This window comes from Dipodomys spectabilis, unplaced genomic scaffold, assembly GCF_019054845.1.
Source record: "Dipodomys spectabilis isolate Male_0828 unplaced genomic scaffold, ASM1905484v1 ptg000173l, whole genome shotgun sequence".
Classification (NCBI taxonomy): domain Eukaryota; kingdom Metazoa; phylum Chordata; class Mammalia; order Rodentia; family Heteromyidae; genus Dipodomys; species Dipodomys spectabilis.
Window position 1 is genome coordinate 10,354,472 of NW_024870850.1, and position 60,948 is coordinate 10,415,419.

The window sequence follows — 60,948 nt, forward strand, 5'->3', positions numbered from 1 at the left end:
GAGATGGCGGGGTGTGGGCTCCCGCTTCACCCGGAGGGGTGAAGCACCCACCCCCCACACCCAGGGGTCCCGGTGTCTCCCGGACCCATCCTCTCGGCTGGGGGGCGCACCCGCCCCACCCCCAAATCCACGGCGGCGCTCCGCCCCTCCCCCGCCGCGACCCCCGCCCCGCGCCCGGCTCGGCCCCGGGAGGGTGGGGCGGGCCCCCCTCGCTCCCCCGGGGCCGCTCCCCCGGGCGCCCCCCGCCCCCCGCGGCCGCACCTGCCCGCGGGGAGCCCTACCTGTGCGGCCAGGCCCGGGCTCAGCAGCAGCAGCAGCAGCAGCGGCAGCGGCGGCGGCGGCGGCGGCGGCGGCGGCGGCCCCATGACGCCGCCCCCCGCCCGGCCTGGGCGCGCGGGACCGGCCGGGGCGACCCTGCACCCCGCAGCCCCCCGCGCCGCGCGCCGCCCGCCGCCCCGCGCCCGCGCGCGCGCCCAGCCTTTGTGGCGGGCTCCGCCCCCCGCCCCGCCCCCCGCGGGGCTGCGGGAGGGGGAGGGGCGCGGGGCCACGCCCCGGCCGGGGGAGGGGCTGTCACGTGCCCTTCCCCCCCTCCCCCGATTCCATTCTCCAACCCCCCCTCCTTCCCTTCTCAGCCAGAGTTGGGAGGGGGGATGGATGAGGGAGGGGCGGGGGAGGGGGAGGAGGAGAAGCCGCAATAACCCAAAGGGAGAAAGCCTCGGGATCTCCCCTCCCTTGACAGAACTCGGGGGAAACTGAGGCAGGGGCTGTGACATGGAATTGGGGGCGGGGGGGGGGAGGAAGAAGAAAAGGGAAGGAGGGCGACATAAGAGGCCCAGGAGGGTGTGAAAATGGGGAGGGGTCCAGCCTCCCACAGGGTGTGGCGGTCTGTCCACTCTCCCTGGGGTGCATTTCCCCAAGGCCTCCTCCCACACTGCGCCCGGAATGGTACCCCCAACACCCCTCCCAACTGCTGACAAGCCAGACCCCCAAGAAAGTAAAAATATAAGCCGGGCACCAGTGGCTCACACCTGTCATCCTAGCTATTCAGGAGACTGAGATCAGAGGATCACGGTTCGAAGCCAGCCTGGGCAGGAAAGTCCATGAGACAATGAACCTCCATGAAAACTGGAAGTGGCCACGTGGCTCAAGTGGTAGAGTGCTCCCCTTGAGCACAAAGAGGCTCAGGGACAGTGCCCAGGCCCTGAGTTCAAGCCCTCAATCAGTGAAAAAAGAAGAAGAAAGAGAAAGAGGAGCTGGGAAGGTGGCTCAGAGGTAGAGCGCTTGCCTTGCATGCCTGAGGCTCTGGGTTCCATTCCTCAGCACCACATAAGCAAAAAGAAAAAAGCCGGAAGTTATGCTGTGGCTCAAGTGGTAGAGCGCTAGCCTTGAGCTGAAGAGCTGAGGGACAGCGCCCAGGCCCAGAGTTCAGGCCCCATGACCAACGAGACAGACAGAGAGAGAGAGAGGAGAGAGAGAGAGAGAGAGAGAATCCTCACAAACCCCTTCAGTGGTTTTCCCATTCACCTTGGCTTCCAGAAGCCCCTTGGTGGAATTTTTTGGGGGGAGGGGTTAAAATATTAGGTAGGGGAAGAACGCTGCCATATTTTAGACTCCTTGGTGCTAGGCAGAGGTCACATTACTGATGATTTTATCAAGCCAAAGAGGGCTAATGGGTATGGGAAGATCCCAGCTTTGAGTCTACTTGGCCATGTGACCTTAGTTAGCCAAAGCAGTTTCCATCTTTATTTATTTATTTATTTATTTTTATCAGTCCTGGGGCTTGAACTCAGGGCCCAGGCACTGTCCCTGAGCTTCTCTGGCTCAAAGCTAGCACTCTACCACTTGAGCCACAATGCCACTTCTGGCTTTTCCTGTGTATGTGGTACTGAGGAATCGAACCCAGGGCTTCAAGAGTGCGAAGCAAGCACTCTACCACTAAGCCACCTTCCCAGCCCCAAGTTTCCATCTTAAAGCACCTGCTCCCTTCCCATCATCTCCCACGGATGGGCAGGAGCATCAATGACTTGGTCCCTGGAGCGAATTGTCACAGACAGAGAGGTGGACAACACCGACCAGGGATCTGTGGTCCCAAGACACAATCAGAGCCTGGGAAGCCACCCTCAGCCCCTCCTCCATCCACCTCCTTTTCCCAAACAGGAAAACAGAGCTTGGTCCTGGCTGGAGGAATTGATGGCACCTGCAAGGTTTGGACCCAAGTGTGGACACTCTTGAAAGGTTGGTATTTCAGGACCTTGAACAGGGTCCTCCCTGAGCTCTGATGCTGGAGAACATCACTTTCTCCCATGGCCAAGGTACGTGGCCTGGGTTATGTGGTTGAGCCAAATTCGGTCCCTTTGGTTCTAAGAGGAAATTTACCTTTCTTCTCTATTTCCTTTCTCTTATGGGGGGAGAGAGGGGCGGAGATGGCTTCTGCAAACTACATTTCCCAGGCGCCTTTGCTGTCATGCAAACTACATTTCCCAAGCTCCCTTGCATCTTGGGTGGCTCAGCCAATGAGAGATCTGGGAGGAGATTGGGGGGCGGGAAGAAAGGCTAAAGCAGAATACTGGGGCGGAGGGGAACCACCCTACGGTTGCCACCAGGCCCCCGCCATCCATCTTCTATTACACTGGATGTGTAAGAAGTTCCCGGATGTCATAGTCTATTTTTGTTCTTGTTGTTGCTATAACACAATGCTAGAGGCCGGATAGTTTTCAGAGAAGAGAAGTTTGTGTATTTCACTGTTCTAGAGGTTCTGCGGGAGTCTGGCGGGGATCTCATGACGGATGGATGGCATCACAATGGCAGGCGTGTGTGCAGAAGAGTAGATGTGGTCAAAAAGGAAGCCAGAACAATGTGGTGGCCAAGCTCTTGTTTTTCTCTTTTCCCTTTTAGTGGTACTGAGGTTTGAACTCAGGGCCTCACACTCAATAAGGAGGAGCTGTCTCTACCACGAAGCCACGCCCCTAATGCAGAGCCACGCCCGTTTCAGGACACGCCCCAGGATTGAGCCACGCCCACGACACTTGGTCACGCCCACACCGTCCCCGCCCCTCCCTTTCCATTAAGCCACGCCTCCTGGCCTTCTCACTTTGGTCCTATTCAAATAGTCTCCCACTGACCTGGCATGTAATCTTACTTGTATCTGGGATGGCAGGTGCCTGTCACCAGCCGTTTTATTGAATAAAATGAGGTCATGATACTTCCCCACCCCCCCCCCAGGCTATCCTTGACCCTCCTTCTTCCTGATCTCCACTTCCCAAATAACTGGGATTACAGGCATGAGCCCCTGTGTCCGGCAAAGCTTGCTGGTTTTAGAACAACACACGGTTTTATTTGGTGGGAACTCGCCAGACTCCCATGAAAATAACCAATGATACATTCAACCACAGCACCCTGCCTCTGACAACCCCCACATACACCCCAACCTAATCACCCCCGTCTTTCAGAGGTTACCAGAGTGAGGCCCAAGCTTCTAGCAGAGGCATCTTTGGGGCATGGAAGCATCTGGTATTGATTCTGGGCTCCCACAGCCAAACTCTTGATTGAGATGTGGCTGGAATGTTCCTTCCCTTCCCTTCCCTCCTCTGCCTGGTGAGAACCTTATTCACTCAGCCTTAATACCCCAGGCTCAGCTATGACTAAGTACTCAGCACTCCCCTCCCAACCACCCTGGGAACAGGCTATAATAGCAAACCCCTCGCTGAGCTCCCAGGCCACACTCCACACTGGGCTAAATCCTCTCAATCAGCATTTGCTGTTTCACAGAGCCCAGTGTGGTGGTGCACCCCTGTAATGCCAGCACTCGAGAGGTAGAGGAATAGGATCATGAGTTCAAGGCCCGTGTGAGCTAATTAGAAGACCTTATCTCAAAAACAAAATACATATAAAAGGGCTGAGTGGCTGGCCGAATTGGTAGATCGTTTGCTTCACATACTTAAGCCCCAACATTCTATCCCCAGCACTAAATAATAATTTTAAAGAAGTAATCCTAGCTACTCAGGAGGCTGAGAGGATCTTGGTTCAAAGCCAGCCTGGGCAGGAAAATCTGTGAGACTCTTCTCTCCAATAAACCACTAGAAAACCAGAAGTGGCGCTGTGGCTCAAGTGGTAGAGCGCTCGTCTTGAGCTGAAGAGCTGAGGGACAGCGCCCAGGCCCAGAGTTCAAGCCCATGACTGACAAAGAAAAGAAAGAGTAGGGGGTGTAGTAGCATATGACTGTAGTCTCTGCACAGTTGCACATAGGGACATGAGAAAGGTCACATTCAGCCTGAGTTCCTTAATGAGACCCTTTCTCTGTCTGTCTGTCTCTCTCTCTCTGTCTCTCTCTCTCACACACACATACACAATAGAATAACAAAATAGAATAAAAATCTTAAGGCACAGAGAGGCTCAGTATCCTGCCCAGGGTCACTCAGCACTGACCTGAAATCCAGTTCGCCCTGTGTGTATGCAGTGTACCCACTGACACCTGGCTGTCCCCAGGATCCTGCTCGCCGGAGCCAGCCCTGGGGCTGGTGGACATGCGCAGACCGTGAGGGTCCAGGCAAGCCTCCTGCAGCAGGGACGCCCCCCCATTTCTCAGATGGGCAGTGCAGGGTGGAGGTGGGGCTTGCAGATCCGAGCTGGCCAGCCTGACTCTAGATGCCAGGCAGCTACCCAGCAGGGCTGACTCCAATGTCCTGTCCACCCCAAGGCCCACAGTCCCCTGTCTGTCCCCGGAACCACAGTCCCCTGTCTGTCCTCCCCCCCCTCCCCCGTGTGGGTGACCCAGTTATGGGATGGGAGCCTGGCCTCGGGTGACCCCAGGAGCGCATGCAATCTAACACCCAGACACAATGGGGTCACGAGGTCAGCCAAGGACACCCCAGATGATGTCCTGGCACCGAAGCCTGCAGAAGTAGCAACCCAGGGATGACTTCTCCAGAGAAACACCCAAACAAGCACTCACAAATCCAGCTGTCCGCCCGCACACAGGCCCCAGCGCCCACAGCAGCATCCTCGGACACAAAAGTACACGACGTGCACAACACGCACGCAGTCACACAACAGCACCCCTGCTGGCTTTTTCTGAGTCGTGTATTGGAGATCAGAGTCTCACAGACTTTTCTGCCCAGGCTGGTTTTGAACCAGGATCCTCAGATCTCAGCCTCCTGAGTAGCTAGGATGACAGGCGTGAGCTGCCAGTGCCCGGTTCTATGAGACTCTTTTTTTTTTTGTTGGTGGTGGTGGTCATGAGGCTTGAACTCTGGGCCTGGGCGCTGTCCCTCAGCTCCTCAGCTCAAGGCGAGCGCTCTACCACTTGAGCCACAGCGCCACTTCCGGTGTTCTGGTGGTTTACTGGAGATCAGAGTCTCACGGACTTTCCTGCCCGGGCTGGCAAGGCCTTGAGTTCAAGCCCCAACACTGGCCCAACCATAAGTCCATAAACAAACCAGGCCGAAAGCTCACACATCCGTCCACACACCAGGCTAGGGAGATGCTTTGTAGACAACACAACCACACACCCACAATTTGTCACGATCACACCGCCCCCCCCCCTTGCAGGCAGAGTCCCATGCTCAGAGCCTGGGGGGGGGGAGTGGTCCCCACTGGGACACACCAGGCATCGTGGGAACTGGACTGAGAAGCGGGTGCAGAGGCTGCAGTGACTCAGGAGGCCTGGGGAAGGGGGGGGCGGAGGGGGGGGAGAGGAGAGGGCAGGAGCGGGGAGCGGGCTGGGAGGCGGGCAGGCCTCCAGCACATGTGTTTCTCATTGCGGGCCTGGGAATTGAGGCCGGAGCTGGCGGGACAAGGAGACCTAGCAAAGCCTGCAGCTGGGCCAAGGCAGGAAGGAGCTGGGTCTTCACACCGAGGTTAGGCAGCCGGAAATTGGCTCAGCACCAGGACAGCTCCCAGTGCTGAGCCAGAACAGGCTGGTGCCAATTGCAACTCCCGCAGAAGCCCCGGGAAGCATTTCATAGGAGAGGAAAGGCGAGGCTCAGAGAGGTGAAGCTACTTATTTAGAGTCACACAGTGGGGAAGTAGTAGGGCTGTCATTCTCCCCCTTGAGGTCTCTGTGCAGCCCTGACCCTGCCTCTCTACCCCCCCCCCCCCCCGCATAGATGACAGCAAACTCACCCCTTGTGTTCCACAAGTGGAAGCTGAGAGCTCAGGAAATGGATTTGTGTGCCTATGTGAAACACAGACCCCCCCACCCACCCACACACACCCAGCCAGGGATGGTAGCACCTGCCTGTAATCCCAGCACTCAGGCAGCTAAGATCAGAGAATAGAATTCAAGGCCAGCCTAGGCTGCAAATTTGAAACTGGGTTTTCAGAAACTAAAAATCAATACATAAATCCTGGGCTGGGAAGGTGGCTTCGTGGTAGAGTGCTTGCCTAGCATGCATGAAGCTCTGGGTTCAATTCCTCAGTACCACATACACAGTACCACATACACATACACAGTGGCTCAAGTGGTAGAGCGCTAGCCTTAAGGAACAAAAAGCTCAGTGGAGCCGGGCGCTGGTGGCTCACGCCTGTAATCCTAGCTACTCAGGAGGCTGAGATCTGAGGATCCTGGTTCAAAGCCAGCCCGGGCAGGAAAGACCTTGAGACTCCTATCTCCAATAAACCACCAGAAAACCGGAAGTGGCGCTGTAGCTCAAGTGGTAGAGCGCTCGCCTTGAGCTGAAGAGCTGAGGGACAGCGCCCAGGCCCAGAGTTCAAGACTCACGACCGACCAAAAAAAAAAAAAAAAAAAAAAAAAGCTCAGTGGCAGAGCCCAGGACCCGAGTTCAAGCCCCAGGACTGGAAAAAAAAAAAAGTAAAATAAAATAAAAATCCAAAAACAGCTGGCTCACGCCTGCAATCCTAGCTAGTCAAGAGGCTTGAGATCTGAGGATCACAGTTCAAAGACAGGTTGGGCACAAACTGCCCATACAACTCTTATTGCCAATGAACCACCAGAAAAGCCAGAAGTGGAGTTGTGGCTCAAGTGGTAGAGTGCCAGCCATGAGCGAAAAAGCCTCACACACACACACACACAATTAGAATCAGGTTCTGTGGGCCCTCAGTTCACATATGCAAACATTGTGTGTGTGTGTGTGTGTGTGTGTGTGTGTGTGTGTGTGTGTGATAACCATCTCTGTACAGGGCCGCAGTGATCTCTGTCTAGATGCCTGCCCCTCCCCCCCCCCCAGCTGAGAATACTGGGTGTCAGTAATGGCTCAGGAAGTGGGTGTGATTAATTATGGCTGCTGAATATGCAAATCAGCTGGGGGCTTTCCCAGTGTGCTGGCAGTAAGACTTCACGGATGCAGGAAGTGGAGCTGGGCCACATAGGATGGTCTTCTGACACTTCTTTCAATTAGCCTTTAATTTACAAGGTTGCATTTCTCACTCATTACCAAGTGTTGGTTTCATGCACCCTCCTCATTAAGATATAGGTTAACGGTCCCTGCCCTCCCGAATGACCACAGTGGCGTGGGTTGAAATGGGCAAACGCAAGACTGGTAGATCTGCATTCAAATCCTACACTGGGGCCAGGTGCCAGGGCACACGCCTGTCATCCCAGCTATTCAGGAGACTGAGATCTGAGGATCTCAGTTCAAAGCCAGCCCAGGTGGTAAAAGTCCATGAGACTTTTTTTTTTCTTTCTGGTTGTAGGTCTTGAACTCTGGGCCTGGGTGCTGTTCCTCAGCTCTTCAGCTCAAGGCACATGCTCTACCATTTGAGCCACAGCACCACTTCCGGGTTTTTGGTGGTTTATTGGAGATAAGTGTCTCAGGGACTTTTCCTGCCCAGGCTGGCTTTGAAACATGATCCTCGGGATCTCAGCCTCCTGAGGAGCTAGGATGACAGGCGTGATCTACTGGCGAAGACTGTTTTGGCCATGCTGTGGAATCCAGACCCTCATGGAGTTAACCATCGTCCAGAGGGTCCTGGTATAGTTGGATTCCCAAGAAACTCCCCTCGTTCATTCACATAGGTGTTCTCTTCAGGTGAGATAATCCAGAGTGTGTGTGTGTGTGTGTGTGTGTGTGTGTGTGTGTAATAATAGCAGACAAAAGACAGAATCACAGTCCACTGATTTATTCTCACACTGGAGATAGGAATTCTCCCTTGGGAGGGGAGGGTGATGGGGGAGGAGGAGAGGGGGAGGGGGCCATGCTGGAAATTTCTCCTGCCATCTCCTCCCCACCCCCCATCCCCGACCCCATGTCCCTCCCCTCCCCCTCAGCCTTCTCTAGGGAAGAAGCAGATTAAATATAACCACAGGAGAGGTTGTTACCACACACACACACACAACAACAACAACAACAACAAGTCCCAGGGATAAATAGGGCAGCACCTTTGAAGGATCCTGATCTATGGCCGCCATCTTGGTCCCCACACTACCTGGTGGCAGCCAGAGAGGCCTGGGGGGGAGGGGGAAAGTGCCACACAGCTCGTGGGGGGGGGCGTGAAGGGGAGGGTCTCTGGGAGCGGGAGGGGGGTGGGGGGGGGTAGGAACATCCAGTGCTTAACTATGGCAAAAGGTAGCACCAAAGGGTTGGCAGCCTGGGAGGGTGGGCACAGGCATGGGGGGGGAGTGGGGAGGAGGAGTTCATCAGCTCTGAGTTTGAAGCTCGTTTTTTTTGGGGGGGCGCTAGGGAAGGGGTGGATAAGGTTACAGAGAAAGAGGCAGAGCACAGTGAAGCACCCCCCCCCCACCTTGGGGAACCCAGAGAACTCCCTCCTTCAGGCTGGCAGGGAGAAGACACCCACAGAAACCCATCTTCAAGACCCAGAGTCCCAGAAGCTAATAAATATGGCGCCTTCAGAGCCACAGCACGGAATCCGTCGCGTTACTTCTTTCTACCCCCGGCCCCAAGACCTTCAGCTGCTGAAGCACACGGGCCCAAGTTCAAAGCCGAATTTCTGGTTGGTCTGACCAAGGTCCGTGGCGGCCACATCCCACAGAGGCAGGAAACCCACTCGAGAAGAGCTGAGCTCCAACACGGTCCTGGCCTGCCCCTTCCGGAGCTGATGGTCAGAAAGACACACAGGACGTGAGTTCAAGGCCGAGGGGGGAGGGGAGCCCTCCCCCACCCTCCCCCCACCGCCTTACTCGGCAGCCATCGTGGGGGATCCTGATGGTAGCCGCCGCTGTCTGATTGAAGGACAGCTGGTCCCCATTGGTCCCCAAGAAGCGGAGGGAGCGGTGGTGGTCACCCGTCGCCTCATCCAGCCAGGCGACCGAGTTCTGGCACATGTAGGTAAAGCGCTGGTGAGCCGTGGCACTCAGGAGTTTCAGGAAAGTCAGCTGTACCACGTTTACCGGGGCTCCATCGGCGTCCACATATGAGAACTATGGGGGGACATCAGGGAGGGAAGGGGGTGTGTGTGCCATGGGTCCCCTGTTTTGTGAGCAAGCCAGCGCCTGGCATCTGCCTGGTGGCACATCTGTCACCCTTGCCATGTTGCACCACAGACTAGAGACCCACCTGCCCCTCACCACCACCACTCTGCTCATCCTGACGCAACTGGACCGCCTGAGTCTTGGCCATTTGGTCCAACATAGATAGGATTTTTGGTGTGTGCATGTGTGCTGATCTGGGGCTTGAACTCAGGGCCTGCGCACTGTTCCCTTGAGCTGTTTTGGGCTCAAGGCTAGCGCTCTACCCCTTGAGCCACAGCTCCACTTTTGGCTTTTTTTTGGGGGGGGGTTCACTGGAGATAAGAATCTCATAGATTTTCCTGCCCAGGCTGTCTTGGAACCATGAATCTCAGATCTCAGACTCCTCCTGAGGAGCTAGGATTACAGGTGTGAGTCACCAGTGCCAGGCTGGTAGGTTAATTCTTTTTTGGGGGAGTGGGGGTCCAGTTGTGGGACCTGAACTCTGGGCCTGGACGCTGTCCCTCAGCTCTTCAGCTCAAGGCTAGCGCTCTACCACTTGAGCCACAGCACCACTTCCGACTTTTTTCTTTTTGCTTATATGGTGCTGAGTAATCGAAACCAGGGCCTCATGCATGCAAGGCAAGCACTCTACCGCTGAGCCACCTTCCTAGCCCCATAATTCTTTATACAGATATAACTGTATTTTGCATAGTCTGGCTTAAAATAAGATAGATTTAAAATATAACTAACTGGCTTGAGGGCTGGGAAGGTGGCTCAGTGGTAGAGCGCTTGCCTCGCATGCATGAGGCCCTGGATTCAATTCCTCAGCACCACATAAACAGAAAAAGCCAGAAGTGGTGCTGTGGCTCACATGGTAGAGCACTAATCTTAAGGTGAAGAACTGAGGGACAGTGCCCAGGCCCAGAGTTCAAGAACCACGACCGACCAAAAAATATATATGTGTATTTTTTTTTGAGCTATCTGGCTGAGTAACACATTTTTGTTGTTGTTTCTTTCTGATTTTCTTTTCCTCTTCTCCTTTGGAGACAGGGTCTCACTATGCAACCCTGAGGATTATAGTTCAAAGCCAGCCCAGGCAAGAAAGTCCACAAGACTCTTAGCTTCGATGAACCATCAAAAAAGTAGCCCTGTGGCTCAAATGGTAGAGCACTAGCCTTGAGCAAAAAAACTCAGGGACAGTGCCCTTGAGTTCAAACTCCAGGACACACACACACACACACACACACACACACACACACTTGCCAGCCCTTCTTGACTGTGAGCCTTTGCTTAGGCTGTTGTTTCTGTCTGGAGCATGTTTCCTTGCCCCCCTACCTTGCTCACCCAACTTTGACTCCAGAGGAGCCGGGACCTCCAGTAGGAAGCCTTTAGCTGCTTCTAGCTCTCCTTGTGGATTTCTGCCACCTCTGCCCTTCCCATGCCAGCCTGATTGCAGTGTGGGCCGAACAGACACCTGCAGCAGGCACACCTCTATGCTGCCCCCTCCCCGCCTCCAGCCTGCGGCAGAGGAGGGTCTGTCCCCTCTCTCTCCTCCCCCCAATCCTATCACTAGTCCCCACCCATGGCCAAGCCACCCCCACGTCAGCCTCTCTCTTGTAACCCACCTTCTTCCCTCGCCGGAAGGTGCTATACCAGTTTCCAGGCTTCTCCTTGGACCAGGAGGCCAGTTTCACCTGGGGGAAGAATGGGAAGATGCGTGACTGCCCAGATGTCCCTGCTCTGGTCCTGGGAGTGTGCTCAGCAGGTGCACGAGGCCCGCCCCCAAGCCGCCCTCAACCAATGATTGGCGGAGCTGGTGGAGGAATACCCAACAACCTTGCCACGCCCCCAGGCAGCGCTCAACCAATGACTGGTGGAGTTTGTGAATGAATCCCCAGCCCCCTGGCCCCGCCCCCAGGCAGCGCTCAACCAATGACTGGTGGAGTTTGTGAATGAATTTCCCTCCCCCCACTACCTGGCCCCACCCCCAGGCATCCCGCAACCAATGACTGGTGGAACTTGTGAATGAATCCCCAGCTCCCTGGCCCCGCCCCCAGGCAGTCCTCAACCAATGACTGGTGGAGCTTGTGAATGCCAGCTCCCTGGCCCCGCCCCCAAATGGGAGGCCTTTCAGATGCCTGCTCGGCGTTTTCACCCACGGTGGTTCCGGCAGGACTGAGGTCTGGGCGGTCCTGGGGCCACCCTTCCCCTCCCCAGGGCTGGAGCTGCTTCCTGGGGCCTCATGCTAGAATGCATGCCCCAGCCCTCTCCTGGAGAGCTCCACGACCCTCGTGGAGGAGAGGTAAGACTCCACCCGAGGCCAGGTGTGCAGCGGGCGGGGAGGGAAGGGCGGGGCACGGTTCCCGTCACTCACGGTCTCGAACTTCTTGTCGGGATAGAGGCAGGTCTCCCCTCCCGCCGTGAAGTTGCAGAAAACGCGGAACGCGTCCCGCGCGCAGCCCTGATTGGGGTCAATCCAGTACTCCCCTGCGGCAGAGCCCCGGAGTGAGCCCCGAGGGTGAGCCCAGACGCCCCTGCCGCCCCCTCGGCCGCCCCGGACGCTCACCGTCGGGCAGGTGCGGGTGCTGGCGGTGGAGCTCGTGGCACATCAGGCCTGGGCGCTCGGCCGTGCCCGGCGGGCGCTGCAGCTGCGCCACCTCCAGGCTCAGCGAGTTGAGCGAAGCCAGCACCTCCTCCAGGCCGCTCTCGGGGAAGCCCAGGGCGGCACGGCGAAGACGCCTGAGCGGCTCCGCAGGGGGACCCTGCACCAAGGCAGGGATGAGGGGAGACGGAGAGGGAGCAAGGCAGAGGAGGGGGAGACAGACGCGTGGAGAAGACAAGAAAAGGTGTGAAGACCCAGGTAGGTCAAAGCCTCTGTAAATATCACCCCCAAGTTGCCACACACACCCCTTGTCACCCCCCAGACCCTCCTGGGAGCTTTCCTCCCCAACTGAACCCCTGTACATCTGGCTGAGCTGTAGGGTACCGAATGAAGACATCCCAAATCTCTGCTTTAGAAACTTACTGGAGGTCCAGGAGGACCTGCAGGCCCAGTGTCTCCGCGGGGACCAGAGGAACCCTGAAGGGAGAAAAAAACAAATCACATTGTGATGAACTCTTGTTTGTGAAGAGCATTTCCCTGCCAGCACACACACACACACACACACACACACACACACACCTCCAGGAAGGACTCAAGAGGTTCAGTACTGGGCACAAGATGCTTATTTTCAAGGAGGTGCTGGTGTCTCACGCCTGTAATCCCAGATACTCAGGAGGCTGAGATCTGTGAATCATGATTCAGGGCCAGCCAGGGTAGAAAAGCCCAGGAGACTCTGATCTCCAATTAAGTACCAAAATGCCAGAAGATCCTTGAGCAAAAAAAGCTAAGGACCAGGGAAGGTAGCCCAGTGGTAGAGTGCTTGCCTCGCATGCATGAGGCCCTGGGTTCAATTCCTCAGTACCACATAAGCAGAAAAAGCCGGAAGTGGCGCTGTGGCTCAAGTGGTAGAGCGCTAGCCTTGAGCTGAAGAGCTGAGGGACAGCAGCCAGGCCCAGAGTTCAAGCCCCACAACCGACAGGAAAACACACACACACACACACACACACACACACACACACACACACACACACACACAAAGCTAAGGACCAGTGCCCAAGTCCAAGGTCTGAGTCCAAGTCCCATTACAGGCACACACACACACACACACACACACACACGATGTGCAATTTCTTGCCAACATGTCAGATGTCCCAAATCACCATCTTCCTGTGTTTGGCAAGTTATTAGTCACTTGGCAGAGCTGTTTTCTTTCTTAGTTTATAAAATAATGGTACATCCATCAGACAATTTATGACAGCTTAGATTCAATAAAATACCATGTCACGCGTTGAATAAATATTTGTCTGTGGGAAAGCCAGTTTGAGACGGTGCCATTTCTTTTTCTTCGGCGTTAATTTTGTTTTGGCAGAATTGGGTTTGAACTCACGGGCCTCGCCATTGCTAGGCAGGTACTCTACCCTGGTGGGCCCACAGCAGGAGACCAAGAAGTTGGGCCACGCCCCTAAACGGCAAGCCACACCCACGCCTACGCCACGCCCTCCCCTGGCCACACCTCCAGCGAATAAATGCTGGTAAATGCATGGAGGCTTGAATGAGTAATTGAGGGAATGCAGAGGGCAAAGGTGAATCTGGTGAAATGGGGGGAAGGGGGGCGGGAAATGGCAAAGCCAAGGGCACAGCTACTCACCGGGGAACCCTTGGAGCCTTTCTGTCCCAGAGGGCCCTGTAGGGTAGAGACAGAGAATGCTGGGGTCTTGTCCTGGTTCACCACCATGATCCCACCCCACAAATCTCCATACTTACTGCCACACCTGGGGCCCCAGGATGGCCCAAAGAGCCAATAGGTCCGGGAGAACCCTGGAGAAGAGACATCAGGGTCACTATTAGGAGGATGCACCCCATTCCCCAGCTACATTCCTCCTCGCACATCTTCAGTTCCCTCAAAAGCAGACCCCAAACCTTAAACAAGCTTCCAGTTCCCCTATAGACACCTCCCTAAACTCCACCTTGTGTATGTGTGTGTGTGTGTGTGTGTGTGTGTGTGTGTGCACTTCAGAACTGGGGCTTGAACTCAGGGCCTGACCACCATTCCCGGGCTTTTATTTGGCTCAAGGCTAGCCCTCTACCACTTGAGCCACAGCTCCACTTCTAACTTTTTGTTGTTTAATTGGAAATAAGAGTCTCATGGACTTTTCCCACCTGGACTGGCTTTAAACCATGATCTTCAGATCTGTCTCTTGAGTAGCTTGGATTACGGGCATGAGGCACCTGCACCTTGGCTTCCAAATGCCAACTTTTAAGTTCTGGGACAGGTGTTATTTTTTTGGGTCTGGTCATGGGGCCTGAACTCTGGGCCTGGGCGCTGTCCCTCAGCTCTTCAGCTCATGGCTAGCGCTCTACCACTTGAGCCACAGCGCCACTTCTGGCTTTTTCTTTTTGCTTATGTGGTGCTGAAGAATTGAACCCAGTGCCTCATGCATGCAAGGCAAGCGCTCTACCACTGAGCCACCTTCCCAGCCCGGGACAGGTGTTATTTATTTCACCTCACACACACAACTCCCATCATTCCAGACCCAGCTTTCCCAGGTGGCGCATACCCATAGTCCCCGCCCCTCCTCCCCACTCACGGGGTCTCCCTGGGGGCCTGGAGGGCCCTGCACGCCAGGCAATCCACGGTCCCCCTTCTCACCAGCCTCCCCAGGAGGACCAATTAAGCCAATCAATCCAATATGGCCCTAGAGGGAAAAGAGGCATGGAAGGGAGGGTAGGGAATGTGAAGAACTTAGATCTATTTGGTCAGTGGTAGGGCTTGAACTCTGGGCCTGGGTGCTGTCCCTCAGCTCTTCAGCTGAAAGCTAACACTCTACCACTTGAGCCACAGCACCACTTCCGGTTTTCTGGTGGTTCATTGGAGATAAGAGTCTCCTGGACTTTCCTGCCCGGGCTGGCTTTGAACCGAGATTCTCAGATCTCAGCCTCCTGAGTAGCTAGGATGACAGGGTGAGCCACCGGTGCCCGGCTAATGCAGACATATTTTTCTCTTTGACGCTTGGGAGTAAGGAGTTTGAGAGCAGAGGGCACCTCACTCTCTCAGCTCCCTGGCCAGGTAAGAGAGAGGTGGAGGTCTTACCTTTTCCCCTTTGGGGCCCAAGTCTCCCTTCAGCCCTGGGAGGCCAGGAGGTCCCTGTGAACAGGCAAGAGTCAGTTTGGGGTTCTCAGTGTGAAGCTACCCTCATTTCAGGTGGGAAAAACCAGGGGACAGTCAAGAGATGGGAGGGACGAGGAGGAATGATGAGGGTTGGTTGGAAGATGGCCAATGAGTATAGTCAGTGGCCAAGTTCAGTGTGTGTAGTCAGTTGTAGACCATTAAGAGGGATAGAACATTAAGATGCTGGGTAGAGTAGTTCACACCTGTAATCTCAGTGCTAGGGAAGCTGAGGCAGAATGATCTGGAGCTCAAGGCCAGCCAAGACCCTGACTCAAAACAAAAAACAGGCCATGGGTGTGGCTTCACAGTGGGCGTGGCTTGTTAAAGGGGCGTGGCTTGGCAGTATGGGTGTGGTTCTGCCGCAGGGCGTGGTTCTGCCGCAGGGCGTGGCTCTGTGGCAGGGGGCGTGGCCCCATAGTTAGGAATATAGCTCAGCTGTCTAGCACACACTAGGTCTCAGTTCCATCCCCAAGCACAACAGAAAAGCAATGCAAAGATGGAGAGTGGCTGTGGGCGGTCAGTGTAGACACTGGACACGGTGGCTCATGCCTATAATTCTAGCTATATGGAGGCTGAGATTGGGAGGATCATGATTTCAGGCCAAGCTAGATAGAAAAGTCTGCCAAGAGTCCATCACCACCGAAGGAATCTGGGCCAGGTGGGACACGCCTGTCATCTAAGCAATGACAGGAAACATAAAAGTAGGTGGATCGCTGTCCAGGCAGGAGCCCAGGCAGAAAGTGAGACCCTCACGAACAAAGAAGTCTCTTACCAGAGGACCTGGAGGGCCCATCAGCCCCGGGGATCCCAGGAGGCCTGGTTCACCCTAGGACCAAACAAAACCAGGGTAGGCTCTTCCCAGCTAGCACCACTGAGTCAGCTCTACCCAGCTGTGACCTCCCTCCCTCCCCACATTCCCAACACCCCCCCCCACTCACCACAGGGCCAGGAATTCCTGGAAGACCCTCAGGCCCAACACGTCCAGGCGGCCCACGAGCCCCCACTGGGCCTGTCCGTCCTGGGGGTCCGTCAGACCCAGGGTCTCCCTGAAATGAACAGAGACAAAGGAGGGGAAAGAGAGTCACCGGGAACCAATGGTGACCGGTGACTCACGCCTGTCATCCTAGCTACACAGGAGGCTGAGAGCTGAGGATCGCTGTTCAGGGCCAGCCCAGACAGGAGAGTCAAGGAGATGCTTATCTCGAATGAACCACCAGAAAACCAGAAGTGGTGCTGTGGCTCAAAGTAGGAGAGTGTTAGCCTTGAGCAAAAGAGCTCAGGGACAGCGCCCAGACCCAGAGTTCAAGCCCCACGACTGACTCAAAACAAAGTCATGATGCTGCCCCAGCGCAAGGACCTCCCCAGGGTATGGGGGGGGGTCTCACCTTGGCACCTCTCTCCCCTTCTCTTCCTTCTGGACCCATGCGGCCGGGAGGCCCCTGAGGAGGGAGAAGGGGCTGAGTGTGAGGCTGTGGGCTGAAGGGCACATCTCTGGGGACAGGGAACCCCCCCCACCAGGATTGTGGGTACCACTCACCCTTTTGCCCGGGGAACCCCGAGCACCAGGTTCCCCAGAAGCTCCTGGTGGCCCCTGGGAAGAAAGGGCAGAGGGCTGAGGGGGACTGCACCAAAGCCATGGGACCCCAGATACCACCCTGGCACCATCACCCTGCTTGCCTCCCCCCTGGAAGCTACACACTTTCAGGGGTTCCCCCCCTGAGGAGGGAAATGCAGGGTACTGCCAGCCCATCCTTCTGGGTCCTCATGTATCCACCATCAACCCCACTCCCCACTCCCCTACTCACCGGTCCCCCGACATCTCCAACGTCTCCCTTCTCCCCAGGGGGGCCATCAGCACCCTAACAGGATTTTGAGAAGGAAGAGATAGCATTAGGGGGGGAAGGTATACCCCGTGAGAATTGGGGAAAGTGAGGGCTCTCTGCTCCACACCTTGCTCAGGCCTGGGGAGGGAGACAGGGCGTGGGTGGGGTGGGGTGGGGACAGGATTAGGGGGCACACTGGGTGGTGGGGGAGGGACCACCCTCACCGGAACTCCAGGATCTCCTGGGGGCCCCAGATCTCCGGGGAGCCCCGTGGGGCCCTGAAAGACAAAGGATTCATAAATCACATCACTGGGTTAGCAAGAGGTCATTGATTTATTCTATTCTCAGTATTAATAATAATTAATTAAGTTAGTTAGTTGGTTGTAGGGGCTTGAACTTAGGGACTGGGCGCTGTCCCTCAGCTCTTCAGCTCAAGGCGAGCGCTCTACCACTTGAGTCACAGCGCCACTTCCTGTTTTCTGGTGGTTCATTGGAGATAAAAGTCTCACAGCCTTTCCTGCCCGGGCTGGCTTTGAACCGTGATCCTCAGATCTCAGCCTCCTGAATAGCTAGGATGACAGGCGTGAGCCACCGGCACCCAGCCTGGCCCTGCACCCCAAGCTCTACCAAGAGACAAGCAGACCTCAACCTGCACATCGTCCAGCAGGGACCAGCCTTGACCTTGACCTTCCAACAAGGTGAGAATGATGCCGTTTGAAATTGCCTTTTACCCCACAGCAACCGTGGCTCATGTAACTCACGCATTCGTTCATTGCTTCATTCACTCACTCATTTCAGTGCTTCACGCTTCCACCTACTCACTTACTGCTTCATTCATTCTTCCACACATTCGTTCGATTCATGCCTCCACTCATTCATTCATTGCTTCATTCACCTGCTTATTCATTCATTGGCCCATTCATCCATTCAGTGCTTCAGTCTTCCACTGATTCATTGCTTCCTTCGCCCATTCGTTCCCTGCCTCATTCATCCGCTCCTTTGTTCTTTGACTCATCCATCGACCCCTTCATTCATTCTTTCCTTCCCAGCTTTACCCTTTCACCATCCACTCGCTCAGCCCTGTCCTAAGTTGTTCACAGGATCACTAAATCCGAGAAAGGACTGCTAGCTGGAAGTGTACCCCGATCTTTACAGCGCCCCCAGACTCACCATGCTTCCTTTAGAGCCATCTTCTCCAGGTGGCCCTTTCTTGCCCGGGGCTCCAGCAGCCCCCGATGGGCCTGAGTCCCCCTTCTCGCCAACTTCACCTTTGGGTCCCTTGCAGAGACAGAGGTCAGAGGTCAGAGATCAGAGGTCAGAGTGACCTGGCTTCTACAGGAATAAGCTGGTATCAGGCTGGGCTAGGGCTTTTCTGGGATCGGGGGTCAGAGTTGCTTAAGGCAACACAGGGTCAGAGGTCAGGGACACAGCTGGGACTGAAGTGTGGGGCCCAGCTGGTCCAGATGCCCCCAGCCATGCCCTCGCACAGTGCTCAACCTGCACAGCCCTATACCTCCGAGTCACCCAACATGCCAGGGGATTGGGGGTTTCCATATTGAATAGAGACTCACTGGAATGCCTGGAGATCCAGGGAGGCCTGGGTCTCCAGCCTCGCCCGGCTCACCCTGTGGAGGGCAGAGAGAGATCAGGAAGACAGACAAGGCAGACGAGGAAAAGGCTCGTCAGTACAGACACCCCAATACTGGCAGGTTTGACCCCCATTTTCCCTCCCTCTGCCTTTCTCTCACCTTCTCCCCCACAGAGCCTGGCTGGCCAAGTCCTCCTGGGAGCCCGGGTGGGCCCTGGGATACGCAAGAAGGCCAGGTAAGAGGGGGGAAGCCTGCAATCCCTTCCCTCCGCTTTGAGCCATCCTGCCCCCACCTCCAGACTGCTTACCTCAGATCCACTGGGGCCATGAGGACCCCGAGGGCCAGGAGCCCCATTGGGACCCTGTGAGAAGATACAGTGTTACCCATGACTCCCCAGAACTGCAGTGTACAACCTGTACCTGCTGTCCACGGGGGGCCCTCTGGGCAATCCAGGGACTTTCAGCTAGCTAACCAGAAATAGCAGGACACAGGGAGCTCACACCTGTCATTCCAGCCATTCAGGAGGCTGAGATCTGAGGATCCAGTTCAAAGCGGGCCTGGGAGCTGTCTCTCAGCTCTTCAGCTCAAGGCAAGTGCTCTACCACTTGAGCCACAGCACCATTTCTGGTTTTCTGGCGGTTCATTGGAGATAAGAGTCTCACGGGCTTTCCTGCCCGGGCTGGCTTTGAACCGTGATCCTCATATCTCAACCTCCTGAGTAGCTAGGATTACAGCGTGAGCCATGGGCACCCAGCCCAAGTCCACAAGACTCTTACCTCCAATGAACCAACAACAACAACAACAACAAAAACAAAACTAGAAGTGGCGCTGTGTCTCAAGTGGTAGAGTACTGGACTTGAATCGAACAGCTGAGGGACAGTGCCCAGGCCCAGAGTTCAAGCCCCACGACCCACAAAAAGAAAAAGCTCAGGGAGTGCACCCAGGCCCTAAATTCAAGCCCCAGTATCAGCACAAAAAAAAAAAAAAAAAAAGATGCTGGGAATGTGGCTCAGTGGTAGAGTGTTTGCCTAGCATGCATGAAGCCCTGGGTTCCATTCCTCAGCACCACATACAGGGAAAAAGCATGAAGTGGCGCTGTGGGTCAAGTGGTTGAGTGCTAGCCTTGAGCAAAAGAAGCTCACACACTGTGCCCAGGCCCTGAGTTCAAGCTCCAGGACTGGCCAAAAACAAAACAAAATTAAAAGACCCCTTATAAATGAGCCCCAGAATGGATGGAAATGTCGCTTCCCCGCCCCCCTCCCGCTCCTTTCCTGGGAATCCGTACCATGGATCCTACATCTCCGACCTCCCCTTTCTCTCCAGGAGGGCCTGGAAGTCCCTGCGGAACAAAGAAGCAAATATGGGGTCCAGGGTGTGGGGAAATCAGAATGGCCACCTACCCCCCCCCAAACTCAGACACTCACCTGCAAGCCTTGAGGGCCGATCACACCCACAAAGCCCCTGACTCCTTCATTTCCCTTCTGCCCAAAGAGGCCTGGGGATCCCCGGCGTCCCTGAGCCCCGTCAGCCCCCTGGACAAGGGCAGAGAGGAGTTGAGGGTCCAATCAAACAATGGTCAAAGGTAAGGATTGAAGTGAAGGGTTGGGATTTTGTTTGGTTAGGAGTTGGGGTTCTAGTAAAAGTCAGGGTTAAGGAATGGAATTGGGGGTTCAGAGGAGAGATGAGATGGGGATTGATAGAGACAGTTTGGGGGTTCAGGTTATGGCCATGAGAAGGGTTTGTATGAGGTTAGAAAGGATTAGGATCAGGCTTAAGGTTTGGGTCTGCTATGGCTTAAATGTGACTCTCAAAGGTTCATGTGTTGGGCCAGGCATTTGTAGCCCATGCCTGTAATTCCAACCACTCAGGAGGCTGAGATCTGTGAGGATCCCGGTTCAAAGCCAGCCTGAGCAGGAAAAGTCCGTGAGACTCTTCTCTCCAATGAACCACCAGAAAACCAGAAGTAGAGTTGTGACCCAAAGAGCACTAGCCCTGAGCAAAAGAGCTCAGGAACAGGCCCTAAGCCCTGAGTTCAAGCCTATGACCGACAAAAAGAAAAAAAGTAGAACAGAGACCTGCGCTGGCAGGCTTGCATGGACGTCACCATAGCATTAGAAAATGAAGGCAAGGCTGGGCGCCAGTGGCTCATGCCTGTCATCCTAGCTACTCAGGAGACTGAGATCTGAGGATCATGGTTCAAAGCCAGCCTGGGCAGGAAAGTCCGTGAGACTCTGATCTCCCATAATCCACTAGAAAAATGGAAGTGGCACTGTGGCTCAAGTGGTAGAGCACTCACCTTGAGCTGAAGAGCTGAGGGACAGCGCCCAGGCCCAGAGTTCAAGCCCCATGACCAACAAAAAAAAAAAAAAGAAGAGAAAGAAAGAAATAAAATGAAGGCAAGGCTAGACTCTAAGCCAAAGTTCAAGTTAAGGTTTGGGTTGGGGACTAGGCCAGGGTTTGATTCAGTGGCAGATGTGAAGAGAAGGTTTGAGGAAATTGGGGAGAGATGGCAAGAAGGCACCATGGAAAGGAGACCGAGGTGGGGATTGAGTCAGTCATGGAGAGAAATGTTCTCTCTTCCCACTGAGGATCCAAAGCAAGGACTCACCGGGGGGCCTGGGTGTCCCACAGGACCCCGAATTCCTATTGGTCCAGGTGGGCCCTAGGGGAAAGGACAGAATAGAAAATTCCCTTAGTGCAGGGCACCGGTGGCTCACGCCTGTCATCCTAGCTACTTAGGAGGCAGAGATTTGAGGATCCTGGTTCAAAGCCAGCCCGGGCAGGAAAGCCCATGAGACTCTTATTTCCAATGAACCACCAGAAAACTGGAAGTGGTGCTGTGGTTCTAGTGGTAGAGCTGAAGGACTAAGGGACAGCACTCAATCTCCCCCCCTAAAGAAAGATTTCCTTAGCTACCAGGTGTGGTAGTGCACCCCTGTAATCCCAGCTACTCAGGAGGCTGAGATCTGAGGATCACAGATCGAAGCCAGCCCAGGCTGAAAAGTCTGTGAGACTCTTATCTCCAATTATCCTCCCAAAAGCCAAAAGTGGTGCTATGGCTCAAGTGGTAGAGCACCAGCCTTACTCATGCCCAGAGATCAAGCCTCCCCCTCCCACACAAATACTCAGCAAGACAAACATCCCCAGCCCATCTGGACATTTATTACTGGGGTCCTCCCCTCCGCATAACTCACCGCATCGCCCTTGTCTCCTTTGCTCCCTTTGTGGCCAGGGGCCCCCACTTCTCCCTGGGGAAGAAAGAAGGAAGGGAGGATGGAGCCCCTCCCCCCGTCCCCTCCCCCCAGACCCTCCCTTGTCTGCCAGCCCCTCACCTTGTCCCCTTCCTCTCCAGAAGGCCCAGCAGCTCCAGGGGGTCCCTGGAGCCCCAGGGGTCCTGGCACCCCGTCTTTGCCAGTGGGGCCAGGGGATCCACGTTCTCCCTGATGGGGGAGCAATTAAAAAGGGGGTGTTAGGGCCGAAAGGCATTTGCGGGAGCCAGGACCCTAAGGTGCTGAGGGATGGGATGGGCAGCACACTTACCGGGGACCCCTTCTCTCCTACGGGACCCATCGGGCCTTCACCTCCACTTTGGCCAGGAAGCCCAATGCCTCCAGATGGGCCCACAGGACCCCGCTCACCGGGGGAGCCCTGAAAATGGGGTGGAGAGAGAAATGACACACTTGTAATGGCTTTGGTTTGTGTCAGTTTCCTCCTCCTCCTCCTTCTTCCTCTGTCCTGGGGCTTGAACTCAAGGCCTGGGCATCGTCCCTGAGCTTCTTTTGCTCAAGAATCTACCACTTAAGCCACAGTGCCACTTCTGTGTTTTTCTGACTAGTTCATTAGAGATAAGAGTCTCACGGCCTTTCCTCGGCCCAGCTGGCTTCGAACTGTGATCTTCAGATCTCAGCCTCCTGAGTCGCTAGGATGACAGCTGAGAACCACTGGCGCCTGGCTTGTGTTGATTTTTAATCAAGAGACCCAGCCAGGCACTGGTGGCTCCAAGTGAGCTCTCTTCCTCTTAAGCCACAGCTCCACTTCTGGTTTTCTGGTGGTTCATTGGAAATAAGAGTCTCATAGACCTTCCTGCCCCAGCTGGCTTTGAACCTTGATCCTCAGATCTCAGCCTCCTGAGTAGCTAGGATGACAGGCGTGAGCCACCGCGCCACTCTGGCTATAGCGATTTGACACACTACCCTACCAATGGCACAAAATTGGGTGTCTCTGGTCTGACTGACCCCAAAGATGACCCCACTCAGAATCTGACCCCACTCAGATTTCTCTGAGTGACACACTATCCTACCAATGGCACAAAATTGGGTGTCTCTGGTCTGACTGACCCCAAAGATGACCCCACTCAGAATCTGACCCCACTCAGATTTCTCTGAGTGACACACTATCCTACCAATGGCACAAAATTGTGTGTCTCTGGTCTGGCTGACCCCAAAGATGACTCTGGTAAGACCTGGCTTCTATGAGACCCCAAGAAGCCTGTACCCCACTCTCCTCCCAGCAGATAGATGTGGGCTCGACTTACATTGGCCCCGATGGGACCAGGAGGCCCCTTGTCACCCTTCAAACCAGTGGGTCCCTGAAGGAAAGAATCGGCCACAGTTATGAGCCCCCCAAGGGAACCCCATGTCCTGTCTTCCCTGCGGGTGCACCCCCCAGCCTGACTGCTTTATCCACAGTGACCCCAGGGAACCTCCACCACAGCTCCACACCTGAGCTTCTTCTCTGCTTCCTAACCCCCAAAAGTCACATGTGGGGACGGGCATGGGGTGGGGGGGGAGGGAACCCCAATGATACTCACGGGATCCCCGGGGGCTCCTTGGGGACCAGGAAAGCCTGTGGGCCCAGGTGGCCCCTCCTTTCCGAGAGGCCCGAGGGGTCCCAGTTCACCCTGCAGAAGTGCAGAAGGGAGACAGGTCAGCCTACAGAGATGGGGTGTCTACCCCCCAACCTTAGAGTCACAGGCAGATTCCACCTCCCTCAAGACTTCCGGGACAGCCACCCAACGTCTCCCGTGGGGGCCATCCACTCACCTTGGCGCCCTCTCTGCCCTCCAGGCCTGGGAGCCCCTGCTCCCCAGGAGGTCCCGGGGGCCCTGGGGGGCCCCTCTCACCCAGAGGCCCCGCGTCCCCTATCTTTCCCTAGGTAGGAAAAGGACATGTTGTGATTAAGGGGGCAGTTTATGGGGGTTGCATCAGAGATCCCCTTCCTAGCCATGTTCCCCCAATTGGTACAAAATGGGGGGAACAGGCACCCATGGGATCCACTTTTACCTGTGGGCCCAGAACACCGGCGGGTCCAGGCGGGCCTGTCTGACCTTGGAAGCCCTGGGGAGAAAAGGGAAGGTGGGGTGAGCATGGGAGAGGAAAACACGGACGCTGTAAAGTCTGGGGTTAAAGGATCACTCACCAACTCTCCTCTCGGCCCGGGGTGCCCTGATACCCCATCTTTCCCTTGAGGACCCTGGTAAAGTAGAAGAGTCGGGGTGTAGATACAAGGCCTTCCCTTTCCATGTCCCCTCCCACTTGACCCCACCAATCAGGGTGAGCTCACTCACAGGGGGCCCCTTTGGCCCAGGGAATCCTGGGGGGCCTTGTAGACCAGGGAGGCCCTTGAAATGAAATCAGAAATTATTATTATTATTATTTTCTTCCTGCCTGCACTGTCCCTGAGCCCCACATCCCAAACTAGCACACAGCCAGGAGTGGTAGTGTACACCTGTAATCCCAGCACTCAGGAAGCTGAGGCAGGAGGATCAAGCGCTCAGTCAGAGCCAGGCCCTGGTGACTCACGCCTGTCATCCTAGCTACAGGAGGCTGAGATCTGAGGATGGAAGTTCAAAGCCAGCCTGGACAGAAAGTCCATAAGACTCTCATCTCAATTACACACACACACACACACACACACACACACACACACTAGAAGTGGCTCTGTGGCTCAAGTGATAGAGTACTAGCCTTGAGCAAAGGAAGCTCAGGGACAGTGCCCAGGCCCTGAGTTCAAGACCCAGATCTGGCATAAAAGAAAAAGGAAACAAAGAAGGAAGGAAGGAAGGAAGGAAGGAAGGAAGAAAGGAAGGAAGGAAGGAAGGAAGGAAGGAAGGAAGGGGGAGGGGAGGGAGGGAGGGAGGGGATGGAAGGGAAGAAGAGAGGGAGGGAGGGAGGGAGGGAAAGAGTACAAGAGAAAGAAAAGACTTCAGTCAGTCTGGGCTACACAAAAGAGACCCTATCTCAAACAAAATCACTGGCACTTTTGAGTGCTTCCAGTATGCCTGGCAGGGCTGAGCTACCTGACATCTGCTGCCTCCTCCCCCTCCCCCTCCCCCTCCCCCTCCCCCTCCCCCTCCCCCTCCCCCTCCTCCTCCTCCTCCTTGTTAGTTGTGGGGTCTGAACTCTGGGCCTGGGCGCTGTCCCTCAGCTCTTCAGCTCAAGGCGAGCGCTCTACCACTTGAGCCACAGCGCCACTTCCAACTTTTTCTGCTTCTGTGGTGCTGAGGCATCGAACCCAGGGCTTCAGGCATGGGAGGCCAGCGCTCTACCACTGAGCCACCTTCCCAGTCCCCTGGGCTTCTCTCTGTCTCTGTTTCTCTCTTACCTTTTCTCCAGGAACGCCAGTGGACCCATCCTGACCCACATCACCCTAGAAGAAAGCAAAAGAGACTCAAGCCACAGAGCAGTAGAACTGGAATGGGAGGATGGGGGGGCTGAGGGACTGGGGGGGGGGTCTTGGTTACCCGCACACTCCTACCTTGGGGCCTGGTTGCCCCGTGGCCCCCGGCTGTCCCCTCTCTCCTCTGGAGCCCTGCACAGAAACAAAGCAGGTGACACCGGGAACAGGCTCCTCCCCTCCCAGATGCCATGACCCCGCCCCTTCCTCAGCCCACCACGCCCCTCCTCCCTCCCCAAGACTCAACCAAGCGTCTTACTGGAGGCCCCCGCTCTCCTTCCAGGCCTGGCTGTCCTGCTTTACCCTGAAAAGCAAATTCATTCATTGAGGGGAAAGCAGAGGTAGGGTGCCAAGTATGACAGACATGCGAATGCAGCTCCCCCAAAGATGTCTGCCGCACACTACTCACAAGCTTACACACGCGCACACACACACACACACCATTTATGCTCACAACCATGCAAACAAAGAAAAGACCACAGACACTCAGGCTGGGCATTGAGATGCACGCCTGCAATCCTAGCTCTGCAGAACTTCACGGAGCTGAAGGATTGTGGTCTGTGGATGGCCCCAGACAAAAGCATGTAGGCACAGCACCTTCTAAACCTAACACCCCGGCTACACACACCCAGAGCCCACCTCGACTGTGTGCAGAGGTATGCTGTTCCCCTCCCCAAACCCTTCCCTCTCCCAACTGTACAGCTCACCCTCTTTCCTTTCTCTCCCAATGGTCCTAGCGGACCAGGAAATCCAATCGATCCCTGAGAAGAGATAGAAGTGAGAGTTAGGTGCTCTATTCCTCTAGGGCCATTCCAGTGGCTTCCTTTTTCCAGAGCAGCCATCTCTCCTCCTCCCCTTCCCCTGTCCACTTCTCTGGCCACTTCAGCCACACTGTCCTCCTCTGTGTCCCCCAAACACATACATCTCACATTTCTGCCTCAGGACTTTTGCACAGGCTGAGCCTCTGATGCCCTGCCCCATAGCCAATAGATTCTGGCCAGCCTCTGTTCAGGGAGCGTCTGTCAAATTCCCATGAACATCTGCTTGCAGAAGGGCAGATGTCTACTTTGCTACGGTGCTCTGAATGTAATCCCAATCCTATTTCTGTCTTGTATATTTGCTATTGGGAATACTGTGATTTCACATGCAAAAAAAAAAATTCTCAGAGCTTTAGAAATATAAATTGCAAAAGCAAGATGGTTAAGGGAACTCAAGCAAAACCACTAGAAAGAAAGTTTGGCTGGGGGGAAGATGGGGGGATGAAATTACATGTAGAACACAAAACATGGTACTCTGGAAGAATTCTGCACCCCAATTCCTTTCCCAGAATCTTTAAGTTCCCGAACAATTTCATATAAACACAGATGAGAAATGATTACGATGTAACACTGGACAAGTCTCACCCACAAAAACATGGGCAGACAACTGTCATTTTTTTATAAGAGAGGAAGCACTGTCATTGAGTCAAGACAGGTTCGATCTGTGTTTCTTAGAGTTCTCCTCTGACCTGATTGGGGTGGAGTCTTCCATGACAAATAGGCAGTGGAGATTTGCTGCAGGGTGTGACAGTATTAGGGTGGGGGCTCTTTAAGAGGTGGAGCCTAAGGAGAGGTCTTTAGGTCCTTGGGACCCATGGAAAGGGATTAATGCAGTTCTGTAAAAGGGTTGCTCTACAAACGCAGGACTGAAGGGCTGGGAAGGTGGCTCAGTGGTAGAGCGCTTGCCTTGCATGCCTGAGGTCCTGGGTTCGATTCCTCAGCACCACATAAGCAAAAAGAAAAAAGCTGGAAGTGGCGCTGTGGCTCAAGTGGTAGAGTGCTAGCCTTGAGCTGAAGAGCTGAGGGACAGCGCCCAGGCCCAGAGCTCAGGCCCCACGACCGGACCAAAAAAAAAGCAAGACTGAGCTAGGCACAGGTGGCACACACCTGTAAAAGGAGGCTGAGATCTGCGGATCCTGGTTCAAAGCCAGCTTGGGCAGGAAAGTCAGTGAGACTCTATCTCCAACGAACCACCAAAAAGCTGGAAGTGGATCTGTGGCTCAAATGGTAAAGTGCTAACCTTGAGCAAAAAAAAGCTCAGATACAGCACCCAGACTCTGAGTTCAAGCCCCAGGACTGGCACAAAAGAAAAAAGCAGGGCTGAGGACTGAGGACTAAGGTGTAGGTCTATTCTAGGGGTGTGGCTCAGAGTTAGGGTGTGGCCGGTTTATGAATGGGCTTGGTCTGTAGCGGGTGGGCATGCCCAGTTGTGGGCATGGCTGGTACTGGGAACATGGTTGGGCTTTGGGTGGGGGGGAGGTGGTACTGTGCTAAGAGTGGCTGGGGTTTAGGGGCGTGGTCCGGTGCTGGGGGTGTGGCTCTTGCTGGGGGTGTGGTCCAATCCTAAAACCCAATGTCAGAAGAGTGCTCCAGTGTTTCGGGTTTGTCTAGAGTGCTGGGGGTGGGGCCTGGTCACTAGGGGGAGGGGCCAGAGTGTGAGTGGTCGGGCTCAATCACAGGACCTGGTGTCAGGGGCGTGACCTGTGCCACGGGGCATGGCTGCACAGCAGAGCAACTCACTACTAACAAGCTCTAGGTCCTGTGCTCCCCGAGGATGCCATCCACCTTGTTGAGCGTGTGACCAGGGGGACCCTTGCCAAAGGCCAAATCCGTGGGGCAACCTGATCTTGAATTTCAGCCTCCAAACACTGAGCTAGACAAACCTTCCTACTTTATAAAGGACCCAACCTCGGGCATTTGGTTACAGTGACAGAAAACAGATACATCTCCCCTCACTGACTCGGTAGATGGAGCCACCCGAGTCACATCAAATCACTGTGCCAGGTTTGGTTTCGTGGTGGGGCTTGAACTCAGGGCCTGGGCACAGTCCCTGAGCTTTTTCTTGTTGTTTTTTCACTCAAGGCTAGTGCTCTGTCACTGGAGCCACAGCTCCACGTCCGGTTTTCTGGTGCATAATTGGAGATAAGAGTTTCACAGACTTCCCTGCTCCGGCTGGCTTTGAACCACCATCCTCAGATCTCAGCCTCCTGAGTAGCTGGGATTACAGGCGTGAGTGCTTGGACAGCTCCACTCACAAACCAATGCCTGGTCTCCCAGCCATAGTCCCTTTCCTGAGTCCACCCACCTCCAGCTCCCTGGCTTCTTACCTTGGGTCCTGGACGTCCGGGGTAACCAGGGAGGCCAGGCACCCCAAGTTTGCCCTGCCAAGAAAAGATGAGACAGGAGGTCAGACACTGCCAGCTGGAGGTCGGAGGGGAAAGTTCAGGAAATATGAAGCAGCTAGAGATGAGGCGGAGAGAGTGAGTTCAAGTCCTGCTGACAGCTAAGGTCCTAGGAGAGGTCACTGCAATTATGGCAAAAAAAAAATCTCAATTTCCTGGTTTATGAAATTATAATCAAGGTGGTTATGACACGTGAGCATGCGTTGTTCTGAGAGGCTCAACTGAGCTATTAAGGGGTAATGGCAGGGTACAGACAGGCTTTCCTAACCTGGGAGCGATCCTGGGGTCCATCCCCAGCACCCCCAAAAAAGGCCAAGCTCAGAAGGAACTAAGGTTAATTCACCTTCTCCCCAGCGATGCCTGGAGCGCCCTCCTCACCCGCCAGCCCCTCGGGGCCCTTCGGTCCCTCAGGCCCATCCTCTCCCCGGGGACCTGGGGGGCCCGGTTGCCCCTGGAATAGAAAAGAGAGAGACATTGAAGCCGGGAGCCAGTGGTTCATGCTTATGATCTCCGCTACTCAGGAGGCTGAGATCTGAGGATCACGGTTCAAAGCCAGGCCAGGCAGGAAAGTCTGTGGGGCGTTGATCTCCAGTGAACCACCCAAAAGCTGGAAATGAAGCTGGGATTCACGTGGTAGAGCGCTAGCTTGGAATGAAACAGTTCAGCGACAACGCTGAGGCCCTGAGTTCAAGCCCCAGGACCGATACACAGACCACACACACACACACACACACACACACACACACACACACACACACACACACACACACACACTGAACATCATATATCTCCTTCCTGTTTCTTTCTTTCTTTTTCCCAGTTGTGGGACTTGAACTCAGGGCCTGGGCGCTGTCCCAGAGCTGCTTTTGCTCAAGGCGAGCGCTCTACCACTTGAGCCACAGCGCCACTTGTGGCTTTTTCTGTGTGTGTGGTGCTGAGGAATCGAACCCAGGGCTTCGTGCATGCCAGGCAAACACTACCGCTGAGCCACCTTCCCAGACCCTTTCTGTTTCTTCAAGCTCCATCTTAGTCCCGGACAGCCTTCCCTGGAGCTCAGCTTACCCGATCGCCTTTCAGCCCTCCGTCACCCTTGAAGCCAGGAAAGCCGTCATCTCCCTGACAGAGAGAGATGGGGGGGGGGGGGGTGAGGGAGGGAGGAAGGGAGGGAGAGAGGGAAAGAGGGAGAGAGAGAGAAACCAGAAGTCAGAGCCTCAGCCAGGATCCCCCTGTGGGGGTTCCCGAAGCCACCACCCCCTCCCACGAAACCCTCTTTTACTCACCCTCTCTCCTTTTTCTCCTTGGAGACCCCGGTTGCCAGAGGTACCCTGAACAATTAATTAATAAATTCATAAACAAACTCGCAGTCTCCTTCTCTGGTTAAGGAATATTCTAGGCTCTCACCGCCCCCCACACACACCCCTTTTACCCCTAAACAGCTCAGAATAAGTCCAAAAGTGCACCCCCCCCCAATCCGGTCCAGTTGGCACAGCCCCTCCCCTCCCCCTCCCCCCCCCCCAGCATCCCCTTAGGATCATGGGTGCAGGGTGAGCCTGGGAAGGGGAAATTTCATGTGCAGGGTCACTCTGTCCCTAGTCCTTTGGGGGCAGAAATGTCCCCTCGTCCCCCTTTGGGCTGACAAGGACTCTGGCTGGTGACAGGCAGGACTCTGAGCTAGACACTTCCCGCTCTCAGCACGCTGATAATCACACTTGGCCACACACAGCCCGGCTCAGCCAACGCGAGGAGGGACACTGGGTACAGCGGAAGCCTCTGGAGAGACTCTGGGCTATTTCCAGCTCAGGGAAATTCCATTATCCACAAGGTAACAATGCTTCTTTACACCTGGCCTCTGGCTTCCCGGACCATGGAACTAGAATTCAACTACAACCTATTCTTTGCAGCCTCTCTGCCCGCCCCAGACCCCCGAGTGGATGGCTGGGGTCATGGACGGCAGCACGCCCTACCTATATTATCTTTGCTCTTGGAGACAACCTGTGAGCGGGCTGGATTTGCAAATGAGACGTGGAGATTAGGGATATTTAATCATCAAAAATAATGAATCAAGCATGATTCATTCATTATAATTAAGAATAAGGGCTGGGGGTGTGGCTTCGTGGTAGAGTGTGGGCCTAGCATGCATGAAGCCACGGGTTCGATTCCTCAGTACCACATACAGAAAGAACTGGACGTGGTGCTGTGGCTTAAGTGGTAGAGCGCTAGCCTTGAGCAGAAGAGGCTCAGCGCCCAGGCCCTGAGTTCAAGCCCCAGGACTTGCAAAAAAAGAAAAAGGAAGGGAGGGAGGGAAGGAAGGAGAGAAGGAAAAATAGGAAGGAAGGAAGGAAGGAAGGAAGGAAGGAAGAAAGAAAGAAAGAAAGAAAGAAAGAAAGAAAGAAAGAAAGAAAGAAAGAAAGAAAGAAAGAAGACTTCCATCTAAGGAACTTGATCAGTGATGGATTTATTTTTCTTTTTTGTGGGTTGTGGGGCCTGAACCCTGGGCCTGGGCGCTGTCCCTCAGCTCTTCAGCTCAATGCGAGCACTTTATCACTTGAGCCACAGCGCCACTTCCAGTTGTCTGGTGGTTCTTTGGAGATAAGTCTCCCAAACTTTCCTGCCTGGGCTGGCTTTGAACCGCGATCCTCAGATCTCAGCCTCCCGAGTAGCTAGGATGACAGGCATGAGCCACGGGCCCTGGGCCGGTGCTGGATTTTGCGGCCTGAGAGGCCTTGGAAACAAGTTGTTTCATTGCTGGGACTCGAACTCCAGCTCACATTACACCTGGCCTGGCCAATGCTTCGTCTCAACAAACACCAGGCAAGGTCTGACCCAGCTAGTTCGCGACACACGCCTCTACACCCCCACTCCTAAAACCCCATGTGTCGCCTACCTTAACGCCCCGAGGTCCTGGATAGCCTGGGGGGCCCGCGGATCCTGGAGAACCCTGAAAAACACGGTCGATGCCATCCTGTCCACCCCCTCCACGATCCCAGCATTCCCCGCGCCCCCTGCAATGGCCGCCAACTGCTGACCCTGCTTCCTTCTCCTCCTTCCTGTCCTGCTCACTCACCTGCGCCCCTTTCTCTCCTGTGGGACCCTCGTGGCCTGGGTGACCCTGAAAGAGAAACCAACCACGTCATCAGAGAGCGCCAAAGCCCCCCTTTCCCCCGCTGCCTTGTCCGCAACCCCTGTGTCTCACCGGAGGACCCTCAGCTCCGGGGACACCTGGAATTCCTGGATTTCCAGGGGGACCCTGAAAAGAGAAGAAAGGGTCTCAGAGGGCCTGGGGTTCCACCACAGGCAGGACCACCTCATCACCATCCTAGCTCTACTGAGACTTGCTGTGTGGCCTGAGGAAGACCCCTCGCCCTCTCTGAGCCTCAGAAATCCTCCTCCACAGAAAGCTAACTGATAGGAAGAATGAGAGGGAGCTGAGCCCCAGTGCTCACGCCTGTCATCCCAGCAACCCCAGAGGCTGAGATCTGAGGATCGTGGTTCAAAGCCAGCCTGGCAGAAAAGTCCATGAGACTCTTTTTTTTTTTTTTTTTGGGGGGGGGGGTGTCCAGTCATGGGGCCTGAACTCTGGGCCTGGGCGCTGTCCCTCAGCTCTTCAGCTCAAGGCTAGCGCTCTACCACTTGAGCCACAGCGCCACTTCTGGTTTTCTGGTGGCTCATTGGAGATAAGAGTCTCATGGACTTTCCTGCCTGGGCTGGCTTTGAACTGAGATCCTCAGATCTCAGCTTTAGTGTATAGCAAGGCCCACAGTTCCAGAGTGAGTGGAGTGTTAGGGTTGGGGGGGACTTCCCAGACACACCCCTTTCTTTAAATGTCTCACCACACACACACACACACACACACACACACACACACACACACACACTTCCATCTGCAAAAGCATGGGGCGTAGGCAGACATGTGACCCTTACATCCTAGGAGCACTTCCCAGGTCAGTAGGCGGATACCTTGGCCAGGCTCAGCCAATCAGCTTCCAGAAAGAAACACCAAGGCTGACTGAGTGACTCTGGCCAACAATCTCTGGTCACAGAGGCGGAAATGGTTAATGCCACACAGCAGAGGATGGGGGAGGAACTAGCAGCTGCCAGGAGACAAAGCCCAGAGCCGAGACACCAGAGCGAAGCTTGTGTGCCAGACAGAGGGACGCAGAGGCCCGGAGGAAGTGGGGTTCCCCGCCCAGGAGTCTCAGAAGCCCCTCTGTGACAGGCTCAGGCGTGTTCTGCGTCCTGACAACGTCTCCCTGTGTGAGCTGGGCCAGATGGGCTTCCGCTTCACCGCTGACCCTTCCCCAACAAGGAGACTCTGTAAGTCTGGGCTGGCAAGAAAGGGGGTGACAGAATGGATAAAAGAAGCCTTAAAGAAAGAAAAGAAAAAGAAGAGGAAGGAAGGAAGGAAAGAAGGAAGGAAGGTTGGTGGGTTTATGGAGAGGAAGGCTGGGCATGGTGACAGATGCGTGTAATCCCAGCACTCAGGAGGCTAAGGCAGGAGGGAAAGTTCGAGGCCAACCTGTCCTACACAGTGAGACCCTATGTCGAAAAATAAAGTCTAGCCAGGCGATGGGGACGCATGCCTGTAATAATCCTAGCCACTCAAGAAGCTGACAGCTAAATACCCGAGTTTAGAGGCAACCCTGGGCCAGGAGAGCCAGCGAGGCTCTTTATCTCCAGTGAATCAACAAAAAACGCTGGAAGGGGAGCTGTGACTCCAGTGCAGAGAGGTAGCTTTGAGTGAACGAGCTCAAGAGCACCACTGAGGCCCTGAGTTCGAGCCCCAGGACTGCTTTTATTAAAAAGTAGCGGGGGGGGGGGGGTGCGCTGGTGGCGCACGCCTGTCATCCCAGCTCCTCAGGAGGCTGAGATCTGAGGATCGTGGTTCAAAGCCAGCCCGGGCAGGAAAGTCCATGAGACTCTTATCTTCAATAAACCACCAGAAAACCGGAAGTGGCGCTGTGGCTCAAGCGGTAGAGCACTCACCTTGAGCTGCAGAGCTGAGGGACAGCGCCCAGGCCCAGAGTTCAAGACCCACAACCCACCAAAAATAAAAACAAAACACTAAGCAGGAAGTGGGGTGCTTTTCCTGGTGACAGACTTGAGGAACATTGTCTGAGATGCGGGGACGGTGAAGGGGGGTGGCTCACCTTCTCCCCAGGAGTGCCGATGGGTCCCTGGGGGCCGGGGATTCCCTGCAAGGATGGAAAGGGTGGGGGGGAGGTAGAACTGTGAGTCTCCGGATCAGGGAGAGGAGGAGAGGCCTAGGGTCTCAGTGGACCACCGCCACCCCCCCCCCCACCCCCAAGGGCTGGGAAAGACAATTCCAACCTGCGACCCATGGTTTCCCTGCTGTCCTGGGGGGCCTGGCTCCCCCGGAGGTCCCTGCGGGGAAAGAGGGGGTGCGGTGACACGGGTGTCCCACGTGGGTAAAGGTGATGGGAAGAGTCACCGGCACGGACAAAGATGGTGGCGTTGGCATGTGCAAAGGGCGGGGGTTCAGAGGATCCCGTCCTTACCACATTGCCTTTGGCGCCTGGGGCCCCATCACTTCCGGTGACACCCTGGGAAGTAGAGACCAGGCTGTGAGACCAGGACAGAGGACGGAAGACAGAGGACTGAGGACGGAGGATGGAGGACAGAGGACGGAGGATGGAGGACAGAAAATGGAAGTCAAGGGGTAGAGGATGGAGGGTGGAGATTGGAGGATGGAGGATGGAGGAGGGAGGAGGGAGGATGGACAGCCTGGGATGAAATGTCAGGAGACAAAAGCAGACAGGCAAGAAAGCCAAGACAGCAGCGTTCTTACCGGGCGTCCTAGGGGACCAGGGGAGCCTCTGGGACCAATCAGACCGCGCGGCCCCTGCAGAGAAGTGGGGTACAGCTCAGCTCGCTGTGTTCCAGGGACTGAGGCCCTGTCCCCTCTCCACTCACACGGAGGGAGAAGGGGGGTGAGGGAGGGGTTGATACGCACCGGCTCCCCGGCCTGGCCCGTGGGCCCTGGAGGTCCTTCTGCTCCCTGTGAGGAGGAGTTGCTATCAGGAAGGGGGGTACGAGCCCCCCATCAAGGTGCCCCCCCCAAAGCAGGGAGCCTCAGAGTTAAGTGAGAACAAAGGTCTCCAGCATTTTCTTCTTCTTTTTGGTCAGTCGTGGGGCCTGAACTCTGGGCCTGGGCGCTGTCCCTCAGCTCTTCAGCTCAAGGCTAGCGCTCTACCACTTGGGCCACAGCTCCAGTTCTGGTTTTCTGAGGTATGGGAGATCAGAGTCTCATGGGCTTTCCTGCTTAGGCTGGCTTTGAACCGCGATCCTCAGACCTCAGCCCCCTGAGTAGCTAGGATGACAGGCATGAGCCACCGGCGCCCAGCATCTCCAGCATTCTATAAAGTTTGTGGGGCTCATCTCACATTCCCTCTCTTCAGTCTTGACCTTAATGATTCTGTGTGTGTGTGTGTGTGTGTGTGTGTGTGTTCCAGTGCTAGAACCTGAACACATGGCCTGGGCGCTATCTCTGAGCTTTTGTGCTCAAGGCTGGCGCTCTACCACTTGAGCCACAGCACCACTTCTGGCTTTTTTTGCTGAATCATTGGACAGAAGAGTCTCAGGGACATTCTTTTCTGGGCTGGCTTTGAACTGTGATCCTCAGATCTCAGCCTCCTGAGCAGCTGGGATGACAGATGTAAACTCCTGGCACCTGGTCTGGACTTACAACCTAAGTCTTACCTCTAGTCTTCACAGCCACATCTAGGTTCTTTATAGAGGGGCTTCCTGACACCCCATGAACACCCTCCCATTCAGTCCCTGAATTCCCCCTCCTTATTGCTGGTCCATTCAGGCTTCTGACCCTCCAGATCCCCCTACCCCTAATTCTCCTATAAACTCACCTTCACCCCGTCCTCTCCTGGGGGGCCAGGTAGTCCCACGTGGCCAACGTCACCCTGGAGTGGGGGACAGAGGGTAGATGGGAGAGGAGAATCCACACACTCATCAGGAGAAGAGAGGAGGTTGGAAGCCAAGACACTGGTGGCTCCCGCCTCTAATCTCAGCTACTCGGGAGGCTGAGATCTGAAGATCCCGGTTCAAAGTCAGCCTCCGCAGGAAAAAAAAAAATCCGTGAGACTGTTATCTCCAATAAACCACCCAAAAGCTGGCAGTGGACGTGGGGTTCAGAGTGGGAGAGCACCAGCCTTGAACACAAAAGCTCATGGACAGTGCCAAGGCCCTGAGTTCAAGTCTCAGGACCGGCACCAAGAGAAGGCACAGGAGAGGTGAACTTAGACTCAGGCCTTGAGGATGACAGAGGGGAGGAGCCGGGGGGGAGGGGGGGATGGGATGGGGACAGGAATCAACTACTCACCCTTTGGCCTTTCTCACCAGGCAGGCCTGGTAGACCATCAAAACCTCGATCACCCTGTGCAAAGAGACACCAGCTGAGTCCTGAACCCTTGACTCAAACAGTCCCCACCACCGCCCAGTCCTACTGTAGAGCTGACCTTAGGTCCTGTGTCTCCCGGGAGGCCCCGAGCTCCATCTGCTCCAGAGCGGCCCTAAAGGAAAGGGGGCCCAAGACTCAAAGATAAGCCTTCCCTGCCCCCCGCAACCCCAAAATCGGGAGCTCCAGTCATCATCTACATGCATAGGACGTGCTGGGTACAGTGGCTCACGCCTGTAATCCTAGCTCCTCAGGAGGCTAAGATTCAAAGATTACAGTTGGAAGCCAGTCCAGGAGACTCTTATCTCCAGTGAACCCCCAAAGAGCTGGAAGCAGAGCTGGGGCTCAAGTAGTAGAGTGCCAGCCTTGAGCAAAAATAAAAAAAGCTCAAGGACAGCACCCAGGCCCAGAGTTCAAACCCTAATACACACACACACACACACACACACACACATCTATGTCTTGTTATTGAGTTCTGTGCTGTGAACTTCTCTGAGTACAAACTTCATCTGGCAAACACCTCCACTGCACCCACTGACATTAGCCAGGCACTGGTGGCTCACCCCTGTAATCCCAGCTACTCAGAAAGCTGAGATCTGAAAAACATGGTTCAAAGCCAGCCCCAGCAGGAAAGTCCATGAGACTCTTATCTCCACTGAACCACAAAAAAAACCCCAAGGGTAGAGCTAGAACCTTGAACAAAAATGCTCAGGAACAGCACCCAGACCCTGAGTTCAAGCCCCATGACTGATTTTTTTTAAGATTCCCATCTTCAGGCCAGGTGTGATAGCGCACACCTACAATCCCAGCCACGTGAGAGGCAGAGATAGCAGAATCGCAGCCCGAGGCTGGCCCAGGGCAAGAGGGAGAGAGAGACAGAGAGCAGGACTTGCCTGAAAAATAAACAAAAGCAAAGAAGGGATGGGAGTGTGGCCCCAGTAGTAGAGCACCGGGCTAGCAAGACCAAAATGTGGAGTTCAAATTCAACATACCGCGCATGCGCACGCACGTGCACACACACACACACACACACGCACACCATGCACACACACACACGCACACCACACACACGCACACCATGCACACACACACCACACACACACCACACACACGCACACCATGCACACACACACACACGCACACCACACACACGCACACCATGCACACACACACCACACACACGCACACCATGCACACACACACACCACACACACACACACGCACATACACACACACCACACACAAACACACACACACACCACACACACGCACACCACACACACACACACCACACACACGCACACCATGCACACACACACACACCACACACACGCACACCACACACACACACATACACACACACCACACACACACACACCACACACACACACACCATGCACACACACACACACACCACACACACACACACAAACACACACACCACACACACGCACACCACACACACGCACACAAACACACACGCACACACACACATACACACACATGCGCGCACGCATGCACACATTCTCCTTGCTGGGTGTGTGAATTTCTGGGCCCTGGGCTGCACTTGGGCTTGCAGGCTGACCACACCCCCAGAGCCCAGCGCTCTGCTCCTGCCAACGACACCCAGACCCCCAGACAGCCAGATCAGGCTGGGGGCTGGGCAGGTGGATTCAGGGTGATCTGGGGACCCAGGAGCTACTCACCATCTTGCCCTCTCGGCCGGGAGGCCCAGGGGGGCCCTGCAGTCCTCGGGGACCCTAGAAGAGAAAAAAAAGGAGAGAGGAAGGAAGGAAGGAAGGAAGGAAGGAAGGAAGGAAGGAAGGAAGGAAGGAAGGAAGGAAGGAAGGAAGGAAAGGAGGGAGGGAGGAAGGGAGGAAGGGGGGAAGGGAGGAAGGGGGAAGGGGGAAGGGGGGAAAGAAGAACAGAGGAAGGGAGGAAGGGAGGGAGGGAGGAAGGAAGGAAGGAAGGAGGGAGGGAGGGAGGAAGGAAGGAAGGAAGCGAGGGAGGGAGGGAGGAAGGGAGGGAGGAAGAAAAGGAAGGAGGGAGGAGGAAAGAAAGAAGGAAGGATGGAAGGGAGAAAGCAAAGGAGGAAGGAAAAAGAGGAAGGGAGGAGGAAAGAAGGAAGGAAGGGACAAAGGAAGGAAGGAAAAAAGGAAGGAAGGGAGGGAGGGAGAAAAAGAAGGAGGGAGAGGAAGAAAGAAGGAAGGGAAGGAGAAGGAAAGAAAGAAGAAAGGGAGAAAGAAAAGGAGGAAGGAAAAAAAGGGAGGGAGGAGGAAGGAAGGAAAGAAAGGAGAGAAGAGAAACATGAGGGGGAAGAAAGAAAATGAGAGAGGGAAGATGGGCAAAAGGAAGGGAGAGAGGGAGAAAAAAGGAAGAGAGGGAGGGAGAGGAGGAGGGAGGGAGGAGAAAAGGAGGAAGGAAGAGGGAGAAGGAAGAAAAAACAGGGAGGGAAGAAGGGAGGGAGGGAGGAAGGAGAGGGAGAAAGGGAAGGGAGGGCGGGTCAAGCAGAGGACATGTTTCCTGTGGGACGCTGTGGGAATTTCAGGCGTTCCCAGCATTGCTGACACCCCCGTGGGGGCCCCTTTCACCTCCCTGGGGGCCACTGCACCCCACCCTACCCGGAGCTCACCTGTGGCCCTGCTTCTCCCAAGTCCCCTTTCAGACCTGGATATCCAGGGAGACCCTTGGAGGAGGAGACATGGGGGTGCGGTCAGAGGGGGTGAGGACCATCTCCGTGGACAGAGGTTCCCCCAGATATGTGTATCTTACCACAGGGCCTGGGCGCCCGGTGAGCCCCACGGGGCCGGGGGGGCCTTTCATGGAGAGCTGAAAAGACAGAGAACGGAGCCCCAAGTCTCTCATGAGCACCCCCTCACCCCAGCAGTCCCTACAAAGGGGCTTCTCTGCTTTCCCAATATGTCCCCCTCCCAGATGTGTAAATGGAAGCCACAGATGGCTTCTCTGGGAGGTTAAGATGGGGGGGCCAGGGGTGGGGCCCCTAGGATGGCCTGCCCCGTACTGGCTCTGTGGTACCCTCTGCCATGGCATGCAGCAGCAAGACGCCACCACCAGGGGGCAGCACCATGCGCTTCAGCTTCTCAGCTCTTGGAACTCATTGTCTGGGGTTTGGGGGAGCTTTGTTGTTGTTGTTGTTGTTATAAACTACCCAGACCCAGGTATTTTGTTCCAGCAAGGGAAACCCAAGACTGACATCTTTAGGAGACAGAAGTCCCCCCCAACTCCTGACCAGCCCTTTACTTCATCGCTGTCACCTCCCATAGTCACAGCCCCTCCAACACACACACACACACACACACACACACACACACCTGGGCCTGCTGCAGGACTGCCTGGGCCTGAGCCTGCTGAAAGGAGACTGGAGGTCCTTTGAGGGAACCACTTGTAAACTGGAACTAAGAGAAATCACAGGTGAGGAAAGCAGCAAGAAGTGTCCCCCGCCGCGACCCCCCCCCCCCCCCCCCCCGCCCCACAGCATTCCCTTGTCCTCCATCAGAACTCCACCCCTGGGTGGAGTTCTCCTTACCGGCATCATGATCACAGTGCCCGGTGGACCCCGAACCCCATCAATGCCAGGGATCCCTGGAAGGCCAGCAGGGCCCTGAGAGAAAGATCAAGAGACAAAGATGGCTCACACCTGTCATCCTAGCTACTCAGGAGACTGGGATCTGAGGATCCCGGTTCAAAGCCAGCCCGGGCAGGAAAATCTATTGTTGTTGGTCGTGGGGCTTGAATTCTGGGCCTGGGCACTGTCCCTTAGCGTTTCAGCTCAAGGCGAGCGCTCTCCCACTTGAGCCTCAGAGCCACTTCCGGCTTTTTCTGCTTAGGTGGTGCTGAGGAATCGAACCCAGGGCCTCAGGCAATGCCAGAGCTGCCGTGGTCTCCCCAGACCTAGTCCCTCTCACGCATGCTTCAAGCTCCCAACCGGAAATCTCATCCCCCTACTGGAGCCACACCACAGGGAGAGTCTCTTACCGGAAGACCGCGGTCCCCTGGAAATCCTGGGGGACCAGGAGGTCCTGAGGGACCAACTAGTCCCTGTTGGGGACAGAGAAACAAAAGTCACAGGAAATGCAAAATTTGAGCCAGATGGAACTCAACCAACCTCTGACCCCTGACCCCTGACCCCCAGCTCTCAAGGCCTACTGAACCCTTAGTATACACTGAACCCCATGCCTCAACCCTTATTTTCATTCATCCTTTGGACATCAAATATCCAGGCAACATTGCACCCCAATTCCCCAAAGGCTTAACTACTCCACTCCTCACTCAGACAGGAAAGAGCCAGGTATAGTGTTGCATGCCTGTAATCCCAGCACTCAGGAGGCCGAGGTAGCAGGGTCATAAGTTCCAGGCCAACCTGGGCCACAGAGGAAGACTGTCTCCAACCAGAGGAGGAAGGAGGGGAACATGGTCATTACTTACTCGTGGTCCTGGGGATCCCGGAGGTCCTTCAAATTGCTGACCCTAGAGACAGAAATAGGCATGACCGCTGTCCAAGAGAGCCCCTCGGCCCCGGCGCAGACTCCGCCCCTCACCTGCTCCACCACAGCCGGCTCTCCTTTTTCTCCCTTCTCTCCAGTGCCCTGGGGACAGGAGTGGGGAGAAAAGAGATGTGAGCCATGCCCACGCTTCCACACACAGCACCCACCCTCTCCATCTGCATCCCCTCCTTTCTTCAGCCAATAGGCATCAAGCTCAGACTCCTCCACCAATCAGGCAGTGCTATATCGTGAAGGGCCCCACCCTCTCCCATCTACATCCCATCCTTTTGTCAGCCAATAGGCATCAGGCTCAGTCTCCTCCACCAATCAGGTAGTACTGTATCACAGTGACGCGCTCTCCCGCTCCATCTGCATCCATCCTTTCTTTAGCCAATAAGCATCGAGCTCTCTGTCCTCCACCAATCAGGAAGTGCTATCTCAAGGCAAAAGGCCCCACCCTGTCCATCTGCATCCTATCCATTCTTTTTTTTTTTTTTTTTTTTTGCCAGTCCTGGGACTTGAACTCAGAACCTGGGCACTGTCTCTGAGCTTCGTTTCTACCACTTGAGCCACACCACCACTTCAGGCTTTTTTCTTTTTATGTGGTACTTAGAAATTGAACCGGGGGATTCGTGTGTGCTAGGCAAGCACTCTACCACTAAGCCACATTCATGCATCCCATCCATTCTTTAGCCAATAAGCATTGAGCTCAGTCTCTCCTCCACCAATCAGGCAGTACTGTATCACAGTGAGGGGCCCACCCACTCCATTGGGTCCCATCCATTCTTTAGCCAATAAGCATTGAGCTCAGTCTCTCCTCCACCAATCAGGCAGTGCTATTCAAGGCAAAGGGCCTCACCCTCTCCATCTGTATCCCATCCATTCTCTAGCCAAGAAGCTCAGTCTCCTCCACCAATCAGGCAGGGCTACCTCCAGGTCAAGGGTCTGATCTCCTGAGGGCCCTCCTGGCTCTGCCTCATACCAGCTCAGTGATTTGGGGAAATTAGTCAAAGCCTATGGCCAGTTGCAGGTCATAGGTCATCTGTTTTGGGGATTGAGTGAATGGTAATGGTCTACGTCCCCAGTGAGGATGAAGGAGTTAAAACGATGCTCGGTACTGGATAGGCACGCAGGCACTGGCACACACCAAAGCTAGAGATGTCATTTCCTCTGGTGCGCTGGATAAAAATATCCTCCCTCTTCTCTGCTGAGTTCTAAGCCTTACTCCCCAGCTTTCAGCACCTCCCCTGAATTCCAGCTTGGCAAGTCTATTCAGGGCGTGCTCTGGGCTAGCCTCAAATTGGGACCTGCCACCTCTATGCCCTACCTCTCTGGGGCCATCGGCACCTGGCATCCCAACCAGCTTGTCTGTGGAGATGGGATGCCACTAACTCTTGTTGGTGGTGGTGGTGGTCGGGGGGCTTGAACTCTGGGCCTGGGCGCTGTCCCTCGGCTCTTCAGCTGGCGAGCACTCTACCACTTGAGCTACAGCGCCACTTCCCGTTTTCTGGTGGTTCATTGGAGATAAGAGTCTCACGGACCTCCCTGCCCGGGCTGGCTTTGGACTGTGATCCTCAGATCTCAGTCTCCTGAGCAGCTGGGATGACAGGCGTGAGCCACCGGTGCCTGGCCCCAACTTTTTCTTGTTTATTCTACAGGTTTCTTTGCTGCCCTCGCTACCTTCCTCTGCTGTCCACCTGCAGAGTAGCTCCCTCCCCCCCCCCCACTGGACTTACAGGAAAGATCTGGAACTCAGTTCTAGATGGCTGTTCTGCTGCTCGGAATTCAGGACCTACAGTTGGGCGGCCTCCTGCTTCATCCTCCTCGGCCGGGTCAACCTCAGGGATTCTCAGTTCAATTCCACTGCCAGGGTCCTTCTCCCCCGAGGACAAAGGGACAGGCCTGGTTTGCACCTGATCTTTGACTGCAGGCCACACACACCCTCCAGGATCTCCCCTTTCCAGAACCATCCACCTGCCACTGACCTGGAAGATGGTGACATTGTGGCCAATGGTCACAGTAGTGGTGACAACCGCAGGTGGGGCAGTTGGGGACAGAGCTGGCATTGGTGTCTCCGTGTTGGGGACAGCAGCGGAGGTCTGGAGTGGATGAGTATCAGGAATCTGGGGTCAGGTTGATTCAATACGGAGGGAGAACCAGGCATCAGTGGCTCACGCCTGTAATCCCAGCTATTCAGGAGGCTGAGATCTGAGGATCATGGTTCAAAGCCAGCCGAGGCAGGAAAGTCTGTGAGACTCTCATCTCCAACAAACCTCCAGGAAACCAGAAGGGGCGCTGTGGCTCAAAGTGGTAGAGCACTCGCCTTGAGCGGAAAAAGCTCAGAGAGAGTGTCCAGGCCCTGAGTTCAAGCCCCATGACGGACAAAACCAAAAACCAGAAACGTGGCTTCCCCTGGTGGCCAGCCAGGCTGCATGGGTGAAGAGCAGGGCGGGGCCAGGGAGCAGAGCCCAGCTAACTCCACAGCCCAGAGATCAAGGCCAAGGTCAGTGCTCAGAGTCAGACTTCTGGCAGCCTAGCACCCCCCCCACCCACCCCCCCCACCCCCCCCCCCCCGCCCCAGCGTCTCCCAGGGCAGAGCTCAGCAGCCAGCCAGCCAGGCCGCAAACACGGTCAGCACCTTCCGGCCTGGACAGCTGCAAAAGTGATCTGGGTGGAAGGAAGTGAGGGGGAGGGGCAAGGAGACCTAGGAGGCGGGTGTGGAGCTGCAGAAGGTTCTGGAGTGAAGCACTCCTGGTGTCTGCGTTGTGGGACAGAAAGATCTGGGATTGAGTTGTGGGACAACCAGTGACCCCTCAAGCCAATGACCAGATCCCCTTGCTACAGCAGTGATCCAAGGGTACCCCATCCCCATTTATAATCTCCATCAACGGCTCAGCCACCCAGAGACCTTCTCAATCTGCGACCCCCAACAAGCAACACCCACCTTAGTGACCCCCTAAAACAATTATTCCTCCAACAATGAACACCCTTCACTGATCCCAAATCATGCTCCAACTCGTGTGTGTGTGTGTGTGTGTGTGTGTGTGTGTGTGTACACGCGTGCGCGTATCAATCCTAGGGCTTGAACTCAGGGCTTGGGTGTGCTGTCCTGACCTTCTTTTTACTCAAGGCTAGAGCTCTGTTGCCTGAGCCACAGCTTCACTTTTGGCTTTTTGGTGGTTCACTGGAGATAAGAGTCTCATGGACTTTCCTGTCTGGGCTGGCTTTGAACCACCCTGATCCTCAGATCTCAGCCTCCTGAGTAGCTAGGATGACAGGCGTGAGCCACCTGCACCTGGGTACGCCTAGCTGTTTTGAGAGAGGCTGCACTGGAGTTTGAGCTAAAGGCTTAGTGCTTGCTAGGCAGGCAATTTCACCACTCGAGCCACGCCCCCAGCCCTCTTTTGCTTTAACTAGTCTTCCAGGTAGCATCTGTGTGTTTGGGGTGAGCCTAGTCCGTGACTGGTGGAGAGGTTTTGGTTGGTCTACAATTGGGACTTGAACTTGGGTATCTGACGCTTTTTTTTACTGGCAGGCTCTCTACCACCTGAGCCACGCCCGCCACCCACGATTCTCCCATCTCTTCCTCCCTTGTAGTTAGCATAAACAGGGGCGCATCCCTTCTGGGTTGTGGGGTGGAGATGGGGTACTCCTTGGTGTGCAGTCACCATCTGAGAGCAACCAAAGATTGGAGGAGCAAGGTTGGACGGAGGAGCCGGGGATCCACGGAGGTGAAGGGTCACAGGTGGGCTTACCTGGTTCTCCAGGGTGCCAGCGGGGGTCGAACTTGGGGCCAAGGATTCCTTGTTCTTCTTCCTGCCCTTCCCTTTGCGACCACGCCCTTTCTTCTTCCCTTTCCCTTTCCCTTTCCCCTTGCGTCGAGGAGGAGGGGTTGGGGTCCCTGACTCTTCCTGGGGGGTCTGGAAAGAGGATCATGGTCAGGCCTGGTGCACCCCGCCCTCCCCCAGGAAAGATGGTCACCTGGGATCCCGTGGGATCCATCCACTAGTGCAGAATTCTCATTCCTGAGAGTTGGAGGCAGGGTGACTCAGGGCGGGTAGGGCCGTAGCTCACACTCACACACACACACACACACACACACACACACTCACCCCTGTGGTTGTGGGATCCGCGGGTTCGCAGCCGGGGAGGTACTGCTCGCAGGCCTGGAAGGCGGCCTGGGGGTCTGGGATTATCACAAGTTCCTGGATGTCCCCCTTGAGAGAGGATGGGGACAGGGGAAAGTTACAGGCTCACCCCAGGTACTCCTCTGGGCACCCCAAGTGCGTGCGTGCGTGCGTGCGTGTGTGTGTGTGTGTGTGTGTGTGTGTGTGTGTGTGTGTCAGTCCTGGGTCTTGAACTCAGAGCCTACGCACTGTTCCTGTGCTCTTTCCTTCAAGCCTAGTGTTTTACCACTTGAGCCACAGCGCCACCTCCGGCTTTCTGGTGGTTCTCTGGAGATAGACTTTCTCACCCTGGCTGGCTTTGAACCGCGATCCTCCATATCTAGAGGCCTGTCTGGGACGGGGGCTTTGCTCAGCCCGGGGCCTGAGGGTCAGGGAAAAATGCATCTACGCAGGACAGATGTTGGCTGGGACCTCTGGGTACGAAGTATGCGTGACACGAATACAATCTTTCCTTCTCTGAGCTTCTGAGGGTGACAAAGGTCACCACCCCTTCCTGATAGGTGGGGTGCAGTACTAGACTGAGCAGGGCTCTGGTGGCTCACACCTGTCATCCCAGCTACTTAAAGAGGCTGAGATCTGAGGATCGCGGTTCAAAGCCAGCCCGGGCAGGAACCTCCGTGAGACTCTCATCTCCAATTAATCACAGAAAAAAATCCAGAAGTGGCGCTGTGGCTCAAGTGGTAGAGCGCTCGCCTTGAGCGGAAGCAGTTCAGGGACAGCGCCCAGGCCCAGAGTTCAAGCCCCACAACAACAAAAAAAATTCAAAGCCACCCTCTGCCTCAGCTTCCTTCCTCTCTCAACTCCCTACCTCAAAACTCTCTTCCTGAAACTCCTGGGTCCCCAACACAATGTGTCCAGCCGTACTGATGACCCCAGGTCCTCTCCCCGAGACAGACGGCTGGCGTTCACAGTCAGTGACCAGCATGGCCACGTCGCCGTCCACGCTGAGCGCCACGCGGTGCCACCTACCAGGGCGGGAGAAGGGAGAGCGGTCTCAGTGCTGGGGTGTCTCACCCGGCGGCAACTTGGGGGCCCCCTCCCTCAATATTCTCACCTGCCATCTGTGAGGTTGACAGGTGGAGGGAGGGGACGCCAGGAGGCCCCTACGATGCCCAGGCCTGGCCCCAGCGCCAGCCCCAGCTGCCTGGCGCCCTTTTCATCATAAATAGACAGCAGAATGGAGCGCCCCGCTGACCGGGCACGCAGAGTGGCCAGCACAGAGAAGTTCTCAGGAAATCGCCCGTCTGAGTGGAAGGAGAGGAAAGGGGTGTGTTGGGGGAGGGGAGAGACAGGTCAGCAGCCCCCTCCCCCCCCAGTGACATGCGTCTCTCCAGCCATGACTTCCAGTCCCCCCTCCTGCTCTCACTCACCGGGGAAGAGCTCCAGGGTGGGGACACTGAGCACGCTGGCCTTGCCCACTCGGAATGCCCGGTCACCCTCTGGAACTCTGTGGGGACACAGGCCAGGCCTTTCAGGGACACCAGCCTGGCCCCCTCGCACACCTAGAACCTCCAAGACATCCACGGGCTCCGCTGTAGAGAGAAAACCAGGGTGGGATCGGGCAGTTAGAACCAGCCCAGGACCCTAGGGTTATGAGTTGGGAAGAAGCAGTGAGGGCTCGTGCTGGTGCTCACGCCTGTAATCCCAGCTACTCAGGAGGCTGAGATGTGAGGATCACGGTTCAAAGCCAGCCCAGGCAGGAAAGGCTATAAGACTCTTCTCTCCAGTGAGCCATCAAAAAGACAGAAGCAGAACTATGGCTCAAATGGCAAAGCTCCAGCCTTGAATACAAAAGTTCAGGGACAGCCAGACGCCAGTGGCTCACACCTGTCATCCTAGCTACTCAGGAGGCTGAGATCTGAGGATCATGGTCCAAAGCCAGCCCGGGCACAAAAGTCTGTGAGACCCTTTTTTTTTTTTTTTTTTTGGTCCGGTGATGGGGCCTGAACTCTGGGCCTGGGCGCTGTCCCTCAGCTCTTCAGCTCAAGGCTAGTGCTCTACCACTTGAGCCACAGCGCCACTTCCGGCTTTTTTCTTTTTGCTTATGTGGTGCTGAGGAATCCAACCCAGGGCCTCATGCATGCAAGGCAAGCACTCTACCACTGAGCCACCTTCCCAGCCCCGTGAGACTCTTATCTCCAATAAACCACTCAGAAAACCAGAAGCGGCGCTGTGGCTCAAGTGGTAGAGTGCTCGCCTTGAGCTGAAGAGCTGAGGGACAGCGCCCAGGCCCAGAGTTCAAGCCCCACAACTGACCAAAAAGAAAAAAAGTTCAGGGACAGCACCTGGACCTTGAGGTCAAGCCCCAGGACACACGCACACACACACACACACACACACACACACACACACACACACACACAAAGCAGATAGGCCCAGGACTAAAAACATATCTCTCTGCCGCCCCCCCCACCCGCCCCCCATGCATGGCCCCACAGATGTTTTGGGCCGCATTCATCTGTTGATTCCTCTTATTTATTTTTTTCCCTTGCTTTTTGGTGAGGGAAAAAAAAGAAAAAAAGCTGACCTAGTTCTAGAATGAATCAAAACTTCCTGGCTTGAGCCCCAGAGCCAAACTGTCCCCTATTTCTACTCCCCCGCACGGGCTGGTCTGGAGCCCCCTTGCCAGGGGAAACCCGTGGGGGTGGGGAGGGAAGGTGGGGGTGGGAGGGAGACTGGTATGTGCTCACCCCTCCCCCTCCGGTCTCCTCCTCTGACCTCCAGTTTTTCTGAAGAGCCTTGGACCCCCTTCCTCCACCCCGCGGACCTCCATACCCGGAGCACTGTCTTCCCTCACTTTTCCTTTAGATCTCTACCCCTTTGATTTTGGCTCTGTGTTTGTTTTGGGTTTTCACACCCATCCTAGGGGCTTGAACTCGGGGCCTGGGTGCTGTCCCTCAGCTCTTCAGCTCAAGGCGAGCGCTCTACCACTTGAGCCACAGCGCCACTTCCAGCTTTTTCACTTATGTGGTACTGAGGAATCGAACCCTGGGCCTCATGCATCCGAGGCAAGCGCTCTACCACTTGAGCCACCTTCCCAGCTCCTGTCTCTGAGTTTTTGAGCTCAAGGCTGATCAGCTCTACCACTTAGAGCCACAGCACCACTTCCAGCTTTTTTTGGTGGTTCGTTGGAGATAAGAGTGTCATGGAGCCGGGCGCCGGTGGCTCCCACCTGTCATCCTAGCTACTCAGGAGGCTGGGATCTGAGGGTCACGGTTCAAAGCCAGCCCGGGCAGGAAAGCCCATGAGACTCTTATCTCAAATGAACCACCAGAAAATCAGAAGTGGCGCTGTGGCTCAAGTGGAAGAGCGCTCGCCTTGAGCTGAAGAGCTGAGGGACAGCGTCCAGGCCCAGAGTTCAAGTCCCATCAACAACAACAACAACAACAAAAGAGTTTCATGGACTTCCTGGCCCAGGCTAGCTTTGAGCTGTGATCTTCAGATCTCAGCCTTCCTGAGTAGCTGGGATTATAGGCATGAGCCACCAGTGCCTGACTTCTACTGTTTTGAGTTTGATTTGGGTTTTGCGACGAAGAGGGAGGGTGTCTCACTAACTTTGCTCAGGCTGGCATTGAACTCAAAGGTCCTGCTGTCTCTGCTGCCTGAGTGGCTGAGATTACAGGTGGCTGCCACCCTGCCCATCCTAGATGCTAACTTCTTTGTTGATGCCTGCCGCAGTCTTATCTAGCCCTCTGATTTCTTTCTCCCTGTTTCTCTCTCATTCCTTCCTGTGACCTCTTCCTTTGGCCTCTGTCACTCTGAGCTGCGAATAGCTACAGTAAATAGCTCTCGCTCTCTCTTTCTCTCCTCTCTCTTCTCTCTTGACCTACGACTCAGGGTCACCTCCTTTCCACCCTCCCCCCAACCCTCTCCCTCTCTCAACCTAGAAAAAGAAGACACTGATGTGCCCCACCCCGGGCAGCCATGGCTAATGTTAAGTGGAAACACATGGCTTGGGCAGGACCTGTGGGGGCTTCCCTGGGGTCCCCCCACCTCCTCCAGGCCCCAGCCTCTGCCTGGCCCCTCCCCCACCCTCAGCCGACTGCCCCACTAACCCGCTGACCCAGCCTCTTGGCCAGAAGCTAGATTGGGCCCAATCTGCCATGATCTCACCCTTCCCCTGTGGGGGGGGGGGGGATGGCTCTGCTGATCTCATGGCTGGGAAGTGGAACTGGGGGGCCAGATTCGGGGGAGGTAAAGGCTTAGATGAAGACCCCCCCATCCTAGCTCTTTCTGAGACAGAATGTCGGATTCCAAACTCCACAGACCACCCACCCCCAGCTCCAGTCCCTGATCTCTCCTGCCCCTACTTTCTCTCCCCCTCCCCTTCCCCTCCCCCCTCCCCCTCCCCCTCCCCTCCTCCCCTCCCTCTCCTCTCCCCCTCCCCCCCCTCCAATGTCCCTTGTTAAGCAGGTACACCACACTTGAGCCTCACCCACCCAGCCCCCTTTCTGTCTTCTGGTATGTTACAGGTAGGGCCTCCCAAGTTTTCGCCCCAGGGCCAGCCTCAGATTAGGATCCTCCTGCCTACACCTCCCTGTGGAGGAGGGATTGCAAGTGAGAACCATCCACACTCGGTTTATTGATTGAGATGAGGTCTCACTCACTTTGCATTCCCAAAGCCCTGGAAGTTCAGTGCTTCCAATCTCTGCCTCCCACATTGCTGGGATTATAGGCAGGGGCCATCATACCCAGTCCATCCTGGTCCCATTCACTTTTTATTTTCTCTTTTAAAAGAAAATATTTATTTATTTATTTATTTATTTATTTGTTGTGCCAGTCCTGGGCTTGAACTCAGGGCCTGAGCATTGGTCCTGAGCTTCTTTGGCTCAAGGCTGGCGCTCTACCACTTGAGCCACAGTGCCACTTCCAGCTTTTTCTGTGTATATGGTGCTGAGGAATCGAACCCAGGGCCTCATGCATGCAAGGCAAACGCTCTACCACTAAGCCACATTCCCAGCATCTGTCCCATTTTCTATTCCCATTTTTCAGTTCTCTGCACTCAGCCCTGAATCCATCAATAAATCAGTCTCATTCCCTTCCTCTGTCTGTGTATCCGGATTTGATTACTCCTTCCATTTCTGACTCTCTAGGGCTTGAACTCAGGGCCTGGGTTCTGCCCCTGAGCTTTTGAGCTCAAGGCTAACGCTCTACCACTTGATCTCTAGCTCTACTTCCAGCTTCTGGGTGGAAGCAAGAAATCTCGCATACTTTTCTGCCCAGGGCTGGCTTCAAACCATGATCTTTAGATCTCAGCCTCCTGAGTAGCTGGGATTACAGGCGTGAGCCACCAGCGTCCGGTTTCTCTATCCGTGTTTAACTGTCTCCATCTCTGTGTGCCCCACCCCCATCTTTAATTGCCTGCTCAGTGGCCGAGCTATGTGCAAAGTATTTGGGTTACAGGCCTCTAGGGCTAAAGATCTGGACTCCCAGGCTCTCCATACCACAAGGGTCAGTTCCCCTGGGGGGTGAGGGGAGCAGAAAAATCAACCCAACTGCCCCACCTGGGGGGGGGAGGCTTAGAGCTCCCTACACCTCACCCTGCCCCACCCCAGCCTCTTTACAGTGGAAAGGGGTCTCCCCGGGGGCCATGGTTCATTCCCATTACAAAAGTCCTTCCTGGCATCTAACCCAAAGAGCTCCTGCTGCTGTCTGCCGTCCCTTGTGTAATGACCTTTGGGAAACTGACTGGCCTTTCTTTCCATGGCTGGCTGAGGGGCAAGGAGACACACTAGAGGCATTGAGTCCCGCCTGCAGGGTCGGAAGGTTGGGGGGGGGTCTGCCAAGGACCTCGCTCCCCATTCCCTACCCACCCACCCACCCCACACACAAGCACCCTCTTCCTGTGCTGGCCAAAGCCCTAGGGAGATGCTGGGTGGGTGGGGTCTAAGACACAAAGGGTGACAAAGCGGGGAGCAGACAGGAATGAGGCTGGGGTCCCCCGCCTTCACGATGGTCAGAGAGGAGAGGTGGTGTGGACAAATCCACGAGGGTGTGTGTGAGATTGTCCCAGTGTGGGTGTCTGGATGCTTGGAGGGAGTGGGGGAGACAGCATGTGTGCAAACAGTTGGTTGGTCTCTGGTGGTGTGTGTTGGTGAGGCTGTTCGGCATGTGGCCGGGTGTTGGTGTGAGCGGAGATGGTCAGGCCCTGCGGGGTGGTAAAAGCTGGGACTGGTTATGAGGATGGGTGAGAGAATGCAGCCGAGGCAGCCAGTAGGTGATTGGTGGGAATGCTGTTTCTGTGTGTGTGTGTGTGCGTGCGTGTGTGCACGCGTGTGTGTGAATCTGGAAGCGTAGGAGGGTGACAGGGCCTGGCGGGAGGCCGGGCTGGGGTTGTGTATAGGGGGGCCCAGGGTGTGGCCATGGTGTCCCACATTTCCTGGCAGTCCCTGGAGTCTTACAGTCATGCCGGCAGGAGCACGTGGGTGTGTGAGCATGGGAAAGGGGCAGGCACCCCGCAGGACTGGACAGAAATTTGGGGCAGTGTGGTACAGTGCACATACGTGTGTGCGCGTACACGTGAGTGTGTGTGTGCCTTAACTGCTGGCAGATCCCACCCTGAGGATCTTTCTAGATGAGGGGGGAATCTCTGATCATCCGTTCCACCAATTTCAAGAGCCACAGAGGCCTCTTCACCCTGAGGGACTCCCCCCTCCCCCCTCATCCTCTACCCCCCCACCCCCACCCCCACCCCCCATCCAAGCCCTGACGGGCGCCCAGCCAGATGTGCACAGCTGGGCGTGCGTCAGCTCTGACTCACGCCGGCCTGCGGTCCCCCCTCCTCCCTCCCACCCCCACCCCACCCCCGCCCTGGGACTCTGGTGAGGGGCGGGGAGAGGGGAGGGGCGGGGGGAGGTGAAGACGGTGCCCTGAGAAATTCTTCGGGGGAAAAACAGGCCGGCTGGGGTGGGGGCCCCGCGTCCACGCCCGCGGCCCGGGCCCCGCGCCCCGCCCCGCCCCGCCCCGCCCCGCCCCGCCCCGCCCCGCCCCGCGCCCCGCGGCCCTGTCCATGGTGCTGACCGCGCTGGCTCTGGGGACCGCGGAGGAAGGGGGGGGGGAGACGGGGGAGGAGGGCTGGGAGGAAAGGAGGGGGCGCGGGCCCCACTCTGGGGCAGAGGAAGGATGGGGTGAAACCATGCTCTAGGGGATCCCTGCATTGCTCCACACAGACACCGGCCCCCGACTTCAGAGTCAGAGAGATTGGCTTCTAACACAGCCCCCCAAACCCAGCCAGAGCGCGGCCACACACTCACACGCGTAACACCCGCGCACACACACCTGTAACACACACACACACACTGGTCAGAGCCAGGATGCTCATCTCTCACAACACCCAAACAATCAGCATGTCCAAGGCTGCACACAGCAGCATACACTTACAAACTGCCTCCATTTCCTTCCTTCCTTCCTTCCTTCCTTCCTTCCCTCCCTCCTTCCCTCCTTCCTTCCTCCCTCCTTCTTTCCTTCTTTCCTTCCTTCCTCCCTTCCCTCCTTCCTTCCTTCTCTCCTTCCTTCCATCCTTCTCTCCCTCCTTCCTTCCTTCCATCCCTCCCTCCTTCCTTCCTTCCATCCCTCCCTCCTTCCCTCCTTCCTTTCCTCCCTTCTTCCTTCCTTCCCTCCTTCCTTCTCTCCCTCCTTCCCTCCTTCCTTCCCTCCCTCTTTCCCTCCTTCCTTCCTTCCTTCCTTCCTTTTGTGCCTGTCCTGGGACTTGAACTCAGGGCCTGGGCACTATTTCTGAATTTCTTCTTCCCAAGGCTAGCGCCCTACCATTTGGGCCACAGCTCCATTTCCAGCTCTTTGCGGTTCATTGGAGATAAGAGCCTCACGGACTTTCCTGTCCAGGGCTGGCTTCGAACCACAATCCTCAAATCCCAGCCTCCTGAGTGACTAGGCTGACAGGGTGAGCCCCCAGGTGCCTGGCTCCTGGCCGGTTCTGTTTGTTTGTTTTCTTTCGCTTTGGCTCGGTGGGGCTAGCACTCTACTCCTTGAGCCACAGCTCCACTTCTGGCTTTTTTCATTGGAGATGAGTCTGGCATCCACCGGCTGTCCTCAGACCTCAGCCTCCCGAGTGGCCGGGATGGCAGGCGTGCACCACAGCGCCCGGCACTGCCCCCATTCCCCACGCACCCCTCTGTCCACACCGCACGCACGTTTCCCGGGTCCCCCTCCCTCCCACACCCCCACAAATCAGCCAGAGGTGGACATCGTGCTCGCCTGCACCCCCGTGTGTCCCCCTCATCCGCACCCCAAAGCCCATACCCTCCCCTCCAAGCTCACCGGCCCGCGTCCAGGGCAGCAGCTGCAGCGCGGCCAGCAGCGAGCAGAGGCCCAGGCCCCGGCGGCCGTCCATCCCCAGCGCCTGGCGGGGACCCGGACCGGGGACCGGGGACTCAGCGGGGCAGAGACTCGGGGCAGCCCGGCCGGACAGCAGCGCAGCCGCAGGACTGGCGGAGCCCGCGCCCCAGGCCGCACCCTGCGCCCCCGGCGCCCCGTGGGGAGGAGCTGGGGGGGGAGGGAGCGCGGGACGGGGGCGGACCTGGGGGAGGGGAGTGTGTCCCGTGCGCTGATTGGCTGGCTGGAGCCTGGGCTGGAAGCGGGGAGGTGCCCCACCCACCCACCGCGGGGAAGGGCCGCTCCTAGTCCGCCTGAGAATTGGAGGTTCCAGCCTTAGCCCCCCCCCCACACACACAGGCTCCTCGCAGATCTGAGGTTCAGAGGCCTGGGATTAGGGGAGCATCCTCATCCTAGCCCACCCCCATCACCCCCAAGCTGGCTTCCTTATCCGCACTCTAGATTTCCATCTCTGTACTCAGATCTCAGAATCTGGGGGTTCTGGTACACTGAACTCGCCATCTCCAAACATCTAGATTTTGCTCTCCTCCAGATTCCTTGCCTTGCTAGGACTAGAACCCAGGGCTCACTAACCCCCAACAACCACTGGGCTGCACCTCCTTTCTCTCCTCCCCCTCCCCCGTTCCTCTGCCTCTCCTCCCACCAAAGAGGACCCAAAGGGCTGGATCCTTGGCCCCAAATACACCCCCCCCCACACACACACACACACTGGCAGCTCCGTCCCAGCCCAGGCTCCATAGACAAAGAGTCTCTGTGTCCTTGGAGAAAAGGGGGTGGGGCCCTATCTGGCCTGAGGAAGAGATTGGGGGGCCCCTGGAGTGGGAGAAAAAGAGGGAGTTCCCCCCCCAAAAAAACCAGCCTATTCTTATCCCCTTTAGACCCCTCCACCAGGGATCTCAAACTACATCAAAATGCGGTTTAAAAGATTCTCACCAAGTTCCTACTCTGCACGCCCTTGCTAGGAAGTTCTTCCTACAGTCTAACTTCTGATGCTTTAACTGCACTCTTCCGACAGTTCTACAAGCCCCAGCCTGGGACCACAGTCTCTGGGGTTTTCTCTCATTCTTTTCCTCCAATTAGAGATATTTTTTTTCTTTCATTCAGAGTAAGCAAAGGAAAAAGAAAAAAAAAAAGTTCTCCTAATTCCTCACACTGGACTGAAACTCCAGGCAAGATCTCCTGGCCCTGTTCCCAGCAGGAGATTAGGCAGATAGCTTAAGCAAAGTTGCAGACAAGCTGGGGGGGGGGGGGGAGCAGTGGATGAGGGCTGGGGCAGGTGCCCCTCCATGTCAGGTCACGGGTCCAAGCGGGCAACATGGCCGCTTCCCCTCGGACGGTGCTGATCTCCGGATGTTCTTCAGGAATCGGCCTGGAACTCGCTGTCCAGCTGGCTCATGATCCTAGGCAGTGTTACCAAGGTAAGGGGCCCAGGGTGGGGCCTAAGCACAGCAGGGGTTGGCTTGAATCCTCAAGACTCCCCCCAACCCCTCTCCATTGTCTGTCCCTTCCAGAGGACTCAGGACATCCAGTGGGAAGTCCTTCATAGATCAGCCTTTGTCTAACCAATATTTCTTGAAGACCTATTTCTTGGGTGCTAGGCATGACCCTGGGTGTCTAAAAGAGAGCTAGCTGGCTGGGTGCATGAGAGGATTTTGGTTTTGTTTTTTGCCAGTCCTGGGGCTTGAACTCAGGACCTGAGTATCATCCCTAATGCTTCTTTTTGCTCAAGACTAGCACTCTACCACATGAGCCACAGCGCCACCTCCAGCTTTTTCTGTGTATGTGGTACTGAGGAATCGAACCCAAGGCTTCATGCATGCAAGGCAAGCACCCTACCACTGAGCCACCTTCCCAGCCCGGCAGTGTTTTGTTATTGTTGTTGTTTTAAAGAACTGATCCAGGGGCTGGGAAGGTGGCTCAGTGGTAGAGCGCTTGCCTTGCATGCCAGAGGCCCTGGGTTCGATTCCTCAGCACCACATAAGCAAAAACGAAAAAAGCCGGAAGTGGCGCTGTGGCTCAAAATGGTAGAGCGCTAGCCTTGAGCTGAAGAGCTGAGGGACAGCGCCCAGGCCAAGAGTTCAGGCTCCACAACCAGACCCAAAAAAAAAAAAAAAAAAAGAACTGATCCAGGAAGACTTTCCTGCCCGCCCAGCTTCCTTTGAGTTGACCCAGGCAAGAAAGAAGAACCTCCGTGAAGTTCCTCCCCAGATTACTGCACTGAGCTAAACCTCTTACAAGCACCCAGACTTAGAGCTTAGAGGCAGCTGCTCTTTCCTTCTGGCACTTCCCTTCCTATAGGTCTGGAGCGCATGGTTCCAACGTGTGCCCCAGCACAAGCAACCTCTGACCCATAGCAGACTGCCAAGGAGGGCAGCAAGGGCTGTTGCTCAAGAGGAGACTGGGGGGAAGGCAGAAGCTCTGGGGTTCAGGGCTTCAGTCTAGTTGGCACAGCTGTATCATCCAGCCCTCTGCCCTCTGTTTCGTGTGTGTGTGTGTGTGTGTGTGTGTGTGTGTGTGTGTGTGTGTGTGTGTATGTGTCCCCATCCTGGAGCTAGATCTCAGGGCTTGAGTGCTGGGCTTTTCTCCCCTCAAGGCTAGCACAGTTCCACTTACAGCTTTTGGCTGATTCATTGGAAATAAAGGGTCTCACAGACTTTCTTGCCCTGGTTGGCTTTGATCCTAGATTCTTAGATCTCAGCCTCCTGAGCAGCCAGGATTGCAGGCGTGAGTCACCAGCACTAGGCTCACAGTCTTTGTTTGTGTTGTCTTTCTCATTAAGCTAAAAGTTCCATAAAAGCAGATGCTGCATCTTATTTAGCCCCAGCATCTAGAATAAAGTGCAGTGTGCAGGAGATACCCAGTGTTTGTGGATAGACAGATAGATGGATGAATAAAAACAGATAGGTGGATAGGTGGGTGGATGGATGGATGAGTGGGCAGGTAGATGGATAAGTGGATGAATGGATGAATGAGTGGATGGATCGATGATAGATGGATGGATGAGGCGATGGATGGACATTAGATGGGTAGAAGAGTGGATGGATGAATGGGTGGATGGATGGGTGACTAGCTGGATAGATGGGTGAGTGGGTGGATGGGTGGATAGATGAGTGGTTGGAAAGATGGGTGAAGGGATGGGTGAATGAGTGTGTAGATGCATTGGTGGATGGATAGATGGGCAGATAGATGGATGTGGGTGTGCATAAATGTGTGCATCTGTTGAATATGTGGTGTGTAAAATTACACTGCTCACATAAGATCATAGAAACACACAGGGGATGGACCCTGTCCTGTCTCTGATCTCTGTCCCCAGTGGTAGCCACCATGAGGGACCTTGGAAAGAAGGAGGCCCTGGAGGCATCTGCTGGGAGTGCTCTGGGGAAGACTCTCACGGTGGCGCAGCTGGATGTGTGCAATGATGACTCAGTGGCCCAGTGCCTCAGTCACATCCCAGGCGGGGACGTGGATGTGTTGGGTGAGAGTTTCCCCTTTCCCTGGACCAAGAACAGACAAGGCGGGAACACCAGCCCTCTGGCTTCTTCTCACCCTGAATAAAGAGGTAGACCAGTTGTTCAAGAGCCAGGAACACCCATTGGTTCACTGGAGGTGCCAAGAGCCATCTGAGATCTGTTTTGTTTTGTTTTATTTTGTTTTGTTTTGTTTTGGGGGGTGGCATGGAATGGACTAGACATTCCCACATATGAGGAAAACCATATGTGGTTGGGAAAAATTACTTCTAATGAGTCACCTGGAGGAGTAATTATTATGAAGCAACAACTCATGGTCTCTAAGCAGACGGGTAATGAAACCATTTCGGTGCAATTTGGGGGCTGAGTTGAATTGCTCACGCCTTACAGGAAATTTAGTTTCCAAGAGTTCTCCCACCCACCTGGGGTCCAGAGTTGCCTGAAACAAACCCTAAACTGTGTTTCAACCTTCTCAAGGGCCTGCATGTATCCACCCATGATGCCCTGGACTCAAAGTGGAGTGGGGGTGATTGATGGGGAGACCTCAAGGTAACACCCAACACTTCTTCCTCAGTGAATAATGCAGGAGTGGGGCTGGTGGGCCCCCTGGAGGGGCTCAGCATAACTACCATGCAGAACGTCTTTGACACCAACTTTTTTGGGGCCATCCGTCTGGTCAAAGCTGTGCTTCCAAGCATGAAGAGGAGGAGACGGGGTCACATCGTGGTGGTCAGCAGTGTTATGGGACTTCAAGGTGAGCCCTGGACTCCCACCCTTAGAGTGACCCTCCCCAGAGGGTGGCCAAGAGCTTAGCTCCTATTCCAAAGGAGCCTAAGAGAGCTAAGTGGATGGATGGATGGATGGATGGATGAATGGGTGTGTGGATAAATAGATAGATGGATGGATGGGTGAATAGACAGATGGGTGGATGGGTAAATGGATAGATGGATGGATGGATGAATGCATAGGTGAATGGGTGGATGGATGGATGAATAGATAGATGGGTGGATGGCTAGATGGATGGGTGAATAGACAGATGGGTAGATGATGGATGGATGGGTGGATGGATGGATGGATGGATGAAGGGATAGGTAAATAGTGGATGGATGGATGGATGGATGGATGGATGGATGGATGGATGGATGAAGGGATAGGTAAATAGGTAGATGGATGATAGATGGATGAATGGATAGGTGAATGGGTGGATGGATGGATGGATGGATGGATGGATGGATGGTTGGTTGGTTGGTTGGATGGATGGAGAGCTAAGATGAGAGGGATCTTGCAGCTCAAAAAGAAAAGCTCTGGGATGGATTAACTAGGCCTGCCCTGGCATAAGAATAGGTGGCGAATGGCATGTGTGCCATTGATGCCATCCACATCCCAGAATCAACGCCACTTCTGACACAACCACTTCCCCAAGCCCAAAAGAACCATCAGCACTCCTTCCTCTGAGACTCCTTCTTGCCAAAGATCTCCCACCAGACCCTGGAGAAGTCTAGATTGAGGATCCTTAGACTGAGCAGAAAAAGAGAGTAGCAGTTGATTAGTGATGTCTGTCATGGGCCTACCCTCACGGACACCTGCTTGCCATCCATGCTTCCAAGAGTGAGACTACCCTCCTTGAACCCTTCTAGACTCCCATCCTCCTTCCGCCTGGAAAAAGTCCAGAGCTCTGCTTCTCCTTCTTCATCTTCAAAACTCATTCAACACCTAATAATAAGACCCTTAATGAGATTCCCCCTATTCTCACTCCATCACTGAGGGACCCACAAAGCCCATCACACAGGCTGCCCAACACACACACACACACACACACACACACACACACACAGCCCTCTGCCCTCCAACCCTCCCAGGTGTCATGTTCAATGATGTCTACGCCGCCTCCAAGTTTGCCCTGGAAGGATTCTTCGAGAGCCTCGCCATCCAACTGCTTCAATTCAATATCTTGTGAGAAGAGTCAGACACTGGGGCAGAGCTGGCAAGGAGTTAGATGGGAGGAGGGAAAGGGGAAGGGGACTGGTGAGTAGCGGCAGAGGGACAGAGAGTGAGGATGGGGGAGACAGAGGCAGTGCAAGAGATGGAGGAAAAGCAGACAGGAAATAAAAGAGATACGGAAGCCGGGCGCCAGCGGTTTACACCTGTCATCCTAGCCACGCAGGAGGCTGAGATCTGAGGATCACGGTTCAAAGCCAGCCCGGGCAGAAAGTCTGTGAAACTCTTATTTCCAATTAACCACCAGAAAATTAAAAGTGGCGCTGTGGCTCAAGTGGTAGAGTGCTCGCCTTGAACTGAAGAGCTGAGGGACAGCGCCCAGGCCCAGAGTTCAAGCCCCAGGACCAGCACAGAAAGATAGATAGATAGATAGATAGATAGATAGATAGATAGATAGATAGATAGATAGATAGATAGATAGATAGATAGATGATAGATAGATAGATAGATAGATAGGTAGATAGATAGATAGATAGATAGATAGATAGATGGAGTGGAGGGGGTCAGTCCTGGGCAAAATGGAGGAGCCCTGGATTAGGACACCAGACCCACCCCAGCCCTGCCCCTTGCCCAGCGTCTCCCTGGTGGAGCCCGGCCCGGTGATCACAGAGTTCGAGGGGAAGCTGTTGGCTCAGATCTCTACGAGTGAGTTTCCAGGGGCTGATCCTGACACTTTGGCCTTCTTCCGGGACCTCTACCTCCCAGCCTCCGCAGAGCTCTTCCGCTCCGTGGGTCAGAGCCCACAGGATGTGGCCAAGGTAAGTGGCCCGGTAGTCACCGATGCCACATGTTGGTGGGCCTCAGGGGATCTCGGGAGAGGGGAAGGCTCCAGAGCTCAAGGCTCCATCCCACAGGTCATCGTCAAGGTCATCGGTGCCACCCGACCTCCCCTGCGAAGACAGACCAATGCGCGCTATGCTCCTCTGACGGTGCTCAGAGCTGTGGACCCCTCAGGCGGCCTGTACGTGCGGATGGCCCACAGACTCCTCTTCCGCTGGCCAGGCCTCCTCAGCCTGGGCCTTCGATGCCTGGCCTGTGGATGCTTCCCCAAACGAGTGTGGCCAGGATGAGCAGGACAGAGTCTGGCACCGCCTCCTTCATCCGCTCCGTGGGCCGGACTCGCGCTCTTTCATCCGCCGCTCATTCATACATCCATTCATTCATAAAATCCCTTGGTCACCCATGATGTATCCATTCATTCTAAGTTCATTCGTGAATGCATTTGCTCCTGCATGCATTCATTTCTAAATGCACGCCTGCCTGCATAAATTCTTTCGTGCATTCATTCAATCACTCATTTGTTTGTTTGTTTGTTTTGTCGGTCATGGGCTTGAACTCAGGGCTTGGGTGCTGTCTCTGAGCTTTTGTGCTCAAGGCTGGCGCTCTACCACTTGAGCCACAGCTCCACTCCTGGCTTCTTGGTGCTTCATTGTCGAGGAGTCTCATGGACTTTTCTCCCTTCGGTGGCTTTGAACGGTGATCCTTAGATCTCAGCCTCCTGAGTAGCTAGGATGACAGGTGTGAGCCATCAGGGTCCAACTTATAAATTCATTTGTCTTCCATGTGTCCATTCATTCAGCAAAATGCTCCACCTGCTTTGAGTTTCCATGTCAGGAAGTTGGAGCCAGCCTGGGCAGGCGAAGAGCTTCTTGGAAGAAGGTGTGATCTAAAAACAGAGTGACCCCAGACCAACGCCTTCCTCAGCGCACCCGGCACTTGGTGATCCTCTCTCCCCTCTCTCTTCCCTCCTCCCTTATTCCTCCCTTCCTTCCTTTGCTTCTTGATCATGGTGTCACTAGCAAAGTGTGTTTGTGTACACACTAGCAGATCATTGTTACAGGAAATAATAAACCTATCTTTGTGACACTTCAAGTTTTTTTTAAAAAAAGCAGAACACTGGTGGCTCACGCCTGTCACCCTAGCCACACAGGAGGCTGAGATCTGAGGATCGAGGTTCAAAGCCAGCCCGGGCAGGAGAGACCGTGAGACTCCTATCTCCAATAAACCACCAGAAAACCGGAAGTGGCGCTGTGGCTCAAGTGGTAGAGCGCTCGCCTTGAGCTGAAGAGCTGAGGGACAGCGCCCAGGCCCAGAGTTCAAGCCCATGACCAGAAAAAAACAAAATCACTTGTGAGCCACAGGACTGAGTGTGAGACCCCCCACAGGATGTCCCCAAGTCCCCTGACCCCTAGGGAAGGCCCAGCTGGCAGGAATGGCAGAGTGTCCCCTTCCTTCTGCCTCCGGCCAGGCCTTTCTCTTTCCCAAGGCTCCACCTGGGAAATTTCTCTGCTGCCCAAATGAGTGAGTCACCTTCTGTGGGGAAGACTTCTCCCAAGGCTGGAGGAAGCAAATGGAGCAAAGGCAAGCTGTTATTAAATCCCAGCTGGCGCCATTGCTCACCCGCCACTGTCGGCCAGTGTCCAGCTGAAGATGCTGGACATCTACTTCAGAAGGCTCCTCCAGCCCAGCCCGCCCCAGTCCAGCTGCCCTGGCCAAAGCCCTCCCAGAGCTCTCTCAGATTCTGCAGCTGATCCTCCCTCCCCTCTCTCTTCCTCCCTCCAGAGCTCCTCC

General features: G+C 55.3%; 2 protein-coding genes across 2 annotated transcripts; one reads left to right on the plus strand and one right to left on the minus strand.

The window, feature by feature from the left end:
- Positions 1 to 8,491: 8,491 nt before the first annotated feature.
- Col5a3 (collagen type V alpha 3 chain) lies at positions 8,492 to 54,229 on the minus strand. The gene is made up of 68 exons (XM_042693638.1): positions 54,211 to 54,229; positions 52,838 to 53,062; positions 45,931 to 46,092; positions 45,615 to 45,804; positions 45,369 to 45,525; positions 44,486 to 44,590; positions 44,129 to 44,293; positions 42,341 to 42,472; positions 42,110 to 42,247; positions 40,428 to 40,475; positions 40,315 to 40,356; positions 39,865 to 39,927; positions 39,416 to 39,490; positions 39,201 to 39,284; positions 38,641 to 38,697; positions 38,501 to 38,554; positions 37,575 to 37,628; positions 35,930 to 35,983; positions 35,794 to 35,847; positions 35,321 to 35,374; positions 34,414 to 34,458; positions 34,249 to 34,302; positions 33,959 to 34,003; positions 33,771 to 33,824; positions 33,590 to 33,634; positions 31,636 to 31,689; positions 31,507 to 31,551; positions 31,327 to 31,380; positions 29,723 to 29,767; positions 29,505 to 29,558; positions 28,786 to 28,893; positions 28,368 to 28,421; positions 25,930 to 25,983; positions 25,482 to 25,526; positions 25,304 to 25,357; positions 25,151 to 25,195; positions 24,114 to 24,167; positions 23,966 to 24,019; positions 23,830 to 23,883; positions 23,590 to 23,697; positions 23,358 to 23,447; positions 23,082 to 23,135; positions 22,088 to 22,195; positions 21,880 to 21,987; positions 21,742 to 21,795; positions 21,156 to 21,209; positions 19,972 to 20,079; positions 19,833 to 19,886; positions 18,855 to 18,908; positions 18,707 to 18,760; positions 18,530 to 18,583; positions 18,129 to 18,236; positions 17,183 to 17,236; positions 16,941 to 16,994; positions 16,673 to 16,726; positions 16,521 to 16,574; positions 16,074 to 16,181; positions 15,908 to 15,961; positions 15,058 to 15,111; positions 14,555 to 14,662; positions 13,731 to 13,784; positions 13,615 to 13,650; positions 12,390 to 12,443; positions 11,931 to 12,126; positions 11,739 to 11,851; positions 10,990 to 11,058; positions 9,095 to 9,334; positions 8,492 to 9,009 (listed from the first exon to the last, which is right to left on the minus strand). The coding sequence occupies exons 1-68, from the start codon at positions 54,227 to 54,229 to the stop codon at positions 8,863 to 8,865; spliced, it is 5,406 nt and encodes a 1,801-aa protein (XP_042549572.1). The 3' UTR covers positions 8,492 to 8,862.
- Positions 54,228 to 59,447, plus strand: Rdh8 (retinol dehydrogenase 8). Its single transcript, XM_042693639.1, has 6 exons — positions 54,228 to 54,330; positions 56,226 to 56,387; positions 56,954 to 57,133; positions 58,239 to 58,332; positions 58,952 to 59,135; positions 59,232 to 59,447. Exons 1-6 carry the CDS (start codon positions 54,228 to 54,230, stop codon positions 59,445 to 59,447), a joined length of 939 nt encoding a protein of 312 aa, XP_042549573.1.
- Positions 59,448 to 60,948: the final 1,501 nt, after the last annotated feature.

Coding starts and splice junctions, on each gene's coding strand:
- Col5a3 (XM_042693638.1), bottom strand. Junction 35,984..37,574: donor CCGGCCGAGAGGGCAAGATG/GTGAGTAGCTCC, acceptor CCTTTCCTTTAG/GGCCGCTCTGGAGCAGATGG. Junction 23,136..23,357: donor AAGGAGCCCCCGGGGATCCC/GTGAGTATCATT, acceptor TCTTTCCTTCAG/GGACCCACTGGTTTGAAGGG.
- Rdh8 (XM_042693639.1), top strand. CDS start 54,228: ATGGCCGCTTCCCCTCGGACGGTGCTGATCTCCGGATGTTCTTCAGGA. Junction 54,331..56,225: donor TCCTAGGCAGTGTTACCAAG/GTAAGGGGCCCA, acceptor CTCTGTCCCCAG/TGGTAGCCACCATGAGGGAC. Junction 57,134..58,238: donor CAGTGTTATGGGACTTCAAG/GTGAGCCCTGGA, acceptor CAACCCTCCCAG/GTGTCATGTTCAATGATGTC.